The 60948-nt window shown below is 37.3% G+C and overlaps 1 protein-coding gene, 1 long non-coding RNA gene and 1 pseudogene across 3 annotated transcripts; all 3 read right to left on the bottom strand.

Annotated features, from left to right (window-relative positions):
• Window positions 1-6622: 6622 nt before the first annotated feature.
• On the bottom strand, window positions 6623-6859 carry LOC115972924. Its single transcript, XR_004087570.1, has 2 exons — window positions 6819-6859; window positions 6623-6745 (listed from the first exon to the last, which is right to left on the bottom strand). It is a non-coding gene; the product is annotated as an uncharacterized LOC115972924 (long non-coding RNA).
• Window positions 6860-12580: 5721 nt separating this feature from the next.
• LOC115972928 lies at window positions 12581-14359 on the bottom strand (annotated as a pseudogene). Its single transcript, XR_004087572.1, has one exon. The product of XR_004087572.1 is annotated as a putative receptor protein kinase ZmPK1 (transcript).
• Window positions 14360-34235: 19876 nt separating this feature from the next.
• LOC115972921 (putative receptor protein kinase ZmPK1) lies at window positions 34236-36652 on the bottom strand. The gene has a single exon (XM_031093147.1). The coding sequence runs from the start codon at window positions 36650-36652 to the stop codon at window positions 34352-34354; it is 2301 nt and encodes a 766-aa protein (XP_030949007.1). The 3' UTR covers window positions 34236-34351.
• Between the last annotated feature and the right edge of the window lie 24296 nt (window positions 36653-60948).

Genomic DNA, 60948 nt, shown 5'->3' with positions numbered 1-60948 from the left:
GCATCGGCGGCATGACGAAAGGGACCGAGAGCTGGAACGGTTACGCAGACTGGTAATGGACCTAGAGCTGGAAGCAAGGGTTCGGCGAGATGAAAGGAATCGCAACTCCCAACAAAGGAGAAACCAGGGTGAGGCCTCCAGCCGGTCTAATACGCATCGGTCCCGAGACCGGTCGCGCTCCCAAGAGTCGCACCGGCAATCACGGGAACCACGCAATCGGCGGAACCGCTCACGGTCGCACGGTTATGATCACCAAGGATCAGAATCACCGGAAGAACGACTACACCACAATGCCTCCATGGACGCAATGAGCCGGGCTCTACGGATGGCTGCCCGGTCACCGTTTTCCGATGAAATTGAACGGGCCCCTATGCCGAGCAGATTCACACGACCACCATTCAATTCGTATGAGGGAAGGACAGACCCCGTGGAGCATGTTAGCCATTACATCCACATGATGTCTTTGCATGCGCACAACGATGCATTAATGTGTAAGGTTTTTCCCTCTAGTCTCGGTTCCACGGCACTAAGATGGTTCAATGGTTTGCGGAAGGGCTCCATACACAGCTTTGCCGAGCTGATTCAGGAATTCGGCAGCAGGTTCGTGACATGTAGCCGGGTGCAACAGCCGGTTGACGCACTACTTTCCATGAAGATGAGGGTTGGGGAAACCCTTCGGAGTTATGCCAGCCGATACTGGGAACTCTATAACGAGATTGGTGGAGGAAACGAGAAAATTGCGGCAAGCACCTTCAGAATGGGGCTCCCTGAGGATTCTGAATTACGGGAGTCACTGACGAGAAGACCCCCCGAGGACATGAGGCAACTGATGAGACGCATAGAGGAGTACAAACGCCTGGAAGATGACCGGTTGCAAAGCAGGGGGAAAGCTCCTTTAGTGGGGAGATCTCGGCAAAACGTTTTGCCGGCAAAACCGAAACGAGACTTCAGAATGCAGGGACCAGAGGGGCAGATCGACGGGGTCAATGTGGTGTTTAAAGAGCCAGTGCACAAGATCCTGGAACGGATCAAAGACGAGCCATTCTTCAGGTGGCCGAACAAAATGGGGGGCGACCCATCTCGGAGGAACCAAAACTTATACTGCACCTATCACAGAGACAAGGGGCACACGACTGAACAGTGCCGGGTATTAAAAGATCATCTCGGACAGCTAGCAAGGGCCGGGTACTTAAAAGAGTTTGTAACAGATTCCGTTAACCGAGAAACCGGGCAGGGATCCCAACAGAAAAGGAATCCCCTTCCACCACCCCTGGGGGTAATCGAAGTCATCCATGCCGCACCAAGAAGGGCAGCAGCGGCTAAAAGGATACTGACTGTAGCCTGCGCGGAAGGAGAATCATCCAAGAAGAAGAAAAAAGATGGACGGCCGACCATCTCGTTCGGAGAAGATGATTTCGAGGGGACGGTCCAACCCCACGACGATGCTTTGGTGGTGACAGCCCGGATAGGCGGATTCCTGGTGAAGAGGGTAATGATTGATCAAGGAAGCGGAGCCGACGTCATGTACCCGGATCTCTTTGAAGGGCTAGGGTTAAAGAGCCAGGATTTGGCGAAGTATGACACGCCGTTGGTCTCGTTTGATGGGAGGGTTGTAATTCCCGAGGGGCAGATCTCTCTCCCAGTAAACATGGAAGGCAAGACAGTTATGGTTACATTTATAGTGGTCCGATCATTCGCACCGTACACCGCAATCCTGGGAAGGCCGTGGATTCACGCAATGGGGGCTGTCCCGTCCACCCTTCACGTAAAAGTGAAATTTCCTACCGAGAATGGAGTTGCCGTGGTGAGGGGGAATCAACAGGTGGCGAGGCAGTGCCTCGTCGCCGCGGTCCGGAGGGAGAACGAACAGCTCGGTCAAACCGAGGAGAACGAGAAAGAAAATTCATAGCAATTACAGAAACCCCAGGGGGAAGCTGGGGCGGACGTTGCCGAGGAGGTGCTGAAGGTAAGGATTCTCCCAGATGCTGACAAGTATTTCCAGATAGGTACAAGCATGAACGACCGGGAAAGGGTAGATATGTTGCTGTTCTTATTGCAAAACGTGGACGTTTTTGCGTGGAGCCCGTATGAAGTGCCCGGCGTAGATCCCGAGTTCATTGTCCACAGACTCAACGTGGATCCATTATTCCCCCCAAAGAAGCAGAAACCGAGAAGAGCGTCGAGGGAACACGTCGAGGCAGTAAACCTGGAGGTACAGCGGCTGAAGGATGCCGGAGCCATAAAGGAGATATTCTTCCCGAAGTGGTTGGCAAACACTGTCGTGGTGAAGAAGAAGAACGGGAAATGGAGAGTTTGTGTGGATTTCACAGACTTGAACAAGGCATGTCCCAAGGACCCATTCCCGATGCCCAAGATCGACCAGCTAGTAGATGCAACGTACGGGCATCCGAGGATGAGCTTCCTGGATGCCTTCCAGGGCTACCACCAAATTGCCTTGGCGCCCGAAGACCGAGAAAAGACTGCGTTTATCTCCCCGAATGCAAATTATCACTACGAGGTCATGCCGTTCGGATTAAAGAACGCCGGGGCTACGTATCAGAGAATGATGACGAGAATGTTCCGAGAAAAAATTGGATGCACGGTTGAAGTTTATATCGATGATATGGTGGTGAAAAGCAGAATTGAGTCGCAGCACACCGAAGATCTCCGGGGAGTGTTTGAGATATTACGTCGGTATAAATTGCGCTTGAATGCCGAAAAGTGCACTTTCGGAGTGGGGGCTGGTAAGTTCCTGGGGTATCTGATCTCTACTCGGGGTATAGAAGCTAACCCCGACCAGATAGAAGCCGTAAACCGCCTCAAACCACCAAGCAATCCCAAATAGGTGCAAGTGCTCACTGGAATGCTAGCGGCCCTGAACAGATTCATCTCCAAGTCTGCCGACCGTTGCCGGCCTTTTTATCAGCTTCTGAAAAAGTGGAAGGGGTTTCGATGGGACGAGAGCTGCGATGAAGCCTTTCGAGAGCTAAAGGAATATTTGGCAAAGGCGCCGAGGTTGACGGCCCCGGATCCCGGAGAGGATCTGTTTATGTATCTCGCTGTCACCGACCATGCGGTAAGTGCTGTGTTGCTAAGGGACCGGGGAGTGCAGATGCCGGTGTATTACGTGAGCAAAACCTTGGTCGATGCCGAGACAAGGTACCTGCCTCTCGAGAAGTTAGTTTTGGCTCTGGTGCACGCCACGAGAAAGTTGCCACATTACTTCCAGGCACACACAGTGTTCGTCCTCACCGAGTATCCATTGCAGTCACTATTGAAGAGATCAGACTTCACAGGGCGGATTGCCAAGTGGGGGACTCGGTTGGGATCGTTTGACATAAGATACCGGCCTAGAAGCTCGGTGAAGGGACAGGTTCTGGCTGACTTCATCGCAGAGTTTACACCCAAGGATGAAGGCAAAATAATCTGTAGTACGGAGATTCGCCCATGGAGGTTATTTGTGGACGGTGCATCGAATGCTATGGGGGCCGGGGCTGGTATTGTCATTGTCACCCCGGAGGGTATACGACTGGAACACTCCCTCAGACTGGGGTTCAAAGCCTCGAACAACGAAGCCGAATACGAAGCCATGTTGGCCGGATTGAGGGCAGTATTACATCTGGGCGCAAAGGACATAGAGATCTACTCTGATTCTCGACTGGTGGTTTATCAGATCACTGGGGACTTCGAAGCTCGGGACCCCAGAATGAAAGCTTATCTCGGCGCGGCAAAGCAGATTATCGGTCAGTTTGGAACGGTAAAGATATCCCAGGTAGCCCGGTCACAAAACAAGCACGCTGACTCTCTTGCCACGTTAGCCTCATCGGCTACCGAGGATACGCCAAGGCTCATCACGGTAGAACTTGTAAAGGAGCCAAGCATCCAGGTGAAGAATGTTCCCGACCAAGCCGGAGTAGAGATTGCGCAGGTGGCAGTAGCTGGTTCAAGTTGGATGAGCCCGATCATAGACTTCCTTGCCGAGGATAAAGTTCCGGAGAATGAGGCCGAGGCCAACAAGATTCGGCGAATGGCTCCCAGATACTGGCTGTCTTCAGACCGGAAATTGTACCGAAGATCCTTTGCAGGCCCTTACCTCTTATGCCTACATCCAGACAGGGTCAAAGAGCTTCTGACCGAGCTGCATGAGGGAGTGTGCGGCGGGCATGCCGGGGGACGATCTTTGGCACACCGAGCAATGACACAGGGGTTTTGGTGGCCACAGATGCAGAAGGATGCCGCCGAATACGTACGAAGTTGCGAACAATGTCAAAAGCACGCCCCAATGATCCATCAACCTGCAGGACAGCTAAATCCTGTCAGCAGCCCGTGGCCATTTGCACAATGGGGGCTTGACATCCTTGGGCCTTTCCCCCGGGCAACGGGGAACCGCCGTTTTGTATTGGTGGCTGTAGATTACTTCACAAAGTGGGCTGAAGCAGAGGCCTTGGCTAATATCCGGGATTCCGACGTGAAAAAGTTTGTATGGAAAAACATAGTTACACGGTTTGGGGTGCCGAATTCGCTAGTATCAGACAATGGGCTGCAGTTCGACAGCAATGCTTTCCGGAGCTTTTGTAGTAAGCTTGGCATCAAAAACAAGTATTCAACCCCGGCATACCCACAAAGCAACGGCCAAGCTGAAGCGGTAAACAAGACTATCTTGAACGGGCTCAAAAGAAGGTTGGACGGAGCAAAGGGAAGATGGGCGGAAGAGCTACCCAGTGTATTATGGGCATACCGCACGACCCCTAGGAGATCCACGGGTGAAACCCCGTTCTCCCTGACATACGGCTCGGAAGCAGTCATACCAACCGAGGTGAGCTTATGCAGTGCACGGGTCGCCGGGTTTGACCCCATACAGAACGCCGACCTGATGATGGAGCATTTGGATTGGCTAGAAGAATGCAGGGAGGCTGCGACCATACGTCTTGCCGAGTATCAACAGAAGCTGGCCCAAAGGTACAACCGAAATGTAAAGAGCAGGGAGTTCATTGCCGGGGAACTAGTATTAAGAAGGGTAGTGGGGAACATGCGGGACTTGACTGCAGGGAAGCTCGCTCAGAGTTGGGAAGGACCATACAGAGTCACAGCTATTGCGGGTGCAGGGGCCTACTACTTGGAAGACCTTGACGAGAGGCCACTGCCCCGACCATGGAACGCCAACAACTTGAAGAAGTTCTACGCATAATCATCGGTGTAAGCCATTACTTGTATCCCATTGAAATTAAGAGCATGATGAATCCTTTTGTATAAGCTATTTTTCATTCCTTAGCCGTACGCCGGAAGAATCACCATCAAATCTCAAAGGACAGAAGCCTGACTCTCGGTTCGATCACTATCGCCGAGCAGGCGGAAACCTACATAATAATAATCTAAGGACAGGCGGAAACCTACAAATAATAATCTAAGGACAGAAGCCTGACTCTCGGCTCGATCAAAATCGCCGAGCAGGTGGAAACCTACAGATAAGTCTCTAAGGACAGAAGCCTGATCCTCGGTTCGATCACTATCGCCGAGCAGGCGGAAACCTACAAATAATAATCTAAGGACAGAAACCTGACCCTCGGCTCGATCAATATCGCCAAGCAGGTGGAAACCTACAGATAATTCTCTAAGGACAGAAACCTGATCCTCGGCTCGATCACTATCGCCGAGCAGGTGGAAACCTACAAATAATTCTCTAAGTACAAAAACCTGACCCTCGGCTCGATTCCCGGTTCAGCCAAAGCCTAACCCGACCTTTTTTCAAATACTAAGTCAAAAAGCGCTCTCAAAATACACTAAGCGCCGCGTAAAAGGTTCTCGGGGGTACCATTACATTAAGCAGCCATAGCACTGGCGTGGTTCAAGCAAAACACGAACAGAGATAATTTCATTCGACAAATTCAAACGGAAAAAGAAAACGGACTTCTAATTAAAGTAGAGCAATTGTTCGGTCACCACATCCCGGTGACATAGGCAAATAAAACCAACAAAATAAAACAAATGTTCGGTCACCGCATCCCGGTGACGTGAGCAAGTAAAACCAATAAAATAAAAATGAGCAAGCAAAATAAAAGCAAAATTAGCGGGGAGGTTGGTTCGGCGGTATCACTTCCTGCTGGCCGGCCAAAGAAAAAGGCGGGGCCTCACCGAGAAGCTCCTGCACAGTCGGGATACTGGTGGCTTCCATTTCCTCAGGCTCGGCGTGAGCATCGATTTGCTCAACCAGCTCCCTCATACTGGCTGTCTCTTCCTCGTCAATCGCCACCGGGGTACCCTGAGCAGCAGGGGCGGGGCTCGGGAATGGGATTTGGCCGGGGTCTCTCAGATGCGAATCCTCAGGAACACCCATTGCCTGAAGGGCGGCAAACCACCCGGCCTCAAAGCCCATATTCCTAGCCCGAGCGACCACCGGCTCTACAGAGTTTTCGGCATCAGCAAAGCCGACATCATACCATTTCTGCTCCGCGGCTGCCAAGCCTGCCCTAAGGTCAGCTATCTCCTCGGCATTGGAGGTGTTAAGGCTGATGGCTTGGGCTAGCTTAAGCTCCGTCTCATTCTGCTGGGTTAGGAGCTCCGCACACCTTTTCTCGGCCAGGGACCGGTTCTTCTCGGCAACTGCAGCCTTTTTCTCAGCAGACTCGGCGGCCTTCAGTTTTTCCTTAGCCGTTTTCACCGCCGCCTCGCGCGCCTCCTTCTCGCGCTCGCTCTCCTCAGCAAGCTCCCGTGCCCGAGCAGCCACAATGTGGGCCATTTGAGCAGCCTAGCAAGGACAAAAGTTAGAAAAAAGGCAAAAGGAAACCTGTATGAAGAACTAGATAGACAAAAAAAATTACCGCAATGGCGTGCCACTCTAACCGGCGCCCTACGGACTCCTCGGATCCATCCTCGAAGGCATGCACATCCTCGGGAAGTTGGAGAGCTTCGGCCAAAGATTGGGCAATACGGCCGCCCTCGCCTTTATCCCACATCCGAATGCAGGCGGTTGACGGCAATGGTTTGCCGTCCAGAAGGATCTTCGGCTCCCACGCAGGAGCCACTTGGGAGGAGGACGCGCCCCCCGTGCCGGCTTCAGTCGGCGGCTCACGGATAACAATACCACCTGTTGGACGGGGAGGAGTCTGGGCAGCGACCTCGCCCGGGCAAGTGGAAGGTTGATCGGTGACCTTTTGCTTCTTCCGGGCACGTCCGGCCTGCGATGGGGGTGAAGGCTGCGGCACTTGACCCCGGCCCTCGGCACTTGGACATATCCTTTGCAAACAGAAGACCCAACTCCATGACCTTTGCTTCTGCTTTAATGGCACCCAAAGGAGCTGCAAGCTTCCTGCTACATGCACCGATTAGATGACCTTCAGCGTCCCTAATTAAGATCCCCACACCTGCCATGCATTGTTCCTTGAACACAGCACCATCCACATTTACTTTGTATCGGTTCGGAGAGGGTGGCTTCCATTTCACAGGTTCACCTAGTTTCTTTGGGCTCTCAAATGCCACCAAACATGCTTGGTATGCCTCTAAATACTCCAACGCCCCTTGCAGCAATGCTTGACAAGGTTTCTTTGCCCCCCCCCCCCCCCCCAACCATTCCTACACTCATTCCTGTTTAACCGAAGCGCCCAAGCCACCACGATGAGCTTCTCCATGTCGCTGTGCTCCCACTGGGCAACCATAACCACGTACCATAACATGTCCATGAATGACCCAAGTGCTGGACCCGTGATTCCTGAAACAGAGCAGACAACCACCAAATGTCACAGGCTCTTTGACAACTCCAAAAGAGGTGGCCTGATGTTTTCAGCCATTTTGCACTCATCCCAACAGCAATCCGAGAGTACTTTACGTCTGACCAGGTTCTCTTTCATGGGCAACACATCTTTGCAAGCCCTCCATGCAAAGTGGTGGATCTTGTGTGGGATGTTGCAGCTCCAAATGGACCTCCAGAACCTCCTCAAGTGACTCCCATCAAACTCGGTTCCCACTTGTGCATCTGATCTCAGCTCCATAGCAAGCTTATAAGCACTACGAACCCTAAAAAGACCGTTGTTTGTTAGCGCCCACACTTGCTTGTCCTCTAGCAGATTGGCACACAAGGCAATACCACAGATCAAATCCACTTCATGAGGTAGGAAAACATTACACACCAAATCAGTTTTCCAAGCACCCTTCTCTTCATCTATCAGTGCTGCAACCCAAGAATCCTCAGGTATGTTATTAACCAGAGAAACAACTTCATAAGTAGAGGGAGAGGACAACCATTTATCCTTCCAAATCATGATACTATGACCATTACCAACTTGCCATCTTCTGCCTTTTTGAACTATAGCTTAGGTAGCCATTGATAGGCCATAAACTGAATGACCCCTTGTGTTAGAAATTAATTAATTAATTAGTCAAGTTATTAATTAATCAATTTATCATGCAAACGCTTGGTAGCACAAACAAATCACCAATAAACTAATAATGCAGCGGAAAACAAATAACACGGTGATTTGTTTACAAATGGGAAAAACCTAACGGCAAAAATCCCACCGGGTGATTTTCAGGTCATGACTCCTGAAACTCTACTATTATCACAACAAGCGGTTACAAGTAAAGGAATCCCAAGTACCTTACCAACCTACAGTTGAACCCTTACCCCAATACCCAATTGGACTTGTTCTGTAGTGACAGTTCTCCTTTCGATGCACAGCTCTCAAGTACGTGACTAACCAATTGCGCGGATCCCAGTACGCGACTTACTCCTTTGCACGAATCCCAGTACGTGACTAACTCCACAGCAACCCTTTGATTGTTGTAGTTGATTTGCAGCAGCTTCACATAGAAACACCAATAAGATTTTCAATGTTGGTGCAAGAGACTTTGCTTGGTTACAGAACCCAAAGGCGTACAAGAAACGCAACAAGAACTCTTTCTTCTGTAGGAGGAGGCTAGGGTTTCAAAAAGAAAACCTTATGAAACTCTCTAGGGTTAGGTTTTTCTTTTTCCCTCCTCCTTTAAATAGGAGCTTAATGGGCTTTTCTATTGCAAATAGGTTTACACAAACCTTGGGTTTTCCTAGTCCAATAAGGATTATACAAACTCATAAACAAATAACCTTTTAGAATAAAAACATTACTGGTTATAATTTGAAAACTCGTAAGCTCGATCGATTGAGACATCTGTCGAGATTTAATGAATCTCGACAGATCGAGCTTCTGTCGAGGAGGTATCGAGGCCTGCAGATTTGCACTTTTCTTGAGCAGTTCTTAAGTAGTCTTCATGTCTTCAATTTAACCACTTGTAATGATCATCTTGAACCTACTTAGATTTACCCAAATACAAATAAAGTGCATTTTGTCAAAGGATATGCCAATTACATAAAAATATGTCCCCAACAGCCATTATACTCCTCCAAGCAAAGGAAGGATTTCTACCAAGACTAGCATCAACAAAATCACAAGTAGGAAAATATTTTCTTGAGCAGTTCTTAAGTAGTCTTCATGTCTTCAATTTAACCACTTGTAATGATCATCTTGAACCTACTTAGATTTACCCAAATACAAATAAAGTGCATTTTGTCAAAGGATATGCCAATTACATAAAAATATGTCCCCAACAGCCATTATACTCCTCCAAGCAAAGGAAGGATTTCTACCAAGACTAGCATCAACAAAATCACAAGTAGGAAAATATTTGGACTTAAAAACCCTATACAAAAGAGAATTAGTCCTAGTCTAGAGCATCCAGCCTTGTTTTGCCAACATAGCCAGATTAAATTTTTTTAGTTGCTTAAAACCCATACCCCCACAAGCCTTTGGAGCACAGAGTTTCTCCCAATTGATCCATGCCATTTTCCGTTCCTCCTTACATTGCCCCCATCAATAATTCCTAATTAGGCTTGTCATCTCATCACAAAGAGAGTCAGGAATTTTAAAGCAACTCATAGTATATGTTGGAATAGCTTGGGCTACTACTTTAATTAGGACTTCCTTACCAACTTTGGACAACAGTTTTTCCTTCCAACCTGCCAACTTCGTAGCCAATTTTGCCTTCACTTCCTTGAAGGTATTCTTCTTACTAGATTCATAACTATGCTTGCGTTAAGAATAAATTATATAGCCACTAGACATATTATATTTCGCAGGCCACAAAATGGCACTGGTCATACATTAATTATACCTTACAATACATTAACTGAGAATCATTTTGTTGGCGTAAAAACATCTCAACCACTTGGTTCATAGTAGGTCTTGCATCTTTGTCTTTCTTCTACACATTCAAATGGAGGGGTATGATGTAGGACGAGATGAGAGGTTAAATTTTATCATTTGTTAATTTTTGAATTTTTAGATAATTTTCATTCTTTTAGCAATTAGGATTTTATTTCCTTAATTTTAGGTGTTTTTAAGGTTTCCCTTTAGAGTACTACAATGGTAGTGTAACAATTAGGACTAGTTTAGGAATATTTTTAATAGATAGGATAGAAATTCAATCTATGAGTTTTACACCATGATGATTGTTTTTTATCATTAGACTTAAGACACCAATTAGTTTTCCCAGATCTTTTATTTGATGTCAAGAAACTTTACCAGTTGAGTTAATTGAAACTATTACTATTAATTTTTTTTTTATTTAAATATATTTTTGGATTACAATCTATCCAACAATGAATCTCTAAAACCTGTAGATTTAATTATAAGTGCATCTATTTGTTGATTCACATTTATTGGAAGCTTCTAATGGCACCAACCAACCGACCACGCCATAAACCATTAAACCCTCGAAACAGACCTTCTATTTTGTTGATGGGTATGGGCTTGGGGTCGTTCAGAAGTCTCAGGCTTAGCCTTGTCGATGGTTTAATGATTGAACAAAAGGTTTAGAGGTAGACTCTGGACTATGTAACCTTATTAATAGGCTGGACTTCTTGAACAAATCAGAATTCATCTTACTAGTCATGGTTGGAAAATCTAAGTTGGTCCTAGGCTGCTTAAAACTCATTACAGCTATAAGCTTATGGGGTCCCTGAAAATCCAATCTTAAAATTCTTGCACCTTCCTTGCTCAAGGCCTGCACTGTCCAAATTTGAACATCCAATGGCCGGTGTAACTCGAAGCCCAATTGATATAGCTGTGTGGTTGATGGTTCACAAAATTTTAATGCGGAATTCTATGAGGGCTGTTTGTAAAAAGGAAGGATAAGAATATCCAATTAACTTTTCTCATATCCGATTTAAAAACAAAGATTAAGGAAGATTTAGCTCCATTTAACATAATTCTGATTTTTTTTTTTTAAAGAAAAAAGAAAATAATTCTAATATAACCTATTAACAATGGTAAAACCACCTTTTTTTTGAAGAACAATGGTAAAAAAAAAAAGGGTTAGTTATTTTTTATATCGTTAGCTTGTCACATGAACTTTGCATCTTAGTTGTATTTTTTTTCGGTTTTCATCTTAGTTGTAATATTGTGCTAGATATAAATAGTCCAAATCAAAGAACCACGCGAATTTTAGTTATATAATTATTATGCGCTCTATAGCTATGAATTTATGATTTGTTGGGATTGTTAGCCTTCTTTATTTTGTTTGATCTTAAATTTCATCTTAATTTGAGGTGATAAAAGGTAAAAAAAAATACTATTACATTTTGTTACAAAACAAAATGCATTTTTCGCCAACTTATGAATTTACCTTTTATTTTATGATTTTGTCATTTACTCATTTGAATTGACACCTTTAAAGTTTGTCTCTCATCCTGCGCATCATGCAGGTACATATCTAATTTATAGGAAATAAGAATCATAAGATGTACTCTAATGAAAAGGTTACACAAAAAAAGAAAAAAAAGAAAAAAAAAAAAGCCTAATCGTTTAACAAAAAAGCCTAATTCTTAATTAACTTCAAAGTCAAGCTAAAGCCTAAATTCCATGGAAAGACTTCAATTTGTTGAATAACAGGTTCACAAGTATCAAGTATGCTTGCCTTAGGAGAGAAATTAGGATGCCACTAGACATATCATATATAGTAGGCCACGAGATCTTAGTCACTATCACTGAATCTTGTTCTTAAGGTAAGAGTATATCAACTACTTGGCTCATGGTAGGTCTTTCATCTTTGTCTTCTTTCACGCATTGTAGAGCTATCCAAACCAAAATTTCCATCTTGCCCATGTCATATTCCCCTTTCAACATTGGATCAATGATCTCTTCAAGTGAGGAAGTATTTGCGGCCACTCTGTTCATCATTTCCCTCACTCACGTCACTAGCCTTTTGTGGTCTGCCTCCCCTCCATCATCTACATCTGAAACACTTCTTGATGGACACTTTCCGGTTACCATTTCCAATACAACAATCCCATAACTAAAAACATCCACTTTGGAGGTGATAGACAGATTAAAAACCCACTCTGGAGCCATTTAACCTCGAGTTCCTCTTATTCATGAGAAACTTGAATTCTTAAGAGCATTTCTGTTTTGTAACTTTGACAGGCCAAAATCTGCCACCTTTGGTCAATAATTTGAGTCCAAAAGTATATTTTGAGGCTTTACATCGCAGTGTAAAATCCAATCTAAGCAATCCTCATGCAAATAGGCTAGGCCTTTCACAGTGCCCATGGCAATTTCGAATCTTTTCTCCTAGTCAAGTGTATTGGCTGAGAGGTTATCTGCCAAAGAACCATGCTCCATATACTGGTACACCAAGAGTCTGTGCTTTCCTTCTGCGCAATACCCCCACATCTCTATTAAGTTCATGTGGTTAATCTTTCCAATGATGCTTACTTCCGCTAGAAATTCACTCTCTCCTTGATTAGCTTCATTGAGATGTTTGATTGCTGCAACTTGATTGTCGGACAACACCTCTTTGTATACAATTCTCCCTGCACCTCTTCCAATCTCCTTAGCAAAACCTTGTGTGGCCTTTTTTAATTCAGCGTAAGTAAATTTTTTGAATCCAATGGCAGCAATAACATAGCCTTGCTTGTCAACATCTAAAATTTTTTGGGTTCTGGTCAAGAGACACCACACCACAAAGATACAGATGATTTCAAGTCCACCCACCCCAATAGCAAACCATAACAGGAATTTTACTGTTTCGTTTTCATAGTATTTACTGCTTTGTAGAGTACCTTTACTTGAGCAATTTAAACTGAATTCTTCTGGAGGATTGGTATGGGACAAGATTTTGCTTTTTGGCAGTTTCAAGTAGATGTTTCCATTTAAATCTGGCAAAAGGTATCCATTCAACAATCGTATCTTAGCATAACAAATTGAAAAACCAACATACTCGTCAAAGTTGTATTGGAACGCTTTGCAATCACATTCTGCCAAACATAAATCCCTACATTGATCAAATGTGTAATTACGGGAGATATTAACATCATACCCGTAGAAGTCAGCATGGGATAATTGCAGAAAGCCTGGCTCACTTCTGTTGCAAGAGAGATCAACTTCAGGTTCACAACCATAAGCCCAGTCTCTACGAATTTTCATCTTGTATCCAGGAGGGCAGGAACATTTCCTGCCAGAACCAGTAACATAATTGCACAAACTGTTGGCCCCACAGGCACCATCAATCCAGCAAGGTCTCTGAATGGCTTGCCATGAAACAACCCAAGTCTGCCCCTTCTCTTCCCAACTGTATAATCGAATATTACCATCATAATCAAGTGTCAATCTTCTATGAAGCACTACTCCATTGTCGGCCGACATAAAAGTAAAATCATCGGATGAATTGAAGTTCCCTAAGGAATTAAGGACACCAATTCTACTGTTGTTAAACACAAGGCATGACCAATAAACACTACAGACATCAGGACAATTTAAAAAAAGGCTAAAAATGTTATCATATCTGTTGGACTTGGAAAGCTTATAAAAACCAGAGGAAAAGTTGGTCTGGCTTCTTGAGGAGACGAGCTTTGTTTTTCCAGTGAGTAGTTGTTGAGGAAGAAGGGTGTCTGTAGGGAAGTCAAAGCTTTCCCACAAATTAACATCGTCCTTGTTAAGTAGATCAAGATTACCTGTGTTGTAGAGAAATAATTGGACTAAGTGGGGCGAGGCGGTGCCTGTGGCCCAAACGGTGACATTTGACTTAGTGGCATCAGTTAAGATGAGATTGCCACTATTGAGGAGAGAGAGCTTTCAGTGCTTTCCATTAACTGGGTGGTCACGGTTTGCCATCCAAACTACGGTGCGTGAGTTGCTAAACCAAATGGCAAAGCAAAAGGCATTTTCACCCACGGAATAGAAGCCAGCAGAAAAGACGCCATTTGGGATGTTAGAATTTCTGGTTTCTCTACGGATAGGGATGTGCCTTTACTCATAACGACGGATGAAGATGAAAGTGGGAAGGAAAATGCCAAAGAGAGTAGAAGGAAGTGGAACAAGACTGGTGAACCCATGATTGAAAACTCAAACTAGAGAGGTACTGGGCAAGGCAAGACGATAAAGATGTGCTTTTTAAAGCCGAAAAAGACAATCCTACCGAACAAATTTGTTAAAAAATTCTGATGTAGAGTGTAGACTGGGAGCACAATGGTTAAAATTCAAAGTTACTACACCTTTATTGTGCTTTATTGCTGATCTTTTGTCCGATGATATATTTTAACTTTGAATTTTTATTCATAGAGAAATGGAACGCGTTTTAGGCATAAGAGAGGAATGACTTGCACATAATTTACATTAGCTACGATATCCATAGATTTGTTTTATGAGGTAGTACTAGGGAAGAAGATAAGTTGAGAGTTTTCCTCCAAGTTTCATCTGCTTGGTCAAAAAGATGGAGTCCATGGCAGTGAGCATTAGCCTGGTCAGGGGACTTAAAGGTTCTAAGCTATTGCTGCTGTGACTTTGCACTGTTATTTTTTAATTGAAACGAGTTTTACGTTTCTACGTCCCAACGGGGACAATTTGACAGGTATATGGAAATAAATTTGATATAAAAGGGATATGGACGTTGAAGCTAGAGTCAGATTTTGTGATTTAATTTTTTAATATCAAATTTGATGCAATGTGACTCAAAGTTTGCCCCATCATACCTTCAGTTAGTCAAGTAGACACTAAGCAAACTTCACGGACTAATAATGGCTTTTGGCTATAAAGTTATTACGATAGGCTTAATAGGTGTGATTATGCAACTCTTATCATTGGTAAGAATACTTTCAAATCAAGTTAATGAACCCTAAACAAGCATGAATAAGAGCTTATGGGAACGCTTAAGTAACGTTAAATTAGTGGATTGCAAATAAAAATTTAAACAAGCTTAGAAATAATTTACATTAACTTTTTTTTTTTTTTTAATTAATAAACCAAAAGAAACAATGTCTTTTTGTTGGTACTTAATGACCATATCAATCATAGAGATGAACATAATGCCATTTTTGAAAATAAAATCAAATTTGATAGACAAAAAAAGAAAATCTTAAACTTAAGGGACTAAGATGAAAACAACCTTAAACTTTGAGGGTCAAAAATGCAATTTAGTCTTAACGCTCTCTTCTATATGTTTGGAACCAATTAATTACTTTTATATTATTAAAGTTATAAGAGGGGTGGCTAGCTCCACATTGTGTCCAGGATGGTCACAAGACCACATTGACTTAAAAAAAAAAATTTTATTACATATAAATTTAAAAAACATTATGATTTTTTTAATCATTAAAAAAAAAAAAATTTGTGACCATACTAAATTATTTTGGGCCCAACATAATTGGACAAATTTTGGCAACAAACTTGATTGTAGTCTGTAGACTAAGGCTACAACTCCACTCAATATTTTTTTAATTAAATGAGAATTTTGACAAATCCATTATTGTATTACTGATGTCATGGAAACCTAAAAAAAGCACACACAATGTTCTCATTGATGGACATAAACTAAATTTTTAGAAATTTAGTTTCTAGGTAGTAAATCTCGAATCCAAGAGGGGTTCCTTGAATCCGCAAGGTGATAAAATTGGAATCCACCAGAGATAGAATTTGACAAAAGTCTGTATTTTATTGATAATAGTCTAATTTGCATATAACGGCTACAAAACATATAAATACTAAGAAAAATGTCTAAAACCCCAATTCACACTAATTAGTAATTACAAGATTAGGTGACCCAATACCGAAATTTACTGAAAATGGCAAAACTGAGTTAAATGCAAAATCATAAACTACTGACCTTAAGGGTCGGCCCAAAACAAACAAGATTTTATTCTGACTTTTGAATAAAGAGTTATTAAGGAAATAAAAAATTACTATAAATGGCAAAATTGCAGTTTTTGGTGCCTAAATGGAGGAATTCACCATTTTCAGGGGTACCTCGGGGCAAAGCAATGACTATTGCTCAGAAGGCCATTTCGCTTTAGCCTACCAAATTTCATGTGATTTCTACTAATGCCTTTTTGCCTTGCGCGATTTTAGGCGCGCTTGGGACTCCAAAAAGGCCATGGCGGTCTGTTCTACATCAATTACATTTCTTTTTTCTTATATCCTCCATAATTGCAAAATTTCAAGAAGATCAAATATCAATAGTTATGTCATTAATTAAATGTTTAAATTTCAAGTTTTTGTAGTCTAAAATTATACATAAAAAATAAATTCATGGATCAAATATAAATAACATCTGATTGATATGAAATTTGACGTGTTTGAAGAACATATAGAACATGCAATTCAATTATTAGATTTTCAAAATGTGTAGCCATTTTAATTTGTTTAATGAGAGTTTTAGCTTTAGGTTTCAACTAAGTTTGTAGCCAAACTTTGTCCTTAAACTTTGGTCCCCTTAACAATATATTAGGTCTTTACAAACAAAAAGAAAAGGCCTTAGGAAAATTTTATGTAACTAAAATTTACTAAAATTTTGAAAGAGATGTAGCTTGCATTATTGATAATAAGACTATCATGCTCCTATTTCAAAATAAGAAAATTCATATAAGGAAATTGTGAGAATTTAAGTATTTGCATGTTTTTTTGTCAATATATTAAGTTCTCTTTTTATTAAATTTTGTATAATTTAAGTTTTTTGGTGATCACTCTAGAAAAAATTCCTGCCACTGAGTTCTGACCTTATAGAATCCAATAATAAGAGAGATTATTTATTTAACTCTTTAGCATTGGAAGTTGGAAACAATAAATGCTAATAACAAATGTTAGGTTTTTTTTTTTTTTTTTTTTTTTTAATTTTCTAATATCGTTTACTTAGGTTAGCTTGTGGTGTGAACTTTGATCTTAGTTGAATAACTGTGCTAGATAAAAATAGTCCTTGTAAGAGAATAACCATGCGAATTTTAGTTATCTAATTATGTGATGAAAGGTAAACAATGCTATCACATTAAGTTAGAAAAGAAAAATGCTTTTATTTTTGTGTATTTACTTTTAGGGTCATGATAACAGATGCTTTGACACCACTTTCTTGAGAAATATAAAAAGCTGTCAATAACATTTATTGTTTTATTATTCTCCTAATATATATTTCCAAAAATAGCTCCTAAAACAATGCCCTAAGGAAATCGGTTAACATTTCCCTTTACTTTTATTTTATGATGGTTTTGTCATTTTGATTGACTAAACATCATCAATCTTTGTCTCTTGCACATTGTGCAGGTACATAGCTGGTTTAAAGGGAAGATGCACACTAATGAAAAGGCTATATATATATCAAATTCTTAATAGATTTCAAAAGTGCAAGCTAAAGTGTAACACCCCAATCTTTACCCCACACACACACCAAAAAAAAAAAAGGTCAAATTCTTAGACCCACACATGACACTCCCCACCTACCCACTTATTCTCAACCACACATCTTTACAAATATCTCTCTCCATCTTGACCGGCTACCCCTCTTCTTCCACACTCAAAACACAAACACAAACACACAAATCCCTCCACTTCGCTCTCCCGAATCTCTCCTTCTCTTGGTCTCTCAGTTAGCTTCTAAAATTTTAGTCATCAAACTCTTTTCCATGGTTTGTCTTCTCCCAACATGAATGTAAGGTAAAATCTCCATGACCCACCTTCTAATATCTTTGGCCTTTTATCTTATATTGTTAAGATTGCTCTTTGTTGTGTGGGTTTTGTTTTAGGGGTTGTTTTGCTGTGTTTGTTGGGACATTTAAGACTTGATTGGAGGTTTTTAATTTAATGGGGTGATATGGATTTATTGTTTGGCAACCATGTGAGTTAGGTTTCTTGAGAAATCATTTGGGTTTTTGATTTATATGGGAGATTGGGGTTAATTTTTGAAAGAGGGTTTCCTTACATTTTGAAATGATTTTGGCATATGTGGTTGTGATTGTGGTGCAAGTAATGTGAGCATGTGTCTTTTGCTTACCAAGTGTTTGATGTATTGCCTAGATGAATTATAGGATTGAATTTCTTGACTTGTGTTGTGATGATTGTTATATTAGGTTATGGGCTATAATCCTAGTTGTTTATGTGTGTTAACACATGTAGTTTTATGGTTAATCAAGTCTCAAATCTTTTGGAATAGTACTAAAATTATAGTAATTTTCTTTTGTAATTTCATATGTGCTTTCTTTGACAAGTGTTTTACTTTGGCTAATTTTATCATGGTTTGGTAGTAACATATGTTGTATCAAGTTGGTAAATGCACATTGTTTGTAGAAGGGAAATTAAAGGCTTTGGTTGTGTTGTAGTCCTATGAGTTTTTTGTATGCTTGTTTGGTTCCCTTTTGGGTAGGGGTACTTGTCTTGGGCTGGTCAAGCTAGGCTTTAAGGCCTTAGGTTTGATTTTTGAGAGAATCCTTTCCGATTTATGGAGACAAATTTGATAGTGTAATTTTGTAGTAGGCCTTGTTATTAATAGGCTTGATACTTGTTGTAAGGACCTGATTTGAGTCCTTAGCCCAAAAGATTGATGGAGTTAGGTCCAAAAATCCCAAAACAATGAATTTGTAAATAGTGGGTTAGAAAAACTGGGTTTTAGTGAATCAAACAACAAATAAGGTAGATCTTGATGATAAGAGAATGAAGATAGGCAAGTTTTAACTAAAGAAAACCATTCTCGACAAAGTCCGAGGAGATCAGTTCTTATATATTTCTCTTAAGTTTGGTTACAAATGTAGTTCTTGATTGCTACAGTCTTTTTTCCTTCATTTCTCGATCCCCCATTCCTCAAGGGTTTCTTACATTATATATCTCCCTTTCAATGATCTTGGCCCTCCATTTGTTGATCATCTAGGCAACTACTTGAGTGCTTGTCCTATTGGACACCCTCTTTAACCCTCTATGAGTTGGGGTAGCCAAGACAGTACTGTTCAGGGGTCTTCTCCACATAAATGCGGCCAGAAAGTTAGCTGCAGAGCATTCAACGCAGTGGCAGCAACTTTTTCTTAGATATTTCCTAGCTCCCATTCTTCCAGTACGTTCATAGTGCATGTCTTTATTAGTAGAACCTACTGGTACATCACCCTGGATGATAGGAGGCACATCTTGATATTCGTTGCGTTTAGCCGAGGGGATATTCCTCCTCAGACAACCTTTCCCAGCCATTATGATCATAGTTTTCTCGTGAAGTTCGAAGTATCACATCTCTCTTGCTATTGATCCATTCTCGGACCATTGTGGCTCCTCGAACAAGGCCCAAGGCCCAATATATATTTGGGCCTACGTCCCCACACTTATGTCTCTAGGTTCCAAGGTACTTGGTGATGGAACTAGTAACTTGATTGGTTGAATGCGGTACCCGGTTGAGGTAAATTTGGAATGGACTGTTGAGGTAAGTAGCTTTTTAATGGGATTTTTGGAAAATAACCATGTTGCATAAGCATTGTTTTTGGGTCAAACACATTTTGTAAAATTATATGGATATATGTTTTCATAAAAGTGTTGTGTTGTGACCCTATTATATATTACTATATACGAAAAGTCCATCATATTTGGTATTGCATTTGGAGAAATGCATGAATTGTTGATATGGAAAAATGAGCATCTTTTATTTAATCTTTGATAAAGAAATCATGGATTTTATGGTATATTAGAAAATTTAAAAATGCTTATCTTGTCTTGTTATGTGGGGAATTGATAGAAAATCTCATGACAAGATTGAAGTTGGAAATCTTACAAACCTTGTGAAAGTTTAATTATTTAAGGTTTTTCTAAAATTACCTAGATATAAACTATGTGTCTCAAAGTATATGTAACCTGGGTGTTTTATGTGGTTTTAGCACCATGCCATGTGTGGTTTCCCGGTGATCACCCGATTTGGTTTCCGTAGTTTTTGTGACAACGGAATCAGATCCAGGTCAGTATCCTTTCACTTTGGATGACGCATTCTTCCTTGTTGCCCATAGGGGGAAGAGGTTCCTTGATTGTGTGTGAGTGAGGCTGTTGCTCATGGGGCCAAAAGACCACATGCAAAAGAGATCTTATTTGACGCGCTCTCCCTGCTACCTATAGGGGGAGAGAAAAACCTTGAGAGTATGGGTGAGGCTGCTATCCATGAGGCCAAGAGACTACATACCAGAGAGGACAATATCATGCCAGTTGTGAATGGGTGAATCCCATGACCGGTCTACGTGGTAGTGTGGTATATTTGCGATAAATTACCTTATATATGTTGGATTTTATGGCTTTGAAAGTGTATTGGTAGTGCTCACAGATTACAGTATATAGTTTCATGGTATTATTTTGAGAAACTTTGTGTTTCATCATTTAATCATTCTTGTCACATTATTATTGAAAATGATCTTATTGCAGGACTCAGTTAGAAATCTCTCAAACTAAAACATGTTTTCTAAACTGTTCATTATCATGAAATTTGCATTTCCCCCACTCCCATTAATTATGCTACATACTGGACTTTAGCTGATCCCACTTGTGTTCCATAATTGTTGGGTCCACTAATCATTTTGGTATCTGTTTGGTTAAGATTATGCAGAGCGTTTAGGAAAATATAAAGTGACAAATTCATAAGAGCAATAGGTGTTATAGGTGATGCTCCCCATAATTGATAATTGTGCTTGGCTTGGGTTCAAACTTCAAATTAGCCTGTGCTTATTTGGCTATAAATATGGCTGGAGGAGCTCCGAAATCCTTTGGGAATTCTCGTTCCACAAGGCGACATACATAAGAACTTCAAAACATGCTTTCATATTATTAAAGTTACAAACTTATACAGTTATAAGTGATATTATTTACGCTTAAATATATTGTTGGTTTCCAAAATTAAGCATACTAGTGTTTAACGCGCGCAATGCGCGGGATCGTTTTACATATTAATGAACTTTGCATCTAACATAAACTTAGTTATCATACCTCTACTACATATATTCAAACTTTAATAATGTAGTATATTTAAACATATAGTGTCCAATATCCCCTAAAAATTTTAAAAATTAGTTTCTTCAAATCACTTCTTGTGTGTACTTCCCTGCTATGAGAGACTAAAAAAAAATCTGACTTTAAGCAATTAAAACTTACATGACAATTTCCAATAGCAAATCTACTATTCCTAGAAAACCTAATGAATCACACCGAACTAAAATTTGCAAGACAATTTCAATTTTACAACCAAAATGTTTAAATGGAAATAATGACTACAGGTTTATGAAAGTCATTCACCAAAACTAATGTCTGAAGCGAAGTTTCAATATTATAACCAATTAAAAATTTGTTTCTTCAAATCACTTCTTGTGTGTACTTCCTTGCTATGAGAAAAAAAAGTTACCATGGTACCAAATGTCAAGAAAGCATGCAATACCAGATTATCATTAACTTGCATCCACAATCAAGATGTCATTATTAAAGTAAGTAATCGTGCAGATCATAAAAGTTGTATTCTATAACTGCATATATAAAATTCAAAAGTACATGATATAGAAGTAAAATTAGAAGTCATATGAAAGAATTGCAAGTTGATGGTAAAGCAATAAACTAAACATAAGGATGATTAATTTTTAAATTTGCTTGAATCAACCAAGTTAAAGTAAAGTAATACATTTGTTTATTTAGAATGAATAGTGTTGCATATATGAGCCAAAACAGTAACTTTTAATTTCAAGTAAATATAGGGATTCAATGTGTGTGTGATAGATATAGATACATACACACCCTAAGAGCATCCACATCAGTTGGTTGGATAATGTCAAGTTATCATCAAAGAATAGCTGTCTGCTCAGCCTATAAAATAAAATAAAAAATGATATAACGAATTTAATATGTGAAAGTTCAAAAAACGTGTACAAAAACACCTTTGAATGTTTAGACCCCCAAATAACAACTTAATCAATTCAAGCAATATGTCAAACAACTAGTGTGCGGAAACTTAACATATGCTATCAAACGAAATTGATTAAATACTATCTAAGCCATAACAGATTAATATCCACAGCAGATAAATAAAAAGGCAAAGATAGAGAGGAAGGAAGATGCAAACACAAAGACAACACGCGATGTGTTATCGAAGAGGAAACCGAAACCCTCGGCGAAAAACCTCTCCGCCGCCCTCCAAGCGGTAATCAATCCACTAGAAAATATAGTTGGGATACAAGGACAGCAATAGACCCTCCAAGCCTAATCTACCCAGTGCACCTAAGCCCTCCAAGCTTCTTGCTCCAACGAGGTTACGCCGAACCTTTTTCTTTTCTAGCTTCCCGGATTCCGCTACTAGACCATAGCATCAACCAATGAAGATTGGTTCCTTCCTAACTGCTTCCCATAAATCCAAACAGCAGTCTCACAATGATGATGATGGTGAGAACCTGGTTTGGTATAAAGCCTCTCAAGGATTTGACAATGGAGAGGAAGAGAGTTGAGGAATTTGAAGAGTCTCTAAGGTATAGATTGTGTGTGAATCAATCTAGTTTTTCTCTAGGGTTTCTCTCTCAAAATTCTCTCTGGAAGCTCTCTTTCAATCGTGGGTAATAGGGGTATTTATACTGGAGTGGAGAGGAATGTGAAACGTCAGGTTTTTACAAAACAGGGGTGGCTCGCGGCTTGACCTCGCGGCTTTACTAAGTCGCGAGATCCAGTCGCGAGATAACCGTATGGCCAGTTGTCTTGTTTTGTCCTGTAGTGCTCCAGCTAGCATGACTGTTCATCTTCCAGCATGCTTGGCACGTGTGCAGCTTCTGGCGGCTTGCAGCCGCGAGTCACCCGCGAGTCCCAGCCGCGACACTCTGTTTTCTTGCACACTCTTGAGCAAACTTCACTCTATCTCACTCACTACCCTTACATCAAACCCACCTAAATACAGGGTTACTAAATGCTGAATTATAAGCAAATTTGGCACGGAATAAAGCCAATAAGATGGTTGAATAAATTCAACCTTACAATATGAGATTATTAAGCTCATTTTTATTCAAACATCAAGGCGTATAAAATTCGTAAAATGTAATTACATACGCAGATCATCAAATCCCATATGCAGATATAAGAAAAAAAAGAAAGGAATGATAAAAGAACAACAACACCACCCCAGAAAATTAGGGGGGAAAAAAAGATTTCAACGTTGCCATAGTTCACGAACTATAAACAAAAAATTAACCAAAAGATATTAAGATGATACCACTAAAAAGCTATAATGCACTGGGAATCTCCTTCTCGTCAAACATAACTTCCTCTTTAATTGTCTTTTGAGTCAAAACTCAAGTTCTAGATTTCGTTGCTCTCTCTTGGCCCTCCATTCAACGGACTGGCCACATCTATCGTTATATTAAGTCTTGCTGGTAAAACATGAACTCCTAGACAAAAGACTTCAAAGTCAATACTAAACATAGCCCATTTAAGTCTTCTAAATCTTTCATCGAATGCATGGATCATGTTTGATCCAAGTGACAATATATATATATATATATATATATATATATCAGCAAAACAATAGTGACAATATATATCGTCAAGTAAATGTTCAGTCTTTTGAATCTTTCTGTTATCTTTTATTTTTTACTAAATAAATCATTCATCATCTACAGCATATTTTTCACAATACTTTTTTTTTTTGGTAACAATTGAGTTATTACGTTATTACTTGTCAAAATAGTAGTAATTCCTAAATCAAAAGAAAATGCAACCATTTAAAAAAAAAAAAAAAAAAAAAACTGTCAGCTTTGACAGTAATTCAATCATAATTAATGTCAAACTTAAAAGGAATAAGAATTTTAGAAGTTAAGAGGTTAACTACTATTCAACAACATTGGCACCATATGACCTGGTTTACCTCTGTTTAAAACTAAGAATGTGACATACACAATAAAAACAAATGAATAAACAAAATAAGCAAAGCTAACAACAACAACATATTTAAAAACCCTGCCAATAAACTAAACCTAATAGCCTGAGCAGTACAAAAATTAACAAATACCAAGTCTAATAGAACAATTTTGAATTAAATATCAAGAGGGAAAAAAAAAAGCATTCCAGTAGAACAGAGCCATAAATCAAAAGATAAATAATAGTAAAATTAAATACCAAGAAGAAAAAAAAACAAAGGCAAGAATAGGAGTGGGTGTGCTAAATACTTTAAAATCATGAAATTTGGTGTAAAGATAAAATTAATTCAGGTGTATTCTCTGAAGCTTGAGATATGAATTAGAATTTAAAATTTGAATTTTAATTCTAAGATAAAAATATAATGTGTGGTAATTCCTCTAAATTTTTTAAAATTGCATTACGTCATAAACAACCATCCAAACTCACCAAATGTTCATCCAACAGGTACAAAGTATCAAATATGATAGAACATGACAAAATTGCAATGACAATACCAACTTCAATTCCATGTGAAGATGGCTTTCTAGCACCTATAGTGAAATATTTCAATTTAAGTTATTTCATTAAAACAGAGACAAAATTGTATCATAATTATATGATTTTGAAATTATGTAGACACAAATAAAATTGAAGCACCACTTCAAAAACCAACAAAACTTTTTAATTTCTTAAAGCTTTTCTAATCAATCTAATGAATCACAAAGTCAAACAAAAAACAAAAGTTAGCATCTTGTTATATTTTAATAATTTTCCTCACACTTTTAATAGCAATTGAAAGACTATAAATGCTTACTTTTGGATTAGCATAGCAACCAAAAAGGCTTTACTTTTACACCAACAAAGAGAATGCCTTTATTACAAAAGATGCGTACGACTGTTTTTGCAAAACACTAAGGCATATTTGAAAATAAGAATTCAAATATTTAAAGGTTTCTCATTTTTTGTTTAGTTTACAACACTTAAATAATACATTCTGTCACATTTTAAACCACAAGTTTTGCAGAAACATATCGCTCTGTTTGTTCCACTGGAAAACCTTCTGTAAAGATAGTTTTCCACATTTTCCAGTGTTTGGTAGCACAAAAAAAACCTGGTTAATAGAAAACTATCTTTGGTCAACAGAAAACTCTAATAAAAATAAGGCTTATTTTCTATAAGCTGTTTTCCAAAAATTTTTTTTGGAAAACAATCTTTCTCTCATGCGTTGCATTTCCTATAGATATTATCTTCGTCTATAGCCGTGGGAAATATAATTTTTTGGCGCCTTCTCTCTCTCATGGTAAGTTTTCTCACATTTTCTCTTTTCCCTTTACTTTCTCTCTCCTCACACCCTCACCGTCACTAACTCTGGTCTCTCCTCTTCCCATAAATCTCTCTCTTTAACTGTCTCTATTCTCTCTTTTCTCCATGTTTCTCTTCCCTTCTATAACACAATTCTCTGATTAGATTTTTCTTTACTTCACTAATTGATCAATAGCTCCAACTTGCAATGAAGAACAAATTTGTAGCGGTAATTATTTCATTCCTCTCTACCAAAATCCCAATTCTTTGCTTTGAATTTCAAGCTCGATTTTCTTTTTTTTCTAAGAAATTTTTGGTTTGATGGATTCCAGGCAGAAGTTACCTCTTTTCGTACATAAAGTGCAAAAAAAAAAAAAAATAATAATAATAATAATAATAGAAGAAGAAGAAGAAAGAATGAAAGAAGTAAAAAATGAAAATTTTAAACATAGTAACTATATTGCTCTAAATTGCTTTTACATGGGACAATCTTTACCCTGGACTAATAATATTGTTATATAATGAATGATAATTGTTTAGGAGAATTGCATTCGTTGGCAAATACATTTTTTGTTAGCAGATACGATGTAGTGATGATATATTATGCAGTACATTATGTAAATACATAATTTAGAGTAATATTGAAGACTTGTAGTTGACTATAGTAAACAAATGGTTGATATGTGTGTGTGTGTGTGTGTGTACGTACGTACGTTATTATCTATATATATATGAGCAAGATGAGTGGTAGAGATCATGAAAATTTGACAACTAATTAATTTTGATTGTACCTATTGTCAAAATTTTAGATTAATTAGTATGAAAACCAAATTCATTCTTGGTTTTTTATTTATAATGATTACATTAGTTAGTTTACATAATATATATGTTTTAAATTATACAAGAAATATTTTTAAAAAATTGCATACCAAACATCAGAAAATATTCTCAAGCGCATTTTCAAGGTCATTACCAAACATTGGAAAATAAGACAGTTTTCTAGAAAATGCTCTTTGAAAAATAAACCATTTTCCAGAAAACATTAATGCTGAAACAAACAGAGCGTACAATTTCATAAAGGCAATAGATCACAAAAGTAAAACATATAAAATTTCATAAACTAAAAAGAGTGGAAGTTATCCTTTGCATCAACACAGGTTGAACATTTCTTTTATAAACACTTCGTGGCAAATCTATTATTGCATCGGCCACCCCGAAGTATATAGACTTCCGTCCGTTTGCTCTATGTGGCTTATTGTTTTGCCATTGTGCCATCCAGCATTAGCACCCCATAATTGTGAAAAGGTTCTACAACTGTGAAAGTGAAACTCATCATGAATAAAAGATGACAATGGTGCCTTCATTGTGTAAATCACTTTTATATTAGTATCTATATTTTTGTTTAAAGGATCAGACAATGATGTTTTCTCCAAACATTTGTTATATATGAGAGTGACAATAAGAGATCCCGCAAAGAAAAGATGAACAACTACACTAAACTAAATTAAATACAGAGTCAGTTCCAAAATTCAAAGAGAACAACTTCAAGAAACATACACTAAAAAATGACCCTTCTAGTAATACAAATCTGATCACGAATGAACATCACAAACATCAAATTAATATTCATTATTTAGTGTCTACATGAAAAACAAAAGTTTTATGAGGCAAAATGTTCATTAAAAGTTAAAACTATGTTTGCTAGAAAACATAAAAAATGAAATATTCATTTCCATGTGTGTACATTTATCTCTCTCAAAGTGAAAGGTTCACAGGATTGTTTGAAAGAATTTATTCTTTCTCAAAACATACTACCAATAATGATGCAGAAAGAGACAATAGAGAATAAAGGAGAAAAAAGGGTAAATATTTGGCATTAGTATTACTACTCAAACTGATGAACATGGACATCTACCTATTTTAAAGCCTCAATTTTCTGTTCTCTACAGAAGTGAAATATATAAATAAATTAGTAAACATCTTTCCTATTAGTAAAGTATTTCCTTTTACCCATAAACAAAAAATAAATCAATAAACAAACTTTTCCCTAAATTAACTACATAGATTACAAATACTCATGAGTCACAGTGCTCTAGGCATAGCTTCTAAAATAGACAAAACCTCAACCACAAAATCTGGGTTGTTCCCATCTTGTAGTTTCTAAATTGTTCAAAATTATCTTTCAAATATCTCATTCTATCACCAACAAAGCCCATCAACAGAATTACTCTACCGACCCAATTAATTAAATAAAGCAGTACAAATTCTGTTTGCTTCAACGTTTTGGTCAAAATTAAATATTTTTTTAAAATGTAAAACTCATTGCTTGTCTTCAAAACTTAAATCTTTCAAAACTGATAAATCGAAGAAAGAAGTTTAAGGAAAAAAAAAAAGGAACTGAAATTTCCCAAGAAAGATAGACTTACACAGAACATAACCCACATAGAAATCCAATCTACACAATCACATGTAAAAAAAACTCTCAAAATAATTAGAAAATACCCAAAAAAATCAAAGAAAAACTGACCTTACATAGATAAGCAGAGTGTTTACGACATTGTAATTGGGTCATAGCAAAACTAATACTTGAGATTATATTATAATCTCACAGATTAGAGAGGCTTTTGACTAAATAGTTACAGTGTTGGAGAGGTTTGTAATCTTCAAGAATCATAAGAAATATAAGGAACAGAGGGGTTGCAAATTTAGGAATATAAGGGAGAAAGGGTGTGATGTGGTGGTTGCGAAACCAAGAGACGAAGGTTTAATGTAAAAGAAGAGAGTCTGACGAAACTAGCACATTTAGGGAAGGAAAACATTTTGGCTATTTGACCTTCGCAGTTGTTGTGGACTTTTCCTGTCATAATAAGTGAAGAGATTACTTGCCTCCTGAGTAATTAGGTATGAGACATCCAAATGCAATCTCCTCAAGTTTCTTGGGCATCACCAAATTGACTAAGTGAATCAAATTACAATATGAACAATTCAATGTTATAGGGAAATAAACTTTAAAGTGAATCAAATTACAATATGAACAATTCAATGTTACAGGGAAATAAACTTTACTTTGAACTTTAAAACTAAATCCACTTTTTTCTTCTTAACTAAACAAATACTGTATGACAATAAGATCCCAATCCAAATTTGTCTTTTGTGGTGACAAAATTCTGCAATTCACGTTTCCAATGCTTCTTCAACAAAAAAAAAAAAAAAAACCATTCATGGACAATTAAAATCAATGTGAGTTCCTGCATACAAATTCAGGCATAACTTCAATGTTATTTTTTGCTAATAAGTAATAACCCACAACCTCCTATTCTTCTTTTCTCTCTCTCTCTAGTTTAAGGTTTATGTGGTTTTGGCTCCAGAAAAAAAAGCTGAGACCAGTCCGGCTTGTTTCATTAGCTTTCTCATTAGGTTTTAAAAAAAATGTAAAATTGTGAACTAAAACTCAAAATTCCTTGGTTTGATATATATATATATATATATATATATACATACATACAGTTGATGAATAGGAAAGCAAAATAAAAAGGGAAAGAAAACACAAAGCATTTTTAATATTTATTTTAAAATACCTAGAAAGCCAAAGTTTTGCAACTTGATTGACACTTCTTGAAGTTTCCTAAAACTACCCTAAAAGCTGTGGAAACTCATTTTCCACAAACCACTATATAAAGGAATCTCAAAGCACTATCCCAAAAAAACCAATCCAATGCAAGCCTAGCAAATAAAAAAATTCGGAAATCCTAGAGCACATCTGTCTATAATCTGATTTTTATCTTGTCTTCAAAACTTATCTGTCAATCTTGACTAATTTTGTAACTTCAAGTTCAAACCTCAAATATGCAATTCAATCTGATTTCCAAGTGAAGATCCTCATGGGGAAAATCTAATGGTTCTAAATCAAAACTTACCATTCTAAAAAGTATAAGGCCAATTGCACAAAAAAGCTTTGCATAAAGGAGTAATAGATTACTTTTGATTTGTCAAGAATAATGCTATAAGAAATTGTAAATGCATCCATATATCAATAATCCACTTTCTCATATGCTTTGACACCAAATGGTCTTATTTAACTTAATTTCACATCACTAACCCAATGCAAGTTCACCAAAGGCCACAAAATATGTATATGAAAATCAATAGTTTTAATACTTTTTTGTCAATAAAACTTGAGCAAAATTTTAAAAACCTACTAATATGAACTCACGCACAATAAACATAAATATTGTGGTAAACTTATATAATCTCTCAAATTAAACCCTCCAATATATAATTAAACCGCAGTCCAAATAACTATCAAACACCAACCATTTAATTTAGTCCTGCAACTTAAAGATCTGATTCCAGCTACTCTTTGCCCTCAAGATCCAATCTTTCAAAACCCAAATCACTTTTTAGACAAGTTCATACAATCACTTGAATCTTCATTACTTATAACCACTAAAACCCTGTCAGAGTTCTTTTCTTCTAATGTGAGCTAAAAAAACCACATGAGAAAGATTTTAGAGAAGGGGAAATTTCAAACAATAAAAAGTAGTCCCTTTCTCATAGTAGTAATAATAATAATAATAATAATAATAATAGTAATAATACACTATCAATACTTACTTTAGACTGATCCAGCTTGTGGATTGGGTAGAGATTTTCTTTAGTAGTCCACTTCTTTACCAAGTTACCATCATCTATCAAATATAGAGAGGTCAAGAAAAATTTAGCTGACTAACCACCAGGGAATGTTGAACCACTAAGCTGTCCTTAGCAATGGAATTGAACGTGCGGTGACCCACTATGCTTTAACGGATAATCAAAGCCATTCATCAACCAAAAAAAAAAATAAAAAAATTTAATTTGGAATTTTTTTAATTAATGTTTCACTTTTTAATTGTGAACATGACAAATTTTTAGATCGGTGTTTTTTCCTATGTGTCACAACATCATTAATTGTAGGAAAGCGAAAAAAGAATTTCTATGTTTTTTCCTATGAATTCAAAATTCAGGGGAAAGCAAAAAAAGAAATACAAATCTAACAAAAAAAATGCCAAATAAAAATCAAATGTAACCTAAATACAAAAATCAATAAAACATAAATCAATTCAAATTTCAGGGGCAAACAAAAAAGTACAAATCTAACAAAAATCTTCCAAACAAAAACAAAATCTAACCAATACAATAGTTGACAAAACATAACTCAAGAATTTGAAAAAAAAAAAGAGAAATTAGGGTAATAGGTGGCCAAACCTTAAACCTTGATTGAGTAATTCTTTTTGCAGAAGACCCAACGGTTTTATCTGGCACAAAAAAATAGTATTCTGCTATTGGAGAAAAAGATGGAAGAGAAACGAAAAATTTAATTGGGAAGATGGAATATAATTATATCAAAACACTAACACGTTTAGAATTTATTTATATATAAAAAAATAAAAAAATAAAAAATAAAATAAAAAAGAGCACTCCCACACTGCCACAATTCTACACTCCCACCCAAAAAATAGACTCCAATTCCCACGTTTAGACCTAAGAAAAGAAAAAGAGGAAAAAATAAAAATAAAAACCCAATCCCTAATTTAACTCCAATACCCCAAACTAAAGCATTCTTACCCAGATACCTTAATCAAAATCAAATTTAATCCAAACACCTAAATTGATATCAATCCGACCAAAATAATCAAATCTAAACAATAATTAATCCATAAATTTTAACAATGAAAAAAAAAAAAAAATTACCTGTGTAGTTACAGGAGTCTGATGGTGGTGGGAGATCGAACTTTTGCAGGCATACAACTTAGTGAACTCCCTCTCTCTATCCCAGTCTTTTTTCTTTTGATTTGCACCGAAACGGTTATCCCTCTTACGAACTCTATCTCACGATTTGGGTTTGTGTATTAGAGAGTGGCAGCGTGAAGAAAAATGGATAATGGTGGCAGATTTTTCTCTCTCCCCAGTCCCCAGTCCCCACTCCGTGCCTTCTCTGTTTACCGTTCTGCCTAGGCTTTTGATTTCTCCGCCTCTCTCTTTCTCTGATTCTTTCTTCGTGTACTCATCTCCTCTCTCTATCTCTATCGTGGTGTACATCTATACTACTATTTAAGGGGCTTCCCCTGTTTGGATTCCACATTTTTCATGCCTAAGATACCCTCATCATACCCACTTACAAGTTTTCAACTACCAATGATAGATATGTAAATTAAAACTCCTACACTTTAAAACCACAAAATCACGTACGCTTTACAGTTTCTATCTCACTTTCTCTCTCTCATTCTTCTTCAGATTAAAGACATTTAGTTTAGCTCTACATCCTCTTCTCTTTTTCTTCATATTAAAGATATTTACTGTCAGAGGCTTCAACAAATTTTCAGGTTCTATCTTTTGCAAGTTCCTCTTTGTTTTCTTTTCTTTTGTTTATGATTGACTTTCTTGAAGTTCTACTTTTTTTTTTTCTTATATGTATCATGTTAACTCTTTTTTTTTTTTTTCCTTCTTCTTTATTTTAAAATGTAATTTTGAAATAAATGGTTCCTTCATATACTCTACCATTGTACTTCTTAATGAATTGTAACAAAGAGAGAAGATGTTAACAATAAAAGTCTAAAGTCTAAAGTCTAAACTTTAGGTTTGGCTTTTTAATTGTTATAATTAATTATTTATTTTGAGCAATTCAGTACTAAAAAGTCTAAAAATGTTTACCTAAAACATTTCCTACAAAATAGGAATTCAAATTTGCTCTAATCACTCCTATCAAAACACGTTACTTAGAAATTTTAAAAAGAAAGTTTCTTTCTTTAATCAACTTTTTTTTTATAGCCGTCTAAATTCATGTCTTTTTTTTTTTTTAATAGCCATCTAAATCCATGTCTTGGTTTTCTCCCTCAATCCCCTTATCCGGTTATCCCACATTCCCACTTCCATTTTTTTCCCCTGAATTATCCACTTACAATTAGTTTCACATCCACGATTTAATAGACAGTTACCACTCTTTTTTATAACAGTTTTTTTTTTTTTTGGGTTAATTTCAAATTTTAAAAAAAAAAAAAAAATTAACTCCCAAAACATTATCCAACCAAGCTACCATTTTCTACTATAAAAGACGATTGCAGTAAATTCTTTGCTTATTTGAAGACAGAAAAAGAGGTAGGTTTTCGATGAATTACCCCAATGCTAATTTGTTACAGAATCTAAGTAATAGAGGTGAGAAAATTAAATTATTGATTTTAGGTATTTACTTTATGATTTTGATGTGTTTCTTAGCCGGTTTTTATAAATATTTGCACTTCCTCTCTTTCTTTGTGATAAACAGTGTAGTTGAATTGCTTCTCTGTAAAAAATCTTGATGTGAAAAATTTTCAAAACTAGGTTGTTTCTATCTGATTATTAGCGTGCATTTGTTGAGATTTACTTTTTATTGTTAACATCTTCTCTCTTTGTTACAATTTCTTAATCCTTATGAAGCTCTAAAGTGCATTTGTTGAGATTTACTTTTTATTGTTAACATCTTCTCTCTTTGTTACAATTCATTAAGAAGTACAATGGTAGAGTATACTAGCCTCTGAGCACGCGCTCACGCGCGTGCTCAGAGGCTCTTCTATTTTTTGGGTAAGGGTTAATTTAGAGCATTTATTATAATTTGGAATTTTTACATTTTTCAATCACAAAAAAAAACCTAGGGGTGTGATAAGTGTCATGTGTGGAGAAATAATTTTCCAATCACAATAATTTTTCATCACAAAAAAATCTAGGAGTGTGATTGGAAAATTATTTATCCACACATGACACTCATCACACCCCTAGGTTTTTTTTTGTGATTGAAAAATGTAAATATTCCAAATTATAATAAATGCTCTAAATTAACCCTTACCCAAAAAATAGAAGAGCCTCTGAGCACGCGTGTGAGCGCGTGCTCAGAGGCTAGTCTAAGTTTAACTGGTTAATTTTTTTATTTATTTATAATGAGAGGCTTTTAAACGGTGCAGTAGCCTTACCAAATAATGTTATTTATCACTTCTTAACAGCATATCCTTAAAGGCTTTTGCTTTTATATATAGTTTTAGATTAGATTAGATTAGTGAATTTAGTCCTAAAGTTTAAAGCGATTGTATTTAATCTGTTAGATGATATGGGCAAACTAGAAGTGGACTTACTATCATTCCATTTGAACAAGTAATCACTTAAGAGTATGTTAGGGACCAAGATTGACCATTTAAATTTTTTAGATACTAAAAGTGATCACTTCAAGTTTGTTAAGAACCAAAAGTGATCACTTTAAATTTCAAGAACTAAAATCGCTAATATGCTAAAATTTAGAAATCAACGATATATTTTAACCAAAATTTTTGAACATATTATTGAAGTTTTATTCTTTGGAAAGGATGGTGAATATTTATCTATAACAACCAAGAAATTGAATTTGCTTTCCTTGTGTATCAAACGAATGCAAAAAAATATATTATCTGGCACTCTCATTTATCATATAAAATAATAATAATAATAATAATAATAATAATAATAAGGGTAATTATAGGTTTAAATTGTAATATCAATATAAATCTTATATTGTTAACAAAATAAATATATACAATATTGTACGAATTTATTTAGTCTGTAATGTAAAACTTACATTACTAGTATAATATAAATTAAAAATTCTCCTAATATATTAATTATAATAGTTGTCCTCCTTTATTTTGACCAGTAAAATTAAAATTAGCTACTATTTATCATAGTACATTTATATAAATGATACGCAACTCTTGCAAGCCAATGAAAATATGAAATAATTTTTTAAAAAAAAACATACACACTTATTTCACTTAAATGTGCATGCTAAATGCCAGCCCAATGTAAAGAATGACTCCAATTTATTGGATAATTGCTTCATAACAATGCTTGCTTTATGAATCTTTTTCCTGACCTAATAGCATCTCAACTACTTGGCTCATGGTAGGTCTTTCATCTCTGTCTTCTTCTACACATTGTAAAGCAATCTCAACCAAAGTTTCCATCATGCCAATGTCATATTTGCCTTCCAACAGTGGATCAATAAGCTCTTCAAGTGAGGAAGTATTTGCAGCCACTCTATTCATTACTTCCCTCACCCATGTAACCAGCCTTTTGTGCCCTAATGGACCCACTCCGGTTACCATTTCCAACACGACAATTCCATAGCTATAAACATCCACTTTGGAAGTGATAGGTAGATTGAAAACCCAATCTGGAGCCATATAACCTTGAGTTCCTCTTATTTTTGAGAAGCTTGTATTCATAAAGACACCTCTGTTTTGTAGTTTTGATAGGCCAAAATCTGCCACCTTTGGTTGATAATTCGAGTCCAAAAGTATATTCTGGGGCTTTACATCGCAATGCAAAATCCAGTCCAAGCAATCCTCATGTAAATAGGCTAGGCCTCTTGCAGTACCCACAACAATTTTAATTCTTTTCTCCCAATCAAGTGCTTTGGATGATAGGTTTTTTGCTAAAGAACCATGCTCCATGTACTCATACACCAAAATCCTATGCTTTCCCTCTGCACAACACCCCCACATCTCTATTAGGTTCATGTGGTTAATCCTTCCAATGATGCTTACTTCAGCTAGAAATTCATCTTCTCCTTGGTTGGCTTCATGGAGACGTTTGATTGCAGCAACTCGATTGTCAGACAACACCCCTTTGTAGACAATTCCTCCTGCACCTCTTCCAATCTCCTCAGTAAAACTCTTTGTGGCCTTTTTTAGCTCAGTATATGTAAATTTCCTGAACCCAATGGCAGCCCGATCATAGGCTTGCTTATAAACACATAAACTTCTCTGAGTTTTGTTGAAGAGACACCACACCACAATGATGGAGAAAATTTCAAGTCCACCCACTCCACCAACAAACCAGAGCATGAATTTCATTGTCCCTTTTTTACAGCTTTGTAGTGTATGATCACTTGAGCAAATTAAACAGAATTCTTCTAAAGGATTGGCATCAGACAAGATTTTGCTTTTTTGTAGTTTCAAATAGATATCTCCCCATAAATGTGGCGAACGAATTCCATTCAGCAATCGTGTCTTCAGATAACAATTTGAATCACCACGGTATTGGAACGCTTTGCAATCACATGCTGTCAAACATTGATCCGAACATTGATCAAAGGTGTAATTAGGGAAGATTGTAAAATCATACCCGAAAAAGTCAACATGGGATAACAGCACAAAGCCTAACTCACTTTTCGGCATTTCCGTGCAAGAGATATAAACTTCGGGTTCACAGCCATCAGCCCAATTGCTACGATTTTTCATCTTGTATCCTGGTGAGCAGGAACATTTCCTGCCGGTACCAATACCATAACTGCAAAAACTGTTGGCCCCACAACCACCAGGAATCCCGCAAGGACTCTGAATGGCTTGCCATGAAACAACCCAAGTCTGCCCCTCCTCTTCCCAACTGTACAATCGAAGATTACCGTCGTAATCAAGTGTCAATCTTCTATGAAGCACTGCTCCATAGTCAGCTGACATAAAAGTAAAATTATCGGATGAGCTGAAGTTCCCTATGACATTAAGGACAGCAATTCTGCTATTATTGTACAGAGGCCATGATAAAGGTGACGGCACCCAGTAACTACTGGAATCAGAACTATTATAAAGAAGTCTAAGAAAGCCACTGTTGTTGAAGGAAAGCTCATATAAACCAGGGGAATAGTTGGCCTGGCTTCTTGAGGAGACAAGCTTTGTGTTTCTGGTGAGACGTTGTTCAGGAAGAAGGGTATCTGTAGGGAAGTCAAAGCTTTCCCACAAAACACCTTCCTTGTTACGTAGAACAAGATTACCGGTGTCGTAGAGAAATAATTGGACCGAGGAGAGTGAGGCAGTGTTTGTGGCCCAAACTTTGACATTTAAGTTAGAGGCATCAGTTAAGATGAGATTGCCAGTTTCGAGGATAGAGAGCTTTGGGTGCTTCCCATTAACTGGCTGGTCACGGTTTGCCATCCAGACTACGGTGCGTGAGTTGCTAAACCAAATGGCAAAGCAAAAGGCATTATCACCCACTGAATAAAAGCCAGCAGAGAAGTCGCCATTTGGTGATATTAGAATATCTGGATTCTCTATCGATAGGGATGTGCCATTACTGATAACGACTGCTGAAGATGAAAGTGGGAATGGAAATGACAAAGAGAGTAGAAGGAAGTGAAAGAAGACTAGTGAACCCATGATTGAAAGCTCGAGCCAGAGAGGTACTGGGTAAGGGAAGACCATATTGATTTTCTATTTAAAGTTGAAAGACCATCCCTACCAGAAAAAAAAATTGTTAAAAAACTCTGATGTAGAGTGTAGACTGGAGCACAAGTTAACAAACATAAAAAATTAAACGCGCTCTAAACACGCTTTAATTTATCCTACATCAATAGAGTTTGAAAACTTTGAAGTGGTCTTTTTTCCTTTTTTTTTTTTTGGGTGAAATTTTTGAAGTGGTCTTCGCCCAACAGGACTAATTCAATATATTTTATTAAATTTGTGTCAATAGAAAAAAGAAGAAGAAATTTAAATAATATACGGGAGATTAGGCCAGCTCAATAGGTGATACAATTGATGCAATCCTCTAAGGCCCCCAAATAAAAGAAGGCTCCCACTTGTTAAAAAAAAAAAAAGATAACAAAAACTTTGAAATATATATATATATATATTTATCTATATATTTTAATTAAAAAAAATTTAAGCACTTTTATTGGTCAATAAAATGCATTAAAAATGCCCCATTGTATCCTAAAATGTAGAAGATTAAAAAGAGAAAAACAAAAATAGTCAAACTTCAGCTAACAAAATTAAATTTTAGGAGACAGATCTATTAACTCATTCTTGAAATATGCTAAAATCAAAATTAATACTAGATAAATTTATTAATAATACAACGTAATTGTCTTGAAATATGCTAAAATAAAGATTATAAATTTCAAAAACAAAAGAGAAATCTTTTATCTCTCTATCTCTCTGCCTATCCTTCTATATTCTTACCTTTCTCTTCTTCATCTTCATCTTGATTCTTGATCTTTTCCATAAACTCAGTCTAGCTTGAAATTTTTCTTTGTTGATTCCCTTCAATTCACAGCAAATTCAAAATTAAAAAGGGGACGCGTACCAAAGGTAATCTTCTTCCCTTCTATCTTTCCAAAAATGAAGATGATTAGTCTGCTATTTATTTAACTTAAATTATATATTATTTTGAGAAATGATATGTTCACAATATTTTTACAACAAATCCTAAGTGATAGGTTGTTATTGTTGGAGCAAAAAAGTAATCTTAGTGTTAGTTTCAAATTTGAACTAATAACAATTAACCACCTGCAATTTGTTGTAAAAATATTGTGAACGTAACATATCTCTATTATTTTAGTTTATTTTACTACACAATTGATTGATGGGACACGTTTTTAGTCATTGGACAGACTGGGAAAATATTGATACAAAATTCTACTATGATAGGACCCTTTTCTACCCCTCTCTTAATTGGACTCTTTTCCACTATGATAGGACACGTTTTTTGCTTTTACACTTGGCCATAGGATTACAGGCTGGACATCTCACATCTGCACTACACAGGCACACAGCAACACAGGCTGCACACAGTTATAAGACAACACGTTTTCTCACTTATATAAATTATTATACCAATTAATAATTTGATGTGTATTATATCAAAAACTTAATTAGTAATTTTGCATATTAAAAAGTAAGAAAAATAGATTTTAAATAAAAAATTTAATATCTATTATTTGATTAATATTTAAATATAGAAAGGTAATTTTTGAAATTTTCGCCTAAGGCCCAAAGTTGTTGAGCTGGCCTGGAGATGCATCTTATTTTACACTCTTAAGACAAGATATACGACATCCATAAAATTTGTTGAATGACGTAGTACTGGGGAAGAAGATAAGTTGAGGGATTTTCCTCCCAAGTTTCATCTGCTTTCATGCAATTTGTCGAGAAGATGGAGTGAAATGCAGTCTCAAAGATACAAATTTTTTATCTAATTTAATCATTTCGCTTGAAAGTTCTAAGCTATTGCTGCTGTGACTTTGCACTGTTATTCAACAAAAAGTACAGAACATTCTATTTTTAATAGAGAAGTGTTTCGCGTTTCTACGTACCAATGGGGGACAATATGACAGCAGACAGGTATATTGAGAATGACTAGTGCACACGGCTGAGTGTACACAGACACAGCTATAATTTACAAGAGAAATTAAGGCTGTGTTTGGTTGAATGTAAAATATTTTTTGAATGTAAAATATTTTTAGGTGAAAATATTTTTGGAAAAGGAAAATATTTTTAAGTGTTTGGTTGCATTCTAAAAAATGCTTTGGAAAATATTTTCTAGTATTTGGTTGTATTGCTGAAAATGCTTTAGAAAACCCATTTTTATCATGTTTCTCACATTTTCTTAGGATCCAAACAAATATTATTACAGAGAATCAAAATATATAAACAATACAAGAAACAAAAATCAAAATCACAAGACCAATCGTGAGAGAGGGACAGAGAGAGATCGGTTCATGGGTGTGACTCGCCGGTGGCCGAGGTGGGTCGATCGGTTCGTGGGTTCATGGCGTGATCTCGCCGGTGGACGAGGTGGGTCGATCGGTGGGTGGGTTCATGGCGCGATCTCGCCGGTGCTGGGGTGCGACTCGCCGGTGCTTGGATCGGTGTGATTGTGAGTGAGCTAGTTTCTTTCTTCTTTCTCTCTCTCTCTCTCTCTTTCTCTTTGCGCGTCTGATGAGTCCGAAAATGGTTTGAAGTGAAAATAAAAATGTAAACCAATTTCCGAGTCAAAGCCACAAAACACACGGTCAAATGAAATGCTTTTTCGGAAAATTTTATTTTCCATACGCAACCAAACACACGGTGAGGTGTAAAATCATTTCCTGAAATGCTTTTACACCAAAACAAACGCAGCCTAAGTTGCAATTTCAAAGTGTGTGATAGACACTACTTTATGAAAATAAATTAGGCAGAAAGAGGGGCATGGATGTTGAAGCTAAAGTCTGATTATGTGATTTAATTTAAAAATAAAAAATAAATTTGATGTAATGTCACTCAAATTTTGCCCCATCATATCCCTAATTAGGTACCTTGACACTAAAACTTGAAAGTAAGGGAGTTAATTTCGTATCGAAAGTCGTTTTGGTTTGGCCAAAAAAAAAGGTATATTTTGGTACCGGTTAATACCGGTGTACCATTTCAGGTTAACTGTTATTTTATTATTAAATTAATAAATATTTTATATAATCTATTAAAAATTTTGAAAATTGTAATTAAGTCCATCCCGAATTTATTTTTGATGAGAAATCCATCCCAAATTAATATGTTCAGCTCCAGCCAAGTGTTAAAATTCAATATAAATATATATTAACTACTAATTTGAGAATGAAAAAAAAAAATAAATCAAAACTTATAATTAGTAACTTAATATTTGCCACCTACAATCCACATAAATTCATTGATTTGTCCACAACTTTTTAGTGGGTAGATCGTAGACTTTCACTTACTTTTTGAAACATGGGGTATAGCTAGGCAATGAAATAAAAGAGTAGGGGTAAAAAAGAGAAAGCAAAAGATAGAAAGAGAAGCTAAAAGAAAGAAACGATGAAGACATAGTTACAAAGAGTTGTTGACGCTGACGAAAAGGAGAGGAGAAAAATAACGCAGCGACAAAGAAGAAGTTGAAGGCGCTTGCGACTAGATTTGAAGAGCATTTCTAATACCGGTTGGAAGCAAAAAAACCGTCCGAAATGGCCGGTACAAATGGAAACATCTGATATCAACTGAAACATCCAGTATTTAAACCGGTACATTTTAAGACGTTTTCGGTACTGGTTTGGTGACTGGTACAAACTTTTTCGGCCGTACTGGCCAATACGGTACGAATTTCACTTTCTTGCTTGAAAGGCCAAGATTGTATTAACCCCTTGTGATGAATTAACCAAATAATTAGCCAAGTGAATTAATTAAGTCAATTAACATGCAATAAGCGTGGTAACACAAACAAATCACCAACTAAGTTAAATGTAATGGAAAATAAATTTGACACAGATGATTTGTTTAGGAATGAGGAAAACCACCGAGGCAAAACCCCACCGGGTGAATTTAAGGTCACTACTCCCAAGAATCCACTATTATTAAAACAAGCGGTTACAAGTAAAGGAATTTCAGTACTTTATACCAACCTACAGTTGAACCCTTACCCCAATACCCAATTGGACTTGTTCTGTAGTGACAATCTCTCCTTTTCAATGTACGGCTCCCAGTACATTACTAACCAATCGATGCACGGATTTAAGTACGTGACTAACCACCAACTTGAGAAGGATGTTGACTGCAAAGTTCTTCAGTTTATCAACACGATGATGATCATGAAGCTCCTTGGTTACAAATCTCTATGGCGTACAAATGCAACAGCTTCTTCAAGAGAAAGATAAACTAGGGCATATATTTTCGGTCACAATATACTTGTAAAAAACTTTTGCATTAAGTTGCATCCACTTACATCAGCTGTGATAGCCCTTAAAATAATCCTTATATATGTTTAGGGTTGTGAAAAAAGAAAGCCTAAACAAATATACACGAATTAGTGTGAAATCAGATTTGAAAAACTGATTTTCGTAAATCTCGATAGATAGGTTATCTATCGAGTTGCTGTCAAGCATCGGGCTGAAGATCCCTTTTAAACCTCGATAGATGCTATCTGTCGAGTTTTAAAATCCTGCACTTCTTCACTTGATTCTTGGACAGATTTGCATGGTTTTAACACTTTGACTTAAACTCTTGTTCCTTGAAGTATTAAACACATCCTAAATCTACTCAATTACAAGTAAAGTGTGTTTTGTCAAAGGATTAGCCAATTCTAAATGACATATGTTCCTAACATGATTCACATATGTCTTAACAAGACTAATGGGTGTTAATAGAATGATTGATTCCACTAATTTTTTAAAATTTGAGAGACCAATAACGTTCATTAAGCAAATTTCAAATTATGATAGTGTAGGCCATAAAGTTATAATGTTTGAGAAAGAAGCTTGATGTATAAGTATGCGACTCTTATCATTGGTGAGAATACTTTCAAATCAAGTTAATGAACACTAAACATGCATTTATAAAAGAGCTTATTGGAACGTTAAGTAACATTAAATTAGTGGATTGCAAATAATTTAAACAAGCCTAGATTTAATCTACTTTGATTTTGTTTATACTGAATAAACCAAAAAAATAACATAATTTTGTTAACATTTAACGGCCATATCAATTATAGAGATGAAGAGAATGGCTATTTTTGGAAACATTATCAAATTTGATAAACTAAAATGTAAAAATCTTAAACTTAAGGGACTAAGATGAAAAACAACCAGGTTAAAAAAAGTAATTTAGTCTTAATGCTCTCTTATATATGTTTGGTGCCAATTAATTTATTTTCTATCACACGCTTTTATATTATTAAAGTTGCAACCTTATTTTACTCCCAAAAAAAAAAAAAGTTACAACCTTATAGTCTCCAATAATAAGAGAGATTATTTATTTAACTTCTGACCTTTGGAAACAATAAATGCTAATAACAAATTTTAGGTGTTATTTTTTATTTTTGCTTTTTTAAAGATATATATAGTCCACGTAAGAGAACCAAGCGAATTTTAGTTATGTAATTATGTGCGCTTTTTTTTGGTAAAATGGAAATTATGTGCTTTGTATGTATGGTTTGTTGGGATTGTCAGGCCTCTTTAGTGAACTCTTTAGTTTGTTTGGTCTTTTATTTCGTCATCATTTAGGTGATGAAAGGAAACAATACCATCACATTATTTTTTTTGCCTGTTTTTGTATTTACCTTTTATTTTATGATGATTTTGTCATTTTAGATGACTGAACACCAGTAATCTTTGTCTCTCCTCCTGCGTGCAGAGTTACATGTCCAGTTTAAAGAAAAGATGCACGCTAATGAAATAATTTTTTTATTTAAAAAATGCCAAATTCTTAATAGACTTCAAAGTGCAAGCCAAAGCCTATCGCTGTGGAGAGACTTCAATTTGTTGAATAACAGTGTTCACAACTATATATGCTTGCTTTACAAAGAAATTAAAGCTATTAGACATATTACTCGCCACTGCTGAATCTTTTTCTTAGCATAAGCATTTGAAAAATTCAGTTTATTTATACTTTTATTTTATTTTTGCTACTATTTATGGATCTCACTACACTTTTTGATACTGTTTATAGGTTCCATTACAATTTTTAATACTATTTATGGATCTCACTGTATTATTCATCTTATTTTTTAACCTATTTTCTACACTTTCAACAAAAAGTTTTCAGCTTTAACTACTTGGCTAATGTTACGTCTTGCATCTTTGTAAACGTTTTGGTCAAGTATGATTATATGCTATAAGGATTCACTCAAGGAAAAAAAAGAAAAAGAACAAGAAAGAGAGAGTATAAGATTATGCGGAGCATTTAGGAAAATATTTTACCTAGGAAAAAATGAAATCTATTAAAAAAGAATCACCTAAATTTATCACTCAAACACCAAACTCATGCAAAATTTGAAGATAGGATGCACTCTAGTGAAAAAAGGAGGAGCGGGTTCAAGTTCTTAATTCACTTCAAAGTGCGTGCAAGCTAAATGCCATGCAATGCATTGAATTTTTAAATCGCATGGCAGCTGTTTTTAACCTATTGAAAAATTTAAAACACAATCGCATCAAGATCTTTTATTTGTTTTTCCTTTTGTTTGAGAGTACCTTCCGGGATCGAAACACTCCAATTTGTTGGATAATATTTAATAGATTCACAATTATGCTGTGCGTTAAGAAACAAATTATATACATAGCCACCAGGCGTACCATATTTTGCAGGCCACAAGTTGGCACTAGTCATACATTATTACACCGTACCAGCACACTGAGAATTATTTTATTGGTGTAAAAGCATATCAATTTTCAACGACTTGGCTCATAGTAGGTTTTACATCTTTGTCTTCTTCTACACATTGTAAAGCAACGTGAAACCAAAGCTTCCAACTCAATCATGTCATATTTACCTTCCAACATTGGATCAATGATCTCTTCAAGTGATGAAGTATTTGCAGCCACTTTCTTCATTTTTTCCCTTAGCCACGTAACTAGCCTTTTGTGCTCTGCCTCCCTCCCATCATCTATAGCATGGACACTCCTTGATGGCCCCTTTCTAGTTACCATTTTTAGCACAACAATCTCATAGTTATAAACATCCACTTTGGAGGTGATAGTTAGATTGAAAACTCACTCTGGAGCCATGTAACTTCAGGTTCCTCTTATCTTTGAGAAGCTTGAATTCTTAAGAATACCTCTGTTTTGTGGCTTTGACAAACCAAAATTTGCCACCTTTGGTTGATAATTTGAGTTTAAAAGTATATTTTGAGACTTAATATTGCAATGTAAAATCCAATCCAAGCAATTCTTGATAGGATTGACGAAATAAGCCTGACTGACGAGACCATCTCCCAGTGAAGAGCCTAACCCTTGCCCACGTCACTGACGAAGACAGCTGGACCATTCAATGCCACCAATAACGCCTCGGACGGTTATAGAACCAACTGTACAGACCGTTGAGAGCACATTAAAAGCTCCATTACAAGGCAGGAGGCATTACCAAAGGAAGACATTAACATCACAATGCCAAGCACAACGGCTAGAATCCAGGGCAACATATATAACGCTCCCCACACTGCCACCACAAGGTACACACAAAAAAACACAGATACTCTAAAACAATAGTGATTGCCATTTTACTGCTTTGTTTCATTTTACAATATACTCTCTCGTTCTGACTTTGGCATCGAAGACGTTGTGGCAAGCACCACACCAGTGACCACCATTATGGAAGTAGTCTCGTCAACTTCACAAACATCCAGGCGAGGATTTGGATCCATCTGGGCACGTTCAATTCGACTGACGGAGTCACGCTTCATTAGTCTAGCGTCATCTGTGGAGACGACATTTTCGGATTCATATTTGAAAACGTAGTTTCCATCAACTTCTATATTCAGATGGAGTCCAATCCAGATTCTACGGCCTTGGCCTAGCAAGTCCAAGCTCTTGCGACCACCATTGAAGAACTCACCAAACAAAATTAGGAAATGAAGCTACGGCTTCAGCAGATTCAGCAGGCTCAACAAGAAGAGAACCGGTCCAAGGATAATCTGAAAGGGGAGGGAGATAGCCATAGGAGGAGTATTCATCAAAGACCTACTACTCCGGACGAGCAGAATTCAGATCTCCTTCAAGAGATGAGGAAGGAGATGGACAAATTGAGGAATGCCATCAAGGGGAAAACAGACCAAAGTGTGGACAGAATGGTAAGGGCCACAGATTCGCCTTTCACTGCAACGGTCCTTGAATGCCCTGTGCCATCAAAATTTCGTCAACCTCAATTTGAGCTGTTCGACAGGCTCAAAGACCCTCAGGATCACCTTAATACCTTCAAAATGACGCTAGGCCTTCAACAGACCCCCGACGAGATATTGTGTCATTCCTTTCCCACCACTCTCAAAGGAGCTGCAAGGGAATGGTTCACAAAGTTGCCAACATCGTCCATCGAAAACTTCGAGCAGTTGAGCAACACTTTCTTGCGTCACTTCATTGGGGGGTAGCGTCTTTAGAGGCCAGTGGACCACTTACTAACCATTAAGCAGGGAGAAAAGGAAACCTTAAGGTCATACATGAAACGCTTTACTCGGGAGACCCTCGAGGTAGACGAAGCTGATGACAAAGTAAAGCTGACGGCCTTCAGAGCGGGACTGAGATCGAGAGATCTCGTGACTTCACTCATGAAAAACCCTCAAAAGACGATGGCAGAAATGCTCCTAAAAGCACAGAAGTACATGAATGCTGAAGACACTTTAGCAGCCATAAAGGATGTAGAGAAGCCAGGAGACAAAGGAAGAAAGGTTGACGAGCATAGGGGTTAAAAGAGGGAGCGCCCAGATCGTCGGCATAATGACGGGAGCAAAAGAAAAGAAGATAAAGGTCATCGGACGGTAAAATTTACCCCTCTAGTTATGCTTGTTGACAAAATTTTAACGCAGATTAAGAATGAGCACTATCTCAAATGCCCGAGACCATTACTCATCCCCTAACGTCCATGATAAGAACAAGTACTGCCGATTTCACAAAGATTATAGCCACAACATGGAAGATTGTAGGGACCTAAAGGAGCAAATAGAGGAGTTGATACAGAAATGGAAATTACAGAAATAAGTGAAGAAAGGGGAATATAGTAAGTTCAGAGATGGCAATAAGAGCCAGCATGAGCCCTCTTCCAGGAGTGACGATCGTCCATTCCAACCTCCACAGGATGTGATTAGGGAGATAAAGATGATTACAGGAGGGCCCTTCACAGGAGGGTCATTCAAATCCCTCAAGAAAGCATGCCAAAGACAGGTGAATATCGTCCACATGATACCTCCGTTTAAGCAGAAACGGATGGACCAGGATATGTCCTTCAATAAAGCGATCGCCAGGGGAATGAAGCAGCCTCATAATGATCCTTTGGTTATAATGCTGACTATAGAGGGCTTCAACACCAAAAGGATCCTCGTGGACAACGGTAGTTCCACAGACATCATTTATCTCCCTGCTTTCCAGCAGCTGAAACTAGATCCAAGAAGACTGCGCTCATTTGACTCCCCCCCTCGTCAGCTTTAGTGGAGATACGGTATATCCCAGGGGTATAGTGACACTGACAGTAATGGTGGGGACCTACCCAGTGCAGTTGACCTATCAATTAGATTTCCTAGTGGTAGATTGCCCCTCATCTTACAATGTGATCATTGGGAGGCCCACGCTCAACAAATGGAGAGTAGCCATGTCCAGTTATTGCTTGAAGGTAAAATTCCCAACAGATAACGGTGTTGGCGAAGTAAAGGGAGATCAAGTCTTAGCCAAAGAGTGTTATCAGGCCGTCTTGGCTGCAAAGGAGAACCACACATGGATGATTAAAGAGAAGGAAGAAGATAAAATGGAAGCCCTGGAAACAGTAGAACTGACCGAAGGAGAGGCAACCAAGACGACAAAGATAGGGATGACGTTGAGCCCAGAGATGAGAACAAGGCTCATCCAGTTCCTTAAAGAAAACTTAGATGTCTTCGCATAGAGCCACGAGGACATGTCGGGCATAACTCCAGAAGTCATTCAGCATAAGTTGAATGTGAACCCGGAAAGAAAACTCGTCCAGCAAAGACAAAGAGTCTTCGCCCTAGAACGAGACCAAGCAGTTACAGATGAAGTTACCAAGCTGTTAACAATAGGCTTCATCCGAGAAGTGTACATTCCTGAGTGACTCGTAAACGTTGTCCTAGTGAAGAAAGCAAATAGGAAATGGAGAATGTGTGTGGACTTCACAGACTTGAACAAGGCATGCCCGAAGGACAGTTTTCCTTTACCAAGGATAGACCAGCTTGTGGATTCTACGGCCGGACACAAGCTGCTGACTTTCATGGACACTTTCTCAGGATACAACCAGATAAGAATGACTGAAGAAGATCAGGAGAAAACTACTTTTATCACGAGTCAAGGGCTTTATTGTTATAAGGTAATGCCTTTTAGATTAAAGAATGTCGGAGCTACGTATCAAAGACTAGTGAACAAAATGTTCAGCAAACAGATTGGCAGGAATATGGAAGTATACGTGGATGATATGCTCGTCAAGAGTAAAGAAGAGCTTGCGCATCTAGACGACCTAAAGGTGTACGATCTGAGAAGTGTACGATCCTGAGTGACTCGTAAACGTTGTCCTAGTGAAGAAAGCAAATGGGAAATGGAGAATGTGTGTGGATTTCACGGACCTGAATAAGGCATGCCCGAAGGACAGTTTTCCTTTACCAAGGATAGACCAGCTTGTGGATTCTACGGCCGGACACAAGCTGCTGACTTTCATGGACACTTTTTCAGGATACAACCAGATAAGAATGACTGAAGAAGATCAGGAGAAAACTGCTTTTATCACGAGTCAAGGGCTCTATTGTTATAAGGTAATGCCTTTTAGATTAAAGAATTTCGGAGCTACGTATCAGAGACTAGTGAACAAAATGTTTAGCAAACAGATTGACAGGAATATGGAAGTATATGTGGATGATGTGCTCGTCAAGAGTAAAGAAGAGCTTGCGCATCTAGACGACCTAAAGGAGACGTTTGCCACCCTCAAACGATACCAGATGAGTTGAATCCTAGTAAGTGCGTTTTTGGTGTAGCTTTAGGGAAATTCTTAAGATTCATGGTGTCCTAGAGAGAAATAGAAGCAAACCCAGAGAAAGTGCAAGCCATAATCAATATGGCATTGCCCAGGACCGTCAAGAAAGTCCAGAAGCTAATAGGAAGGATTGCCGCTTTAAACAGGTTCGTTTCTAAAGCGACGGACAAGTGCCTACCCTTTTTTAAGACTTTGAAGCAGGCTTTCGCCTGGACCGACGAATGTGAAGCAGCGTTCCAAGAACTCAAACGTTACCTGAGTAATCCACCCCTCTTAAGTCCGTCCAAGGAAGGGGAAAACCTATATTTGTACTTGGCAATATCAGCTACAGCAATGAGTGCAGCCTTGATTAGAGAAGAAGGCAAGAGACAGCTCCTAGTTTACTATGCCAGCCAAGCTTTCCAAGGGGCTGAGTCTAGGTATCCAAGGATTGAAAAGATTGTGTTTGCATTAATAGTAGCCTCACGCAAACTAAGGCAATATTTTCAGGCAAATCCTATCCTAGTGATGACGGATCAACCTATCAAAAAATCCATGAACAAACCTGAGGCAGCCGGAAGAATGGTCTAGTGGGCAATTGAACTCAGTCAATTTGACATTGAGTACCATCCCAGAACAGCCATCAAGGCACAAGCTTTGGCGGACTTCATCGCCGAGTTCACCTCTCAGGACGAGGACAGCTCCACCAACGAAGCCGAACGATGGACGATACAAACTGATGGTTCGTCAGCCCAAAAGAGAGGGGGGAGGGGGAGTATGGGTTGTCATAAGCACCCTGACGGAGAAGTGCTCAAATATAGAGTCTAACTGAAATTCCTGGCCACCAACAACGAGGCTGAATATGAAGGAATATTGACGGGACTGAGGCTCGGAAAGGCAGTTGGAGCTAAGAACCTGTTAGTCCAAAGTGATTCAAAGCTATTGATCGGGCAAATCAAAGGAGAATATGGTGGCAGACAAAGTCTCGAAGCTAGCATCGTCAGAAGAAGGGAAGATCAGCACGGGCTTGGCAATGGAAGTCCAAAAATATCCCAACATTGAAGAAGTTCCAACATTCACAATCCAAAGCACAAATAGCTGGATGACACCAATCGTTTCTTTCCTCCAAGACGGGCACCTCCCTCAAAACACAAAAGAGGCCAAGAAGATCAAAAAAAGGGCGGCCAGATTTACAATCCTTAATGACACCTTATACAAAAGAGGCTTCTCCATGCCTTACTTGAAGTGTGTCGACGAAAAAGAAGCAAAGTACATACTGGAAGAAATCCACGAAGGGATTTGCGAGGATCACGTCGGCCCTAGGTCATTCGAACAGGTTATTTCTGGCCTACTATGCAGGTGGATGCAGTGGAGCTCGTGAAGAAGTGTGACAAGTGCCAACGATACGGGAATGTCCAGCGGCTTCCAGCAGAGAGATTGATGACGATAGCCTCTCTGTGGCCATTTGTGCAATGGGGAATCGACATCGTCGGTCCACTGCCCCAAGGTAAAGGTTAGGTAAAATTTCTACTAGTTGCTATTAACTACTTCACGAAGTGGGTCGAAGCAAAGGCCCTAACAACGATCACTGAAGCAAGAATTCGGAGCTTTATGTGGAAGAATATAATTTACAGGTTCGGGATTCCACTGATGATCATATCAGATAATGGGCGGCAGTTCGACAGCCAAAGCTTTAGGGACTTCTGCTCAAGTCTGGGTATCAAGAACCAATTCTCATCCCTAGGGCATCCCCAGGCGAATGGGTAGACAGAAGTGACGAATCGGACACTACTCAAGATTATCAAAGCCAAGCTGGACAACGCGTCTGGCCAGAAGAATTGCCCAATGTCCTTTTGGGCTTACAGAATCACAACAAGAACCCTAACGGGAGAAACCCCCTTCAGACTCACCTATGGCACTAAAGTAGTGATCTCGGTCGAGGTAGGGGTAACCAGCATCAGACGAGAGGCATTCAGCGAGGAGGGCAATGACGACAAACTGTGACTCAACCTGGATTGCCTGGACGAAGTAAGAGAAAAAGCTTCCAGTGAAATGATGAAGTACCAACAGAAGATGGCCGAATACTACAATAAAAGGGTAAAACTCAGACGACTTGACATAGGAGACCTCGTCTTGTGCAAGGTTACCACAGCGACTAGAGATCCTGCCCAAGGAAAGCTTGGCCCCACATGGGAAGGACCTTACCGAGTCGTCCACTACTCCAGGCAAGGCAGTTATCACTTGGAAACCTTAGATGGAAAGAGACTCCCTCGGCCATGGAACATTGAGCACTTGAAAAAGTACCACCAATAGATGTATCAAATGAATATGTTCATTCCTGAAATTAATAAAAGAATTGTCCACCCGATGTCTTCGTGCAAACAGATCTAGTCAGCAGTAAAACCAAAAAGGGCTAAGTAACAAGATTCCGCCTTGACGGATGTAAGTTACTGACGAAGCCACAAACATGACAAAATCCCTTGAATGGGTGTAAGTCAAAAGGTTAAGTAACAAGATTCTGCCTTGACAGATGTAAGTTACTGACGAAGCCACAAACATGACAAAATCCCTTGAATGGGTATAAGTCAAACGGCTAAGTAACAAGATTCCGCCTTGACGAATGTAAGTTACTAACGCAGGCACAATCCCTTAGTAGGTGCAAGTAACAAGATTCCGCCTTGACGGATGTAAGTTACTGACGAAGGCACAATCCCTTAGTAGGTGCAAGTGACAAGATTCTACCTGACGGATGTAGCTTACTGATGAATCCAAAAAAAAAAATAATAATAAGGGACAAGAACCTTGCAACAAATCAAAACAAAGCTCAGGCTATATCCAAGCTCCTCTGAAGGGTTGTGAGTTGTAAACTAAGTAGCAGATTAGTGACGAAGGGAGAGGAAAGGTTACAGCTAAAAAGTTCTGCTAAGTACAAGGTATGGACGAATGTAAAACAGCACAAGCATATGATGAACTAGTAAGTAAGCAAGCAAGTCCACAACCATGGATTTAAAAGCCCAAAAATGATGGGCAATTATCACTACGTTCACATCCAAAGGCCCATAAACACTGGGCGACACAAAAAAATTGTTCTCAAGATACATTAAATTGTTCTAAAATTAGATTTACAAAAAGCCCAAAACATGGCGGGCTAACAAAAGGAAAGAAGAAATTTTCACAAGTATGAAGTTCAAGGGCCAACAGCAACGTCATCACCCATAGCAGTGTCATCACCGGTAGTAGCAGCATCATTAGCAGGAGCCTTTTCGGGGACGTCATCCTCAGGAGCAGAAGATTGGGCAGCCTTATTAGTCGCCATCTCCTGGTCCACCACTTCAAGATCCAAATTCGGCAGATCAACTCCAGTGGGATGCTTGATGAGGTACCGCCTTAGAAGCTCAAAGCCTTTGAAGTACCAACTGAAGAGCACAATGTTGTACTCATCAGTTTGCTGGAAAGCCTCGACGGACTTGGCAGCAATAGTCTTGAGCTTTTCCTTAGCTGTCAGAAGCTGATCGTCCTTCTCCAATGTTAATTGACGCTCTGCCCAGAGATCATAAGTCAAAGTCTTGGTGCTTTCCTTCAAAGTATTGACCTCGTGCATAGATTCAATGAGCTTCCTCTTCACTGTAGAATTCTCCTCTTCTAGGGCATCCATTCTGGATGTTAGTGACGCCACCTTGGCCTCCTGAGTGAGGTACTCAGAAGCAATGTGGAGACTCTCCCCCAACACCTGAAAAGGAAGCTAAAGTCGTCAATAAAAAGATAGAAAAATACCAGAGGCGCACGGGCAGATTACCTGGACGAGTTTGTGGACTTGTTGATTTGCGACCACATTGAATGGCATGCCGATTAAAACCTTCAGGTCCTCGGCAGTGACGACTCCATGTGCGCTGTCCACAGCTAGCCCTTCGACACTCCATACGGTGGACGAATGAGAATCAGCCTTTTCCTTTTCCTTGCCTGATATACGCGGCCTTTTCGATGAAGGAGTGGGAATCTCTTCAACTGAAGCGGCTGGAGAGGTCATCCTCATGGTCTCAACACCGGAGACGACGGGAGTAGCTGAAGTAACTGGCGTAGCAGACAGACCTGTCCCAGTTACACGTACCCCCTTCTTCCCGATACTGGACAAAGGCTCGTCCTTCTTAGACCTCATCTTGGCATACATGTCCTTGTTGAACTTGGTCGTCATCTCTGCAAGAAGAAAACACTTGTAAAAAAGAAAAGAAAAGAAAATAGTGCTTAAAAGAAAGTTAACACTAACAGTATCAAACACTGACGAGATTAATACTTACTCTTTTTTTCTTCAATGCCAAGACTTCGCAGAACCTAAGAGGATGGGTTGGGACCAAGATGATAGAAAGCAAGTGTCCACGGATCTACCAAGTCATCCCAATTCTCAATCAACAGAGCGTACTGTATGGCCTTCTCAACACGCTCCTTATACCTGCTCTTGAGCTTAGGTCGTCTTTTTACTACACAAGACAAGAAACAAGGAGTCAGTAACAATGACAGCAAACATAACGAAACTGAAAACAACGAGAATAAATACTGACGCACCTAAGGTCGGGGTTCCCCACCGATGAAGCAACCTCGGGATATCACCCTAATCCCGGTTGGAGGGAGTCTCAAAATCATCCTCAGACACAAAGAAAAATCTTGACTTCCAATACCTGAAGGACGACGGTAAACCCCTAACAATCCTGGTTTTCCTCTCCCAGGGCACTAACTCATAATACCCGTACTCTTTAGACCCTTTCAAATAGTACATATGGATGAGCTTAGCCACCTTAATCATGTCCCCAATAGCAGCCAACCATATTTCCATACAGTTAACCACTATCTTCCACGAGTTTGGCATAAGCTGCCCGGGAGCAATACCAAAATGATCCAATAGCTCCATGATCAACGGGTGGATGGGGAACCTAAGGCCACAAGTGAAGGCAGCCTCATAGAAGCAGACCTCACCAGGAAAGAAGTGGCAAGCCCTATCCTTGTCATTAGGCCAAAAAACATGAACCCTCTCCGGAAATTAAAATCTGTCTCTAAATCTACCTACAATTTCGGCATCTAGCCCACACACCTCCTTGAGGGCATAAAAAGCCCTAACCTCTTGAGGGGTAGAGACGACGATATCTCCCTCCATCGGCTCGCCACTAAATGACAACCCAGTGTCGAGCTCACTGGACCTAACCTCAGACATCGTCCCCCGCTCTTTAACCAGACCCTCAAACCAATCAATAGATTGACGAAGCAGAGGGCACAACTCCGCCAATACAACACCTAAATTGTTACCCTCAAAAACAAAGTCCTCGACGTTTGGGAAAACACCTAGAGACCCACCCAAATGCGCAAAAAGGAAAGAAATTGAGGGGCAAGCTATCCTAACCTCAGAACTACCAACCATAGACACCTAGAAAAAACGCAGAAGAATGAGGTAAATACTAAAACCCCAAAAGCTAGAAAACAAGAACAATCATAGCGATAGAAAGAAAAAGAAAAAATCAGAAGCTTACAACAGAGTACAAAAGAAAAGAAAAAGGAAATAGAGGGAAAGGAAAAGGAGAAACATACCTCGAAAAAGTGCAGCGCAAGTTGGAAAAGGAGAATCACTAAAACAAAAGTTGGAACGGTAGCAAGAACAAGCGGGGAAGAAGAGACTCAGAGCAATGAATAAGGAAAATAGGAAAAGTAAAGGGGGAAATGAAAGGAAAAGGAAGTTTAAAAACTAAAGCCCAAACAACTGAAAAGCAGCGGGAAACCCAATGGTCATGCAAAAACCCACCAATCAGCATGCGCCACGTGGCCATGAGACGTGTGGCACCGCCACTACGCATTTAATACAGCGCAAAGTCCCAAGAGTCACTTCCAAACCAATGACCTTTTATCTTCCACGGTCGTCGTGACACGTCATAATGACCATAGAATCCGGGGGCATCTTATAGGATTGACGAAATTGTCTACAGAAGAAATAAGCCTGACTAACGAGACCATCCCCTAGTGAAAAGCCTAACCCTTGCCCACGTCACTGACGAAGACAGCTGGACCATTCAATGCCACCAATAATGCCTCGGACGGTTACAGAACCAACTATACAGACCGTTGAGAGCACATTAAAAGCTCCATTACAAGGCAGGAGGCGTTACCAAAGGAAGACATTAACATCACAATGCCAAGCAAAACAACTAGAATCCAGGGCAACATATATAAAGCTCCCCACACTACCACCACAAGATACACACAAAAAAACACAGATACTTTAAAACAATAGTGATTGCCATTTTACTGCTTTGTTTCATTTTACAATATACTCTCTCGTTCTGACTTTGGCATTGGAGATGTTGTGGCAGGCACCACACCGGTGACCACCATTAGGGAAGCAGTCTCGTCAACTTCACAGACATCCAGGCGAGGATTTGGATCTATCTAGGCACGTTCAATTCGACTGACAAAGTCACGCTTCATCAATTCTCATGCAAATAGGCTAGGCCTTAATCCAATTGTGATTTTTTTGCCCATAACATGGTAACCAAACGGGGACTTAATCCAATGCGTTCTTTGGATTCGCAAAAAGAACTACTCTAGAATCCTTTTGAAAATAAGTGAGACTCTTAAGAGAATTTTGATTACAGACTATAAAGCTTAATTAAAATGCTTCATAAAACTTTTACCTCTAAAGAAAAAAAAGATAAGCTTCATGAAACTTGATTGACAATTTAAAAAATTGCAAAAGAAATGATGTTGTTTATTTGGCACTTAATGGCCACGTCAATCACAAAGATGAACAAAATGACCATTTTAATAATAAAAAAAAATCAAACTTGATGTCTAAAATAAAGTATTAAAAAAAATTCAAATTTAAGAGATTAAAATAAAAAATAACCCTAAACTTAAGAGTAAAAAAATGTAATTTATTCATAAAGCTCTCTTATATATGTATGTATGTTTGGTGCCAATCAATTCATTTTCTATCACAGACATACAAAATATAAAACGTGCTTTTATTTATATACTATTAAAGTTACAACCTTATAGGATCCCGTAATAAGAGATTATTTTGATATCGTTTACTTAAGTTAGCTTGTGGTATGGAGTCTATGGACTTTGCAGTTATTTGTATTATTGACTTACTGTGCTAGACTGCTATACTCCATATCAGAGATAGGGGCGGCCTGATGCATTTGGGGGCCTAAGGCGAAAATTGGTTATTTTGTTTCATGTATAAAATTACTATTAATCAACATGAATCACGTAGAATTTTTTTTTTTTAAAAAGTTTATAAACAAAAAAAAAATTGACAAAACTTTTTACATTTGTTGATGTGGCAGATTGATAGTAGTGAGTAAAAGAGTGATGTCAGTGATGAATCTAATTGAAAACTAGTAAAAGTTTGCTAACTTGACTATTGTGAAAAATGTTGTGAATTTTTTTGTGAATTGCTTTCTTTCTTTTCTTTTTTCTTTTAGAAGTGCTACATTCGTAATATTTTTCATGACAAATCTTAGGTGTTAAGTTACTTCTTGTTTTTTAGTTGAACTTACCATTAAAATTATTTTTTTGCTGTCAATAACAACCTTTAACAATTTGCTATTAAATTTTTTTGTAAAAATGTTGTGAAAAATGTTGTAAATATAGCATTTTTTTATCCTTTTTATTTGTTTTTCATTTGATAAGAAAATATTATTTTATTTATTGGTTAATATTTTGGTTTAATTAATACTATGGTTAAAATTTAGGGGCCTTTTTTTCACATGGGGCCTTAGGCGGCCGCATCAATGGCTTATACCATTGAGCCGGCCCTGATCAGAGAACCAAGCGAGTTTAATTTGAGAATGTATATAATTATGTGCTCCGTATGTATGATTGGTTGGGATTGTTAGGCCTCTTTGGTTTGTTTGGTTTGTTATTTCGTAGTCATTAGGAGATGAAAGTAAACAATACTATCACATTTTGTTAGAAAAGAAAAATGCATTTTCTGTATTTACCTTTTATTTTATTTTATGATGATTTTTTCATTTCGGTTTGCTAAACACCATTAATCTTGGTCTCTTCCCCAGTGCATTGCGTTGCTACATGGCTAGTTCAAAGGGAAGATGCACAAATTAAATTCTTAATGATGTGAGATATGGAAGCAACAAGAGATAGAACACGTCTACTTCTAGAAAATTAAAAACAAAACACGTTTGCTTTTGAAAGATAATCTCGTATAAATAAAAAACCTAAACTAAAAATAATTAGAATTTCTTTCAAGAAATTTGTGGTTTTGTTGTAGTTGTTTGATGCTAATTACAGCTCCAATTGTGAATATTTTTGCCTGAACATTTCATAAAAATGGAATGAGGAAAGTGATAGAGGTTTTATTTAGGGGTAGAAAATTTTTTTCTAAAGTAAGAAAGCGTAGAAAGTGGGAGAGAGTAGATATGTACGAGGAGTTGCAAAGAAAAATAGATTACAGTGAAAGGCTTAATAAGGAGAGAGAAAAAAGATACAAGAAGTGTTTAGTAAGTAGGGAAATAATGAGGATGCTATTAATTAGGTAGTATTTAATGATGATATAGATAATGGAATTTTCTTTTTGACCATCAGATCTTTTGGAATAATCAAAGTCTAATAGTTAGTTTTATATTAAATGTGACATGAACTTTCAATAAGAACTATTTTTTTTTAATATAATATCTTTATAGCATATTGAAATTTTAGTTTTGAAATTTTTTTTTTAAACAATTAGACAACTTTTATATATATATATATATATATATATATATATAAAGAATTTATCATTTGAAAGAGAGAATATTATTTTGAATCTAAATTGAGTAAGATAATTCAAGAATAAAATCTTTTTTTTTTTTTTTTGAAATAGAAGCATGTCATTCAATTAATCAGAAAAATTAGCATCTTGGTACAAAGCTTCCCTAGCTATTGGAGGAACATCTTCCATCCAAAACAAATCATGACTAATATTCCTAGCAAATTGAGCTAACTCATGAGCAACTCTCTTTTTAAGACTATAATTTTTTTTTAAAAAAAACTTAAATAATAGTTTATTGCATCGCAATAATAAAAATTAATGATTGAACAACATAAGGTCCGGACTCTAGACTGTAGACTATATGTAACCTTGTTACTGGGCTGGGCTGCTTGAACAAATCCGATTTCATCGTACTAGACTTGGTTAGAAAATCTAAGGGAAAGCCCAGTATCCACTTTGCTTAACTCATTGCTACCAGCTTATGTGGTCCCTCAAAATCCAATCTTAAAATTCTAGCTCCCTCATTGCTCAAGGCCTGCACTGTCCAAATTTGTTCGGCTATTTGAACATACAATGGGCTGTGTAACTCGAAGCCCAATTGGTATAACTGGGTGGTTCACAAAATGAACATTGCATCTTAGAAGTTAGTTGTACTCGTCGTTAACTGGTGCTATGCACTAAAAACCTTTGCATAAAATTATAATTTAATTATGTTTTTTGAAACTTAAACCAGTAAACTTAATTTATTATAATCGGATTGTGATCTTCACTAGTTTGCATCAAGTCATCGGGAAAAAAAAAAAAAAAAAAAAAAGAAGGAAAAGCCATAAAATATGCACTTCGAGAGGATTTATATGATTATTTATTTTTGAAAAGAAAAGGATAAAAAGTAGTACAAATTTTCACACATATATTTTGCTTAGGAGCTCATAAAATAAAATCTTCCAAAGGAAATAATATAATATAATATAGACTAAATATTATTCCTGTACCTACCATTTGTTTGAATTTCATTTTTCTGTCAAAGAAATTCACGCAAACTTTAAGTAGGAAAATTATGTAGCTTAGAAAATAAAAGAAAACACATGGAATTTAAGCGGCAAGAGACTGAAAACTTATTTCGCTGAAACTAAAACTGAAATTTTTTTGTTGAAAATGTAAAAACAAGGTTAAAAAGCTAACCGAATAGTACAATGAGACTCGTGAATAGTATCAAAAAGAAGCTAAAAATTCAAATAAATTGAAAATTGTAGCTCATTCCAAACAAGCTCTTAGAGTGGAAATAGTCCTAATTTAGTTTGGTTTTGTCTTTTGGAATAGATTTTTTTTTTTTAAAAAAAAAAGTGAAAATTTGTTGGTCTCTTTAATTTAGTTTCGTCTTGCTTTTTGAAATAGAAAATTAACCAAAAAAAGAGATCAGAACGTGGAAATTGGTCTTCTAGTTTAGTTTGGTTTTGCATTTTGGAATAAAACGTGGAAATTTGTTGGTCTCTTTAGTTTCTTCTAGTTTAGTTTGGTTTTCCTTTTTGTAATAGAAAATTAATACAAAAAAAGAAGAAGAAGAAAATTAGAACGTGGAAAGTTGTTGGCCTCTTTAGTTTAGTCTCTTAATTCAGTTTGGTTTTGCCTTTTGGAATAGAAAATTAAGGACAAAAAGAAAAATTATAACGTCAAAATTTGTTGGTCTTCTAGTTTAGTTTGGTTTTACCTTTAAGAATAGAATAAAAAAAAAAAATGATTATGACATGAAAATTTGTGAGGTCTCCAAAGTGACATGATAAAATATTAAAAGTACTGAAAAAGTCACAAAAAGTGTAACAACTTTGACAATTATATTATTTTATTTATTATATAGATACCATGATAGATATAAATAGTCCATCTCAGACAACCATGCGAATTTTAGTTATATAATTATTATTATGAGCTCTGCAGCTGTGAGTTCATGATTTGTTGGAATTGTTAGGCTTTTTTAGTTTGTTTGGTCTTGAATTTCATCTTAATTTAAGGTGTTGAAAGGTAAACAATACTATTTGTTGGGTTATAAATTGACCTTAGTTAATTAATTCAATTACCCAAATTGATTAATTATTCAAATTTTATGCAAATATCATGAGGGCACAAACAAATCACTAAATAATTTAGAGTGCAGCAGAAATTAAATTTAAACAAGCGATTGCAAGTATAAGGAATTTTACCACTACCCAGACTATCCTAAAGTATCAACCTACAGTTGAATTCTTATGCTAATCTTCAATTAGACTTGATCTTGTAGAGACTTCTTCAATTGTACAAATATTCAATCTGTTACTAACTCCCAACAACTTGAAGTTTGTTATTGGATGTGAAGTTCTTCACTACACACTTGTATAATAGAAGCAATTTAGTTACAAAACTCTAAGATGCATAAGAGCGCAGTAGCTTCTCAAAAAGTATGTAGATTCTCTGTGTATGATGACGGTAGTAAAGTAATGCTTTTATATCGTCCAATAGGATAGAGAACGAAACCCTAGAAAAACCAAGTAATCATGAGTTGAAAAATAAATCTAAAAATTTTAGATCTACGTAGCTCGATAAATCGAGAGGTATCGAGAGGTGTTGAGCCTCATTAATTCTCAATAGAGGCAGGTATCGAGCTAGGTGTCAAGATTCCTATTTTCAGCTTTTCACACTTGTTTTTTGTGTAGTTTTTATGTCTTCAATACAGGGGCGGCCCAACATAATTTGGGACCTAAGGCGAAAAATTTATGCAGGGCCTTTAATATGTAAATATTAATTAAACAAAATTATTTAATACTAATCAAATTAAGGTTAATTTAATACATTAAATACATAAATAATACCAACTAGACTAATGTTAATTTCATATAGAGAATTGAATATCATAGTTGAATTATAAATATTAATAAAAAGGAATAAAAATATATTGCGATTGAAAAAGATACTTTATTTTGGATATAAGACGATGCATAGTTAAATAAAGTTGTAATCTAATTTTTAATTTTATATTTTGATTTTAGGAGAGAGAGATAGATATTATTTGGTGTATGGTTTTGTAGGATATTAGTTTACAAAAATCAAAGTCTCAAACTATTAGGGGAGATTAATCTATAATTGATGATTAAACACATTTGCAACATCGTTTTGAAATATTTTAGGGTTTCAATTGAGTTAAGGTTCTATTGGTCTTTTACTTTGAGAGTCTTAATAGAAATGAAAAAGAAAAATACGCTAATTAAAAGCACTATAAAATGTTCAAAATATAATGTGATATTGTCTCTCATTGATGAACTTCATCAATTTAACTAATGAGTGTTTATATCACGTTTTTTGTGATTAATAATATGGCAATTTGTAAGCCAATAGTAAAATTTGTACATCACTAATAAATAAAAAAAGTACAACCTTTAGAAAATATATTTAATTTTATAAAAATTTAGGCCTTTAACTATGAAAAGTGGGGCCTTTTTTCCCAAGAAAAATTTTGTTTTTTGGTGGGGCCTTAGGCCTAGGCCTAACTTGCCTAGGCCTTGAGCCGGCCCTGCTTCAATACTATCACTTAAAACACCTTTTCAAGGAACTTCAAAATAAATATTCTTGAATCCATTTAGATTTATCAAAATACAAGTAAAATGCGTTTTATCATATGATATGACAACTACATAAAAATATGACACTAACACTATACATTTTGTTAGAGAATAAAATGCATTTTTCGCCAAACTTATGTACTTAATTACCTTTTATTTTATGATTTTGTCATTTACTTATTTGAATTGACACCATTAAACTTTGTCTCTCATCCTGCGCATCATGCAGGTACATATCTAGTTTAAAGGAAATAAGATGCATGCCAATGAAAATATTACATAAAAAATAAGGAAAAAAAAAAAGAAGCATAATTCTCAATTTACTTCGAAGTCAAGCTAAAGCCTAGACGCCATGGAGAGACTTCAATTTATTGGGTAACAGTTGTATGAAAAAAAAAAAAATATATATATATTGGGTAACAGGTTCAGAAGTATCAAGTTTGTTTGCTTTAGGAAAGAAATTAAGTAACCACTAGACATATCATATATTGTAGTCACCATCACTGAATCTTGTTTTTCATCTTTGTCTTCTTTTACACGTTGTAGAGCTACCCAAACCAAAGTTTCCATCTTGCTCATGTCATATTTTCCTTCCAACGTAGGATCAATTATCTCTTCATGATGTCGCTTGAAGAAAAATACACACGATGCTCTCTTGATGGAACAGAAACTAAACTGTTAGTTTCTAGTAGTAAACCTCGGATCCACGAGAAGTTTCCCTGAATTCACAAGGAGAATAAAATTGGAATCCATCAGAAGAAAATTTGACAAAATGTTTGTGTTTATTGATAATAGTCTCTTTTGTCTTTGACGGTTACAAAACATATAAATACTGAGAAAAACGTCTTAAACCCTAATTCGCACTAATTACGCAATTATGTGACAAAAATACCAAATTTTACCAAAAATGGAAAAAT

Source organism: Quercus lobata, unplaced genomic scaffold (assembly GCF_001633185.2).
Source record: "Quercus lobata isolate SW786 unplaced genomic scaffold, ValleyOak3.0 Primary Assembly Scq3eQI_100, whole genome shotgun sequence".
Lineage (NCBI taxonomy): Eukaryota > Viridiplantae > Streptophyta > Magnoliopsida > Fagales > Fagaceae > Quercus > Quercus lobata.
Note: the sequence above shows the minus strand (reverse complement) of the source record. Positions and strands in the feature narration are given on the sequence as shown.

Bases quoted from the DNA above. Each gene is read 5' to 3' on its own strand.
- LOC115972921 (XM_031093147.1), bottom strand. From the start codon at position 36,652: ATGGGTTCACTAGTCTTCTTTCACTTCCTTCTACTCTCTTTGTCATTT.